This window comes from Peromyscus leucopus, chromosome 3, assembly GCF_004664715.2.
Source record: "Peromyscus leucopus breed LL Stock chromosome 3, UCI_PerLeu_2.1, whole genome shotgun sequence".
NCBI lineage: Eukaryota > Metazoa > Chordata > Mammalia > Rodentia > Cricetidae > Peromyscus > Peromyscus leucopus.
The window spans coordinates 45,878,689-45,950,777 of NC_051065.1; the positions used below are offsets into that span (position 1 = coordinate 45,878,689).

The 72,089-nt window shown below is 42.2% G+C and overlaps 3 gene segments (V, D, J or C); 1 reads left to right on the forward strand and 2 right to left on the reverse strand.

The window, feature by feature from the left end:
- Positions 1 to 28,801: 28,801 nt before the first annotated feature.
- LOC119087691 lies at positions 28,802 to 29,652 on the forward strand. The segment is given in 2 exon segments: positions 28,802 to 28,922; positions 29,276 to 29,652. Coding segments are annotated over 2 exon segments (420 nt in total).
- Positions 29,653 to 39,542: 9,890 nt separating this feature from the next.
- On the reverse strand, positions 39,543 to 44,599 carry LOC114697972. The segment is given in 5 exon segments: positions 39,543 to 39,767; positions 40,060 to 40,166; positions 40,306 to 40,323; positions 40,835 to 41,212; positions 44,517 to 44,599. Coding segments are annotated over 4 exon segments (606 nt in total).
- Positions 44,600 to 48,469: 3,870 nt separating this feature from the next.
- Positions 48,470 to 55,244, reverse strand: LOC114697973. The segment is given in 5 exon segments: positions 48,470 to 48,713; positions 49,024 to 49,130; positions 49,224 to 49,241; positions 49,696 to 50,073; positions 55,028 to 55,244. Coding segments are annotated over 5 exon segments (528 nt in total).
- Between the last annotated feature and the right edge of the window lie 16,845 nt (positions 55,245 to 72,089).

The following is a 72,089-nucleotide window of genomic DNA, read 5'->3' on the forward strand; positions in this document are numbered from 1 at the left end:
TGACATATTATCTAAGGATATTGAGCAATATTGGAAAAGATCTGCTTGCCACCATAACACAACGGCCACCAACTTTCCCATGAGTGGCCACGAGATTCATAAATGGCCCTGAGAATCCAAGTCTTACTTCACCTTTGCTGTTTGCTCCTTTAGTAGCATGAGCAACCCTAAGTATCGGGGAACAATATCAAGTACCCATCTAGTGAAAAGAAACAATAACTTTACTTATTGGCAGAAACAATTCTCCCATGAATATAAATGAGACAAAGCATTAGAAAGAAAAAAAAATTATTTATTGGCCTGTAAGGTAAAATAGTGAAAGCCTCAGTCCTATCTCTGTTCCTTGATTTCTCAGCCCCCAGTGTTCTGGCAAGAAGAGATAAAGCAACACATTTCTACTAAGATGAGACATATGTCACTCACTCTAGCATACTGTTCCAGCCTCTCAGTCTAGCCATGTGGGAAGCTTTTCATAGTCAGGCTACTCCATCTTTTGATCGAGCTGCTTCTGAGAGGGGGCATGTGATAAAAGCTGAACATTCTATGGGTATAAATCATAAAACTATGAAATAAGATATTTTGTCGAAAATGTCAAGGGTATTGATGCTGACAGAAGCACTATAGATAAGAAAAGACAATCCTCCTTTAAAATATATACACTTTCCTCTGAAATTAGGTTTGGTTTTTTTGATGATAAAAGGGGGTCACCAGTAATCAGGTTGCTAGGTAGTCTTCTCAAAGCCTGGGGGAGTGTTATATAATGAGTGCTAATCAGTTGGCAGTGTTGATCTCCAATCAGTACTGACAACAGAAGCTTGAGTCAATGCATAGTTTCCATTGGTGCCTTTGTTGGTGTCTGGTATACACACCTCACTGAGCAAGTCCTGCAATGGAGTATTGGTTCACATTGTGCCTGATCTTCTTTAATATCTCAATTCTCTCAATGCTTAAGACATTCATTTTTTCTTAAGATATTCACTACTGATCATTGAATTTTGACATTAGTCTCATTACATCATTTTCTTTTTGAAGATTATATTTTGTTGTGGCACCTATGTTAATACTTGTTTCAGGGATAATTCAATCCCCACATATCTGAAGTTGGCATTATACTGTCTTATGCTTGATGAAAATTTTGGTTAGATATAGAATATGGGGTATACAAGATTATTTTTAGTCTGATTTAAGATCTTATTCTATTTATTCCTGCTAATCACACTGTTACTGAGAACTCAGTTGACACTTTGATTCACAGCCCTGAGTAGGTGACTTATACCTGAGTTACTATTTTCTGTACTTGTTTTTTTTTAAATATTTTCTTTCTATTTTATATTTGTATTATTATAGAATTTAATGAAATTATTTATGCATGTTTCCTTATTAGTATTTAGGATTTTTTTTTACCTTAATCTTTTCTATTTGTTTGTTGTTTGCTTGTGTTTGATAATTTTCAGTTTTTCTTAAAAATTCTCATCTAGATACATTTTATTCTTTAAATGAATTCTCCTTATAGAGTAAGATTTTTGTCTCAAAGCAAAAGAAAATAAAACACACGAGACTTAAGACTCAGCTGAGGTTCTTGCCTTTCAGTCAATCATTTCTGTCTCCTCTGGAGTCGTCTTGTTGGATAGTCCTGGCCTCTGTCTTTTATGCTGCTGGAGCAGTAGGGTAAATGATATCACTGGTTAAAGCAAACTCCCAGCTCCTTAGTGCATTAACCAAATGGAAGCTGGTTTTATTTCTCGCCACACAGAGGCTGGTGCTTGTCCTCAAAGGCATGAGTCCTTCCTGGGTAAAAACTCTCCATGAGAGGTTACACAGCTTCTCACTGCTGCCAGAAGAGTTTGTGGAGATGGATAACATTGTGGATATTCTGAGTTTGAACCAAGCCTGGAGGTAGTATATTTCTGCTCAGACCCACTATTGAGAGCTAGCCATCTGGCCCTAGATGCAATGTGTTTCTCTTGTATTCCAAAAAGGATAACAGAATGATTTTATAAATCCGTAGACTTGTTCTTGCCACAGCTTTTTAAAATCAAGTACCTGCTGTTGCTCAGTTGTCCAATGTGTTTCTGAACAAAAAGATATGCTGTTTATTACCCATAACTGACTAACACTTCCTCTGGAAGTGCTGTCTTTCCTGCGTGAAAAGGCTGGCTGCGAGCTTTCTGAGGGTGGGCGAGGTGTGTGGACTGGCAGGCCCTCCTCAAAGATGAGCAGCCTCTACTCTGGAGGCTGTTTTCTCCCTGGGCTGTCATTTCACTCCGCCACATCACAGAGAGGCTTCGGTAGGTAGGCATACTCACAGATGGGACGGTCAGAAGGGGCCCTGACTCAGCATCCACAGGAAGAACTCACAGCTCTTTAACATACTGAGCCATGCTTTAAGTCCCTTCCCAGGCTCTGACTGTATCTCAAAGGCCCCACTTCACCTGCTGTTTTCTCCTATACCTGCTTTAACTGGGGTATCTCTCACACTCTGAATTGTGTACCACTTTAGACACAGTCACTGATATCTTTCAGAAACTCATAATCTTCTTTTGCCAATAATTTCTAACATCTGCCATTATATCAATTTTTTCCAATATATCTTTTAAGCTACAACTTAAACTGCACTATTTGTTGTTTTTAAATAGAATGAGTAAAGATAAATTTTTTTCATCTATGTTCTTAACTAAAAGCTGTTTCAGTTAGCAGTATAGTAATTATGATGGCTACATAACTCCATTCTATACCATTAATAATCTCCTAAACAAGTTTTAGAATATAAAAGTATTCCATTTATACCACAATTTACCTGCTAAGCTCCTTTAGGTGACTATTCAACTTATTTTGGTATTGTTTTAAGAATTATAAACAACTCAATTATAAACAACTCTGCAATAGACATTCTTGCACTTAAGATGTTAGAAATCTGATGAGTTTTATAGATCAGATTCCTCACCATGGAGTTACTGACTCAAAATGCTTTTTTTTCTTTTACTCTATAAACATAAAGCAGATTGATCTTGAGACACACCTTAGCATCTTATAGGTCCAATAGTAATGGGCACTGGCATTTTCTAATATTAATATCATTTATTTAGATCAATAACATCTAATAACTGTGTGTTTATGGTTCCTTAGTTGTAAAGTGTGTTCTAGACATTGTGCTGTTGCAATTTAAACAAGGACCTTCCACATTTCTATCATAAACTAAATATGTAGAAAGATCAATAATGATCATTTTAAACAAAAAACTAGCTATTTCTCAGGATTATTGTGAACATTAAAGACACATTGTGTACAAAAATAGAGAAAAGAATTTCCCAGGTAGTTTATAGGTGTTCATTGTTATTTTCTCTCATTCTTAGCTGGTCCCTTGAATTCACCAGATACTTCAACCCAAGACCCTTAGCAAGGACACAGGGAGAGCAAACAAATCATGTGTATAACATCTGCATTCTGGGCAAGTAATAAACTTAGGCCATCACCAATAAGGATAAAAAGAGGACAACAAGGGATTGACCTGGGAGGATTCACTTCCTCTGGGTCAAGCTCTCCAAGCTCCTTTGCTTACAGATTCATCCACACATCTGTCTATGAGCACACTATCCCACTGAGATCACTTTCCCTTCCACAACTCCATGCTTACGCAACTTTCTGTTCCCTCCACATTACTCCCACTGTGTTTGTGTGAAAAGGACCACAATACAAAAAACACACATTGTGAATGTGACAAAGAACACCAAGGACACGTTTCTGGTTTCCAAAGTGATGGCAGTTTTGATAAGAAACTGAAGGAACAAATTATGAAAGAGATAGATATGGTGAGAAAACTTAGATGATAAATGTGAAAGTTAAAGGGATAATCTTGGCTGCACAAAGGTAGATATAAAGTAATGGAGAATGAGGTGCTGAAATTATGAGATGAAAGAGAGCTGAGTTTAACGGGTAGATTGGTTTGCACACCTGCCCTGGCCTTTTCTGTGAATTAAGCATCAAACACTGGTTATGAAAGAACAGTTTACATTTAGAATCTTGTTTTCTTTGTTCTCTTCTCTTCTCCTCAGTTTTCTGTCCTAGAGTACCCTGCAGCCTGCTAAATGAAGCCATTGTTTTATAAGGCTCTTCAGCTCTGAAAATGTTTTGGTTCAGAGTAAGTGTCACTGGACCCATTCAAGTAGTCATTGTGTCCTGCTTTGTCTCCTACATCTGTGCTCCGAAATCCGTTTCAGCGTCCTCCGTGTCTTTATTCCTTTGTGAAATAAATGGGCCAGTCTAGCTGAACTGATAGGCTCCAGGTCCAGTGACAGATCTTGCCTGAAACAAAAGGTGAAGGGGGATTGAGTAAGAAAACCAAGGTTGACCTTGAGTTTCCATATGTTTACATATTTATAGGCACACACCCTCCCACACACATACAACTATTATAAATATACAATAAAACTATTCAAAAATTTTAACTGGCAATGCCTTGGTATTATCACTTTAGTGGATTTTTTTGTTTTGTTTTGAGAGGGGATAAGAACTATCAAGACATATTTTGCTTGATAGTCCAGGCTGTCCCAACTCACTTCTGCCTCAGCCTCCCAAGTAGTCGTATACGGGTATGTATCACCATGCCTGGGGGTGGATTGCTTTGATACCAAAATTTATATTGCAAATTTTACTTTTAAAATTTCTATTTGTAAAAGAATAAATAAACAAGCGATTAAATAACTCTATCTCCATCAAAAGGAAAGAGTCAATGGCATCTCTTCTGAGTTTATATCTGTAGATTGTTGGTTTTTCTTCTGGGAAGAGATGCCAAATAATCAGGGTTAACAAAAACCAAAAGAACAGAGGAAACAAAGTTGTTTGCTTATTTGTATGATAAGAAAGTAAGTCATATGTGAGGCTGTGGGAAGCTAGCAAGCAGGCTGTGTGGAGGTTTGGGCAAGCTAGGTGTTTTCTTTCCACATAAAATTCTGAATGTAAGTAGTTAGGACAGGTGGGGCCGCTGTGAAAGGATCTGGGATCCAGAACTCTGTTCTGTTTTACTTTCCTTAGGAACCAAAAGGGAATGCAAGCTATCCCATTTGGACGTTAAGAAGCAGAATAAAGAGGGAAAAGTGGGCTTACAGATTTTCCTTTTTGACACCAAACGCATTGTACACAATGCAGTACCATACTACACTCCATGGCTAGAACTGACTTCAAACCACGCCTAGCTATGCAGACATCTTGGAAAGGTGTTTTAGGTTTGTATTTTATTCCAAATATCCACAGGCCCAACTAAGCTTGATATCAGCTGAGTATGGTAGAAGGAGTAGAGAACAAACATTGGGAGGCAACGAGCAATTTTTTTATGAATGATTATTTTTCTTGGTGGGAACATGAAACATAAACTAAGAATATGATAAAGTCTTATGCAGATTGAATGCTACATTTCCTTTATAAAGTATTAAGGTTACTCATTTGTACATTTTAAAGCCATCTTTGAATTTCTGGAATAAAAATCAACCTAATTAAAAAAAGAACGTGATAAAGTCAATTACTTTAAAGAAAACAAAAAAAAAGAATAAAAGTTATACAGAAGGTAACTGTAATGATCTGTACTACTCTGCATTAAGAAATTATGAATATTTAATATCATAAGTGTCAATTTCAAACTTGTAAAATCAAGTTATAAACAAGATGCAATGTATTTGATTATGCTATAGAATATAATGTAAATATTGTTAGCCTTGACAATATGAAGGTAAAATTTAAGTTGAAATTTTGCATGACAATAAGGAAAAGGAAAAGAGAGAAGGTATTGGTACTAATAACATCATATTACCACATGAGGAGACAAGAGAAGCTAGATTTTTTTTAAATATTAAAGAATAATGGTCCATTCTTTAGATGTGTGGAGTGTGAACACTTCTTTGAGGTAAAAAAAAATATATTATTGAGAATTTTAAATAAATCATAAATAGTAAAATAACCTCCTGTAAGTATAGAAGCTTAATCAGGAGAAAGGCTCAATACTGTGAGTGCTCCATACCACCATGCTCTGCTTAGATCCGCCTTCCCAATGAGGCAGCATCTCCAGTGTTCAGTATATTTGTGGGCATGGAGAAAATACATCTATGTGCCTAGGAGATAGCTAAGAAATTGTAATTATGATTGGAGTAGCTCTTATAAAAGGCATAGGGAAGGCAGGTATGGGGATATTTACATATAATCCCAGCACTTGGGAAGGAATTTAATGCCAGCCTGGGCTATATGAGGGCCTGTTTCAAACAAACAAACAAACAAACAAACAAACAACACAGAGTAGAGGACTATATTGTTAAGTAGGTAGATGGATGATTAGACCATTTGAACCAACTGTATCCATAAGTGGGTTTTCTGTCACTTTTGGATTCCTAAATACCTTCTCTTCAAAAGAACTATGTGCTGGCTAAGGGGCATGGACTTAGACTCCACAGCAATATTATTTTTTATGATTGAAATTTTAATTTACAAGTTGACATTCAACAGTCATATTGTTCACATAGCAACCTTCTACTTGAACTTGAGTGAACCGTTAGATGAATTGACAGCAAACAAAATTGCCGGAGAGGAAAACCAAGAATTGTATCAAGGCCTGTGATGACTTCCCTTAGGTGTGTATAGAGAAATCTTTTGATAGCCAGCAAAAGCCTTCAGGATACCACCACCTTTTCAATTGTCTTCTCGTCTATAGAAGCATTTCCAAGGGAGTTAAACCGGGTTTTGTTTTATTGTACAGAAAGCTCCCCTTTAAGTTTTCTTCTTTCATCTAACAACAGACCCTCTGTACATTTGGGACATTTTAATACTCACCCTGTTCTGCTTTGTATGTGAAATGACACTCCTCACATCCCCTCCCCCACTCCCTTTTCCCCTGCTGCCACACACACAGGCTCATGAACTTTTATCCCCAGCTGGTGTCACTATTTTGGGAATATGAAGGACCTTTAGGAAGTGGGGTGTCATTGAAGAAAGTAGGCCACTAGGTCCAGTCCTTGTTTCTATCATGGTCTGTGGTGGTGTGAGGATTGCTTGTCATGCATTCTCACTGGCTGGAAGCCTGCCATGCTTCCCTTGCGGCTGTAGGCTGCAACCCTCTGAAACTGTGAGCCAAAACCAATCCTTCTCCCCTGAAGTTGGTTCTGTCATTATAGTGTGGTCACAGGGAAAGTAAGGAATATACACCATTGCTGACTCTTTTTGCCTCAAGCCATTTCCAAAGATAAATATGTTTCTTCACGGTTGTTCCCTCTTCACTAGCTCCTCACTTCAGTCTCAGGTTCTGTGTTTCTACTGTTTGAACACTAGGAATCAAAGCCTTCTTCTGTCATGGCCAAGATATGGGCTTCAGGTGAGAAAACTGCTTACCACAGTTGGGAGTCACTGCTTTCATCTATTAAAAACAGTGAATTGATATTCATGAACTCAAGGACTTCCACGGTGGGAAACATTGGACCTATAGACTCACATTGGCTAGAAATAATTATTCTACCAATAATTCCCAGCATACTCAGCTGCAGAGACATTTTGCATGCCTGTAATAATTCAAAGGCTCCAAAATGATAATATTATTTTATTTATTTAGGCTAAAAACAATATTGCTTTGTTATAATTTCCTTTGCCAAGAACCGTATCCTTCCTCTTGCAGGCTCTGTTGATCAGTTCCACACCTTTAATGAGTTTTTATCACCACTCATCCTCCTGTATCTGTGCCATGGGAACTTGCTCCCCTTGGCTGGCTCTGTTCCTCCGCACCCCAATTCCACAAGCCTTGCTCTTTATTCCTCCCAGCTTTTCTCTCTGTTCCCACAGCCTGGTTCCCTACCCCCACCGCCACAGCCAGCTCCACTTTCTGCCCTCTAGAGATGTGGTCAGTTAGACTGAGGGCAGCTGCTTCCTACTCTCTCCCAACTCCCTCTTTTCCCTTATGTCTGGACTATCAAGACCTCCTACTATCCTATTGCACGTTTCTGGGCCACTGACTTCTTTATCTTCATTTAGTATTGTGTGAATTCTGCTTGTGTCTCAGAAGCTGCTGGCTTACACACTGGGTTTTGATACCCTCCTTATCTGCTGTCTTATCTCTACAACTCATCTAACAGTTTCAAACGATACAAATGACACACAGGGAAAGCATCTTTTAATTCCCTCTCCCGTGACTTTTCATTGCATTGATTTTTTTTCCCTGAAGACTCTAAGCCAGTTGTCATATACTAACTTTTCTTCAAAACTTGTCTTTTGATCCTTTACTTTGCTCAGATCTGGGCATTGTTGGGAGGGAATATAAGAGTTCGCCCTCTTGGTTTGGCTTTGGTGATGCTTTCAGCCAATCGTCTGCTGATAGTGAAAATACCTCTTGTTCATAACCTTTTCTTCTTTCCAAATTACAGCTTTCTTAAGCCTAGAGCTAATGACCATGCTAGAGTGTTTTGTTTGTTTATTTGTTCGTTTTCCCATAGTAGGGTTTTAAGGTCCATGCAGGAGTCCTTTCTGTTCCTGTCTGCTGGTGGATCTCCCCCTGACTCTCCCCCACTCTCTCTGTGTGTTTGTTCTGCATGATGGCACAACTCTACACTGCAGAGCTGGCCTCAGCTACCTCACCTCAGACCTGATAGATTATTGAGAGGAGCCTCTGAACTGTACCTGACCACCGACAGCTTGGGATAACCTTTTTTTCATCTATTTCAGGAGCTCCCTCCACTTCACCCAGACTGACTTTCAAATTTCACAAGAAAGGGTGGATGTGACTCCTTCAGCCCCTGCCCAGCTGTGCAGAGCAACTGAACCACCCACATTGTTCCTCACTGGCTTCTTGAAGCAATGGGTCATTTCTTCATGAGTAGAAAGATACCTTTGATTTAAATATACTGCAAATTTAATGGAAAATTTATAAAATAAAGCCTCACGGGCACATTTCGATGCAAGGCTCTCCTTTTATTCCCCCACTGTGATCAAATGAAACAATGGCATCTTTGGGAAATCTGTAGCTTAAAAGAGCCGCTTATCCAGGCATTTCTTGCTTGGCCCTCTCTGTGTCCTAATAAATCTTCTACTGACATCTAGTTCCATCTTACATTCCATTAAGTCAGCTGCTACTCCTTGTGCAATGTTCTTAGACCTTGTGGTTTCTCTCCATGCTGCAAACATGGTAGCTCCTTAATTCTATGTCCGTACAGCATGGTATCTGTCTCTCTCTCTCTTTCTCTCTCTCTCTCTCTCTCTCTCTCTCTCTCTCTCTCTCTCTCCCTTTGTTTTTCTTCCCCTCCTCCTCCTTACATTTTATATTCTCTTATAATCAAGTCTTCAAGCATTTCTTTTTTCTTTTCTATTCTTTCTTTCTTTTTTAACTTACCCATCTTTGACTATGTTCTTAGAAAGTCTATCTTATTTCTAGAGTCATAGAATCTCAGAGTCCAAGATTTGGCCTTTGTTAACTTAATGACATTTTTGAGTGAATTGCATCTAATGAGATCTTTTGGCCTTGGGTTCCAATTTTCTCTCCACTGGCTGATGACTCAGTGCTCTGGGAGAGAATCTGATTGTTTTAATACAGAGGGAGAAAACCAGGAATTATCCTAACATGGAGCGGGTTGCACTGTGGTGTGGTATCTGACGTGTAAATGCCCCAAAATGTTTATTATTATTTTGTACTTCATTCAAATTTTCCTTTTCTTAAATCTGATTTCCCATTTTCCCTGACAACTTGACGAACTGTCCTTGGATTACTTTGCTCGGTGCCAAAAGCTTTAGTTTCAAGAGATGCTTAAGAATCCCAAAATTCTAAATTTCCACGACATACTTCTTAGCTTTCCAAATTATTTTCAACTCTCATGACCCAGAATGCACAGACAAAAATGGGGTCCAGCTTTGTGGTGGTCTTGTCTGCTCAACAGTGTTGTGAAGAGGGAAATGAATTAGAATCTTTTGTCTCTGTACCTGGATTTTTCTCTTGTTCCTTTGTCAACCAAGCAGCAAAGACAAACATCTACCCCAATATAGCACAGCTCACCTTGCTTGGTTGCTATCTCAGCTCAACTACTATCTAAGCTTGTGACTGTGGGCAGAAATATATAACCCACCTGCTTCTCTGTTGCTTGTCTGTCGAGTGGGGGTGGTAAGAAAAGCTCTTGTATTACATGGCCCTTCTCAGGATAAAGTTATTAAGAACCGTGCCTGCGGAGCAATGAGCTCTAATAGAGATGGAGGAAGGCATTGCCTCCGCACAGTAGCAATGGACTCCCTACTGCTCTCACTGAGATGAGAAATAAGACATTGTGCAGATTAAACACTTGAGCCTTGTCGTCAGTCGGTGTTAGATTGGACCCAGATGCTGCCTGTGTGGTGTGACCCTGGGCAAGTAATTCAGTCTCTCCAAGCCTCAGTGCCCTCATTTGTTATATGGGATGCTTGCCAACTGCCTCCAGCATTGTGGAGCTTTACTTTAAGGGTGGCAAGGTCTGAAAAAACTTGATTTCAGGGGACGCAGCAAGTATCCATGTTACTTGTTAGAAAAAGAAAAGAAACGGGCTAATTCTTTTGTCCCTAATTTAAAACTTATTTTGGAAAATTCTTTGTAATTTATTTTCAATTTACATATAAAGTCGGTTTCTTTGTTCATAAACACTTCCTTTGGCAACTCTTTACGGTCCTGAAACTTGTCCAAGCTGCTTCTGTCTCAGCTTCCTTCAGCGAGAGATAATTCAATTAGAATCTAGCACAAACTTTGAACAGAGCACAGCAAGAAACTTCAAAGGGAGATGGAAAATGAAATTCGCACATCCTGGCTGCTCTTACTGAGTCCTGAATAAACATACCTGACAAGTCAGGTCATTGTTGCTAATGTTGTGACTCATTAGGAGACTTGCATTCGAATCTTAGGGAGTGTGAGTGAGAGAGAAAGTGTGTGTGTGTACATATTTGCATCCACTGGCCTCTTGCCTCCTGAACATGATTTTCCTGTTTCAACACACCACGGTCTTGGGTTAACAGCAACCAGACACTCCAGGTTTCACTTCAACTTTCTCCTGAATGGCTCTCTTCCTTGCTGCCTGCCCAAATATCTTTATAATCCCAATTAATCACAACCAGTTCTCTCCAATTTGCCCTCTACCCTGTCCACCGTGACTAGCTCTTATTGGCCATCCTCTTGTAGCACACAGAATCATCCTTACTGTGCAGCTAGCTAGCACCTGCTCTTCACATACACTGTTCTCTTTTTCTCTCAACATTTTCTAGCTTCCCGACTTGTGCAATCTAAAACCCGCCTTTCTGTTCTGGCATCAGACACCCTACTTTTCCATTCAGACATCTCCAAAATGAGTACCAGAGGCAGGTGCACAGCAGGGGGTGGGCTGACCTTGCTTTTGGCCATTGCTACTCCCATTTTTCTATTTGCCGTCCTTTGAACTCTTCCTTTTATGACTACAGCCTACTTGAAATTGATGGCTTCGCAGTCTCTGCTGACCCATTTTCACATCCAAGGATGATTCAGGCCCTGATTCACGTTTTCCCCGCTCTGGACTTCATTTATGCCGACGGTCTCTCTGTTGAGTAACTCCTTGTATCTTATATTTTATATCACTCAAAAATGCACACTACAAGTGAAATCAAGTCTTTCCTGGCAATACCCCTTTCCTGATCTTTCTACGCAGAAATAATCATCATTATCAGTTAGGTGTGCCCTTTTCTAGCCTTTCTCTTTATGCATTTTTGTATTCCACACAAAGTCAGTAAAATGAAAATGTAAAATGCTCATCACTATAGACAGAATGAGTGGAAATGCATATGTATACATGTATGTATTTATGCATATAGACCTATATGTATATATACATATATATACGCCTACAACCAATATATACATATAGACTGGTTTGCATATGTATTCATTAACATATTTTTACAGAAACCATATTGCTTCATGCATGTTGCTTTGGCAACTTGCCTTTGCAATTGAATAATATGTCTTTGGAATTTTTCCATGTTACCACACATTGCTATCTTTCATTCATTTCAATTCCCATACAGCATGGCATGGATAATTATCTGCCCATTTATTTACTGACAGATACATACATACTCCATATGTCTTACTGTTTATAAATAATACTATAGCTCAAATTGCATTAATGATTCAAATGTATATATGTTTTATGGAATTCTTTCATTTTGTTGTATAGTAAATGGTATGTAATTTTTAATGAACTTAGCTAAATTCCCACCACAAAGTCAGCTGAAGTTTACTTCCCTGCTGGGTGTGAAAATGTTCCCCATATGCTCACCAACTTAGATAATATTGATTCTTTTAATTTTGAAAATGTTTATATCCAGTTTTTAAATTTGCACTGATAATTAGTGAGAAAAGGCATCTCTTTGTGAGTGTATTGGTCTTCTTCATTGAAAATCTATGTGTACACATTTTCCTTCTTTTCATCCTACTTCAGAGGAGGAAATCCACTTCTTAGTGCAATCATTTCTTTGTGATTCTTTTATTTTCTACTATATTCTCCCTTAGCATTCTTAGATGTTCTATTTTCACAAATTTCTTCCTCTTGGCTTTCAAATATAATTGAATTGCCAAAACATTGGCATAAGAGTACATTCTACTCCAGCACTTCCTTTTTTCTCTGCACCCTGCATCCTTAAGACTGTCCATGAGTGCTCCATATCTGCTACTCTTGGCTCCTCCAATCAGTGAGATTAGTGACGATACTAAGTCCTATTTTTATTGATCTTGAAATATCTTCTTCACATGTGTTGTACTATTTTTCTCATGTTTCTAATCATTACATTCAATACACCATCCCATTCCACTTGCCTCTGAATTACCTTCTTCATTTCTCAAACTGTTTCCTCTTATGTCTGAAAGTGTGGACGGTCAGTAATTCTTCTTTTTGATATTGGGTATTTTTTTCTTCACTTGCTTCTTTGGAGATCTCATCAGTAGAAACATTTCAACTGGTGCTTTCACAAGCTCTATGTAGGCGACTCCCAAGTAGCCATCATTAATCCTGATGTCTCATTAAAAACATACTTTAGCTTTTACTTTTTCAGTAAATTGAATCCAAGGTCAAGATAGAAAGTGATCTATATCATCCCATTTCACTCAGTCAAATTCTTCAAATTCTTTTTTTTTTTAAATCATTTGGTGTATATGTGTGTAGTAAGACAATAAAAATTTAATTTTCTAAGTAAAAGATTCTTCTGTTTCCTGGATAGAGAAATTAACTATCTAGAAAATTCTTTTGTGAGCTGCATTTGTGAAAGGCAAGTGGGTCAGAGGGCAACACTGGCAACGATTAATTAAGCCTGTATAATAAGAACTGGTCAAGTAGGTCTAATACGTCGTTGTTTTCCTGGAAACACTTTTCAAACTGAGTGTCTGGTGCTATAATGAGGTCTAGAGTAGCTGTGGAAAGACAGATGAAAAGGTAACACATCTAGAATGGAAATCTAGCAAAAGAACCAACCTGTGTAAGAGGGACTTTATGCTGCTCTGCCATGCAGTACACACTGCAAAAAAAAAAAAAAAAATGACTCATCTCTCTGGAAAGTCTTCAGCATGAAACTTCTTTCTCAGTTAGTGCTTGTGATTAACCGTGGTTAATTAATTAAAACATTAAGTATTCATATGAGGCTTTCTTGTTCAAGTGTTCACAATAGTTTTTCTGTTATTCAGATGCTTAATTACATTTATTTTTATAATAGTTTTATTTAAGGTGTATTTGACAAGTAATGCAATATTTAAAAAGTATCATTTGATAAGTTTTAACTCATTAAACACCTATGAAGCCATCAGCAAAACTGAGGGGATGAACTTCCGTGTCACTCCCAAAAGCTTCCTTGTGCACTTTGGTCATCCTACCATCTCTTCTGCACCATGCCTCTGCTTTTTCTTGTTATAGATTGCCATGCATTTTCTAGAATTTTATACAATGGAATGAGAAAATGTGTACTTTTTATCTCATTTCAGTGAGAGAACTCTTCTCAGAAAAACAAACAAACAAGACCAACAAAAACAGAGATGGATGGTATCTGAACAACTATGCCAGAAATAATCTTTGACCTCCACATATATGTCCACACACATGTGTGCCCATACACATAAACATGTGCATGAGCACACACACACACATGAATGCACATACATAAACTCCCTCCCAAAAAAACAAGCAATCAATTAAGACATAATCATGGCTTAGTAATTAAAAATCTCCCGTAAAGAAAAGCTGATGATATCACTGAAAATTCTGTCAAACACTGAAGGGAGAATCAACACTGATTCTTCTCTATATAGCTCTTTTAAGATACTGAAAAAGAGGATGTATATTAAAACTTTGAAAAGTGAGATTAGAATTAATGACGGACCAAAGCCAATCTAGGATATTACAAGGAAGTAAATTAGCAATCAGTATCCCTAGTGGACATAGATGCAAAAATCTTCAATCAAATGCTAGCAAATTGAATTCAATATCACATTAAAAACATCATTCACCATGATCAAATGGAATTTATCCTGAGATGCAAGGATGGTTCAATATATGCAAATCAGTAGATGTGATATACTACAGCAACAGAATTACGAACAAACAGTGTGATCACCTCAACAGATTAAAAACGCATTATAAAATTCAGCATCTTTTCATCATAAAAAGTCTCAAAAATTAGGCACAGAGAGTGTATTTTAGCACAATAAAAGCCATGCATCACAAGTGTAGTTGACACATTCAATAGTGAAGAGCTGGAAGCTTTTCCTTTTTAGTCAGAACCAAGGGGCTAGACTAGAGATGGTTCAGTGTTGAAGAGTACTTATGGGACCTGTGCAGGTCTGTGCTAGTTCCTTGGCATATGTACTATGGCTATTAGCTTGGTGCTTTTTTGAACTCCTAACAGTGGGAGTGGGAGGTTGTCTCTGGATCTTTTGCCTCCTTTTGAGACTCTTCCTCCTATTGGGTTGCCATGTCCAGTTTCAATATGAGGTTAGGTGCCTAGTCTTATTGTATCTTATTGTGCCGTGTTTGGTTGATATACCTGGGAGGCCTGCTCTTTTCTAAAAGGAAATGGAGAAGAGAATCTGGGGGGTAGGGGAGGTGGAGAGAAACTCGAAGGAGTGAAAGGAGGGGAAACTGTGGTCAGAATGTATTGTATGAGAGAAGAATAAATAATAATAATAACAACAATAAAGAGCATTTATTGCTCTCCCAGAGTACTCAGGTTTCTTTCTTAGCACCTGTATAAGGTGGGTCACAATGCCCTATAACGCCAGTTCCAGAGACTGTGGCTATAGCCTGGCTCCTGCAGGCACCTGCACTCACATGATGCACATAAACTCACACAGGCACACAAATACATAAAAGTAAAAAATAAATCTTAAAAAAAAAACTGTGGTCCTCAACTGCATGCCACCAGATCTATCTATCTATCTATCTATCTATCTATCTATCTATCTATCTATCTATCTAATTATCTATCTATCTAATTATCTATCTATTAAACACACACACATATCCATTCATCCATGCTTTTATACTCACTCGTCTCATTCAAGAAGTCACAGTTGGGTCAATTAGGTAAAAAAAAAAAAAGCTAGCACACATACACACACACACACACACACACACACACACACACACACACACACACACCAAACTTAAAAAAACAAAAAGAAAAACAACTCAAAGAGGGGACTGTCTCTACAAATACAATGGTCTTTGGTAGAAAAACATAAAGCACTCAACCTTAAACAAAGTGTTTGAACTGGTCAGCAAATGTTACAAATGTTAGGTTCAAATTGGGCTCCCAAAATGGTAATGTTGGTGACAATGTTCCAAACAGAAGGATTCTATTGGGTAAACAGGAATCTAATTTCAGCATTTCTCAGGAATCTGAGGGTTTGTTTACCAAGATCTCCTTAATCCACCCTGAAGGTCAGCTACCCCAGGCAAGGGCATCTGGTTCTAGGTTAGCATGAACCACCTGCTCAGCTGAAAGACCCCCACCTGCAGACTGCCATCCTCTTACTTTTCTGCCATCTTGCTTCTTTAGGTCCCATCCCCACCCAGAGGCCACCTTGGAAATTTGAGCCCTAAAAACCTTCCTTTCTACCTGTGGGGTGGTCTAGTTTGGTGGTTTTATTAATGCCCTCACTTACAACAAATCATTGTGAACAATGCAGCTCCATTTTCAAATGTTAACCTTGAACTGTCAACAGAAAGACAAAGCAAGCCCATTCACAACAACCAAAAAATGAAAATATGTGAGAACAAATGAAACTAAGGAATTGAACTAAATTTTTTTCTGCAGAACAAAGGAAATATCAATGAAATGAAAAAGGGACCTTTGAAATGAGGCAAAATATTTGGTTAATATCTAAAATTATAGAAGGGATATATAGAGCCCAATTATAAAAGTAGAGATTCAAAACAAAAGACAAAAAATTCGGTTAGAAAATGGCAAAGTGGTTTTTCTCAGAGAATAAACAAACACACCCCTACTTTTTAAGCATGTGGAATAATACTCAACTCACTGTCATCAGGACATGCAAATCAAAATGATGATAAGGGATCATCTGAAACCTGTCCATGGCTATGATAAAAACAACAGCAGATTTTTTTTCAGTCTCTTAAATATAAAAAAGTTTATCTGTATTGTCTTTTATCAGAAAATTTATCTTCTTGTACTGTGCAAAAGATGTTTAATCTGGCTGTTCCTACTGTTTTCTTCTAAAATTAAAAGAAAATAAACTTTATTATATAAAATGGGCAAATAAAAAAAATCACACACCCAAATTATCTAGCCCCAAAGTCTCAACATCTCAAAGAACTTTCATACAGTTAGAGTAGCCATGTTTTCTCTTTAACATAAATTTTGAGCAATTTAAATGATATTCTTTTATGGTGTGTGTGTGTGTGTGTGTGTGTGTGTGTGTGTGTGTGTGTGAATTTAGATTTAATTTGTCTTTTTTCTGTTGTTTTTTGGGTTTTGTTTGTTTGTTTGTTTGGGGTTCTTGATGAGTTTTAGTCATGATTTCACTCTGTAGCCAAGACTGTCCAGAAAAACTCTGTGTAGCTCAGGTTGGCTTTGAACTCATGGCTGTGTTCCCGTTTCTGCCTCCCAAATTCTGAGATTTGGGTGTGAACCATCACACCTGTCAGATTTCCCTATTTTATAGTTTTAATAGTGATTTATTTTAATTTTTATACTTTTCTTATCGATCTGTCTGGTGATGCTGTGTAATTACAAGTATACGAAATCACTTTACATTTTTTTCTGTGATTTATTGATGATCTGTTTGCTTTCAAAAATGCTTCTCTCTGCACCTCACTGTGGTTTGTTTTCATTGCTACAACCAAGCTTTTAACTTTGCTTTTTGACATAGTATGATCTACCATTAATCTTACCAAGTGTGTTTTTCTTGTCATGCATTTTAGTTTTTAATCTCCATCAGTTTGATTTGGTGCTTTGGGATACCTCCCTGTCTGAGTTTAACACAGTCAATCTCTCGGCTTCCCCTTGAACATATGGCACACAGTTATAATTACTGTCTTAATGTCTTTGTCTTTAATTCTGACATCTGTGTCATTTCAGGGCCAGCTCAATTAATTCATTTTTGTCATCTTCATAAATTGTGTTTTTCTACATTTTTTGCATGCCTAGTACATTTTAATTAAGTGCTACACATTAATTTTTACTTTTTTTGAATTGTTATATTCTGGTAAATATCCTTGAGCTCCAGTTTAGAACATTTAAAAATTTCCTGCAAGCAATCTAATTCTGTAGAGTTTGGCTTTAAAGATTTGTTGGGTGGGAGCAGAATAGCATTGAGCTCAAGGGTAATTTTTCTTTACTCATAAGTCAAAACACTTAGGATTACGCAGTTTCTTTTTCTTTTTTTTTTTTTTTTTTTTTTTTTTTTTCGAGACAGGGTTTCTCTTGTGTAGCTTTGCGCCTTTCTGAACTCACTTGGTAGCCAGCTGGCCTCGAACTCACGGAATCACCTGCCTGCTCCGCAGTTTCTTATCTATCAGGATCATTGTGTCTGATTTATGTGAGGTCCTTGATCCATTTAGATTTGAGTTTTGTGCAGGGTGGTAGGATTGGATCTATTTGGATTCTTCTACATAGAGCCATCCAGTTTGACTAGCACAATTTGTTGAAGATTCTATCTTTTTTTCCAGTGTATATTTCTGGCTTCTTTCTCAAAAATCACATGTCCATAGGTGTGTGGATTTATATCTGGGTCTTCTATTCAATTCCATTTATTAAGAAAACAAATAACCAAATTTTAAAAATGGGGTATAGATCTATACAGAGAATTCTCAAAAGGGGAAATTTAAATGGCTGAAAAACACTTAAAAAGAAATGTCCAGCATCTTTTATTATCAAATAAATGTAAATCAAAACTACTTTGAGATTTCATCTTACACCCAACAGAGATGCTAAGATCAATAAAACAAGTGACAGCTCATGCTGGTAAGGATGTAGAGAGGGGAACATTCATCCATTGCTGGTGGGACTGTGCATGTGTACAGCCACTATGGGAATCAGTGTGACAGTTTCCTCCAGAAGATGGTAATAGATATACCTCAAGATCTAGGTATACTACTTGTCTGAGGGTTTTTATTGCTCTAAAGAGACACCATGACCACAACAACTCTTATAAAGGAAAACATTTAATTAGAGGGGGACTTGTTCATAGTTTCAGGGGTTCAGTTCATTATCATTATGATGGGGCACTTAGCACATGTAGACAGATGGGGTACTGGAGCTGAAAGTGTTAATTCTTACAGGCAACAGGAAGTCAACTGAGACACTGAGTGGTATCCTGATCATAGGAAACCTCAAAGCCCATCCCCACAATGACACACTTCCTCCAACAAGGCTATACCCACTCCAACAAAGCCATACCTCCTAATAATGCTACTCTTTATGAAATTATGGGGACCAAATACATTCAAACTATCACACTACTCTTGTACATATACCTAATAGTCACTTTATCTTACCACAGAGATATTTGCTCAACTCTATTCACTGCTGTTCTATTCATAATAGCCAGAAATTGAAAATAATACAGATGTCCTTCAACAGAAGAATGATTCAAATGCAATGTGATATTTGTATACAATGATGTATTACTCAGCCATGACTCTTTTCTTTTTATTGGGTTGCCTTGTCTAGTCTTGATATGAGGGCTTTTGACTTGTCTTATTTTATCTTGTTTTACTCTACTTGACGGTTGTTTCTTAGAGGCCTGCTCCTTTCTGAAGGGAAATGGAGCAGGAGTGGATCTGGAGGAAAGGGGAGGTTGGGGGAGACTGGGAGGAGTGGAGGAAGGGGAAACTGTGGTCAGGATGTATTGTATGAGAGAAGAATCTATTTTCACTTTAAAAAAATGAAAACTTCAGGCAAATGAATTGAACCAGAAAAAAAATCATCCTGAGTGAGGTAACCCTAGACCCAGAAAGAGAAATGTATGTATTTGCTTATATGTGGATATTAGCTGTTAAATAAATGATAGCCAAATAATAATCCATAAAACTACATAGGTTTGGCATACAGTATTGAACTAAGGAAAGAGCTATATCTCCCTAGGAAAGGGAAATAAAATAGATGTTGTAGATGGATGGGAGGCTGGAACAAGAGGATCAAGTATGGAAGGGGAGCCAAGAGGGAGATGAGGAAGGAAATATCTTAAGAGAAAGTTGAAATTAAAGGCCTTTTGAGGCATAGTATGGGAACCTAATATAGTAGAAACTTCCTAGAATGTGTACATATATGAAGGTGATCTAAATGAAATTGCAAAATAATGGGGGATATAGCCCCAAATGGCCATTACTTGTCACCAAATGAAACTTCCAGTACCAGAAATGGTTTACATCTAATTGAGTTGTTGGCTAAAGTGTCAGGGACAAGGACAGAATCTCTAGTTAGTGGAAAAATACAGACCCCCAATAAGACAGGGAACTAGATCATCTTACAGTCAGGTTGCCTAGCAACAGGACATTGCAGTCAGAGCCCTTGACCCTCTCACCCTGTAAACATCCTATACAAACATCCTGTTAGCTTGCCCCACCTTATGCAGATGATAGCTTCTTGCTCCCCCCACCCTGCGGAACTATATAAACCTTTCTGGAAGAGAAATAAAGTGACACCTTGATCAGAACCTAGACTTGGTGTCTTTTTCTTTGTATCTCCTGTCCCTACATTCCCTCCTTAGGGTGGTCGAGAACCTGTTGAAGCCCTGCAGGCGGGGCACTAAAGAGGTATATAGAATTCCCCAAATAACCCAGGCTGTTGCCAAGACTATAGGTTGCTCTCCACAACTGACAGCAAGACCTCATTGCTGAAGACAACACCTACCACAACTCAGTGAACATGGAGAAGTTGAACTGGTATCTGTATAGACCATTCACTCCTACATTCTAGTATCTTTGGTACAGGAAAGTAGTCTGCATGCTACCAAAAGAGAGACATAAACACCAATCCAGCTTCAAATCTTTTGTACTACAATTATACCCTGTCTGCAAGATATTCAAGAGCAATAGTGGCACAAAGCTTGTGGGGGTAACCACCCAATATCTGATTTGAATGAAGGCCCACTCTACAAGGTGTAACAAACACCTACCAGTCACTGCTTGGGGAACCAAGAACCTGAGACTAGATGGCTGCGTAAAACCAAATACTGCTGGTTTTAAAAAATAAAAAGTATTAAGAAAATGATTCTGTTATACTCATAAGTCAGCATCTTGCTCAGCCATCATCAGAAAAGCTTGTTCTTGCAATCGATGGGAATAAATATGGAGACACACAGCCAGACATTATGCAGAGAGTGAGAGACCTTGGAACACTCAGATCTAGATGAAATGTCTCCTCCAAATCCCTCAGGGCTCAGGGAACTCTGCAGAAAAGAAGGCAGAAAGAATTTAAGAGTCAGTGTTTACACCAAGGAAACAAGGCCTTCTAAATCAACTTGATCAAAGCTAATATGAACTTTTAGAGACTGAAACGGCATGTACATAGATCTGTCTGAGGTCCTTCACTTATATATTATGTCTTTCAGGTTAGTGTTTTTATGGGATTCCTGAGTGTGTGAATCAGTGGGTCTCTGTTTCTTGTGTCTTTTCCTTAAGTTCTTTTCCTTCTGTTTGTTTTTGTCCTGTTCTGATATGTTAGGTTTGGGTTTGTATAATTATTTTATTATTATTCCTTAGAAGCTGTTTGTTTACTAATGAGAGACAGGAAGCGGGTGGGTATGGACGAGAGAGGATGTGGGGAGTGATAGAATTTCTAGCCACTCCCCCATGACCCTGCATGCATGGGCAAGACCCTTAGTCATTCCAGGTTCTACAAAATCCATGCGCTGCCTGGTCACATAATTTGCGTGCAGTGTGATCACATAATCTATGTGCATGTGTGGTGTAGCTACGTAAGCCCATGTGCGCATGTGTGGGGGTTCCATAAAAGCGGGTTCCACATGCCCCTCCCCCTTCTCCTCTCAGGACCATTTCCATAGGCCTAAGCATCCCATTCTGTTCCCCTTCCCCTAATAAACTCTTACAGTGGGCCTTGTTGTACCTCGTGGTTTTTCTGCAAGGTAAACAGCACAGCTTAATGAATAACATTGACAGGGAGGAACTAGGAGGAGTAGAGGGAGGGGAAAATCATGATCAGAATATATTATGTGAGAAAAAGAATCTATTTTCAACAAAAGGAAAAAAAAAATCCTTAGGAATCTGATGTCCAATGTCCAGTGAATTTTAAGGTTTTCCAGTCTCACTGGGGAGAATATACACTATTACTTTCCCCCTTTGAAACTGGATGAGTATTCTCTTCACTCTTTTATGCAGTCACCTTCCCCATCTTGGGCAGACTTCTACATCTGCGCTTTGAGCAACACTTTTCCAATGTGGAAGCTTCCTGGAACCTTCTGTCTGCTCACCCCTCTCTTTCCCACACTCTGCCCCACGCAATGCCCCTGCCTTATTCCCCCTGGGCTCACCTATGTCTCTTGAACTCAGGACATTTGCTTGTCTCTCCCTGGGGTGGAGTGGGGAGTTGCTTCTTTGTGCTATGGCCTGGAGATGCTTTAAAGGATCAGGGTTAGACCAGGTTAGACCAGGTATGCTGTCTAATAACTTGAAAATAGTTGACATATATTTTGTCTCATAGTTCATTTTGACTGGAAATAAAAAAGAATTTTTTTAATTAAAATATAAAATGAATATTGCTTTAATACTTAACTGACATTTGCAACTGATGTTTCACCACCATTATTTGACTTGTAGTAGCTTAGGAGGCCTAATGCTTAAATGTTAAGGAATTTCGTGAACTACTTGTTAAACTGTTGACAGCTTGAATCTAGCCTGATTGCAATATTCACAATATTTGCTAAAGCACAATATTCGCAATATTTACTAAATCGTTAAGTCCCATCAATTTTTCTTCTTTTTTAACCCCTCACCACACCCAGAGCTAGAATACTAATGCCATCTGGAATTTTTTCTCATTTCCCTGAAAGACATATTTTAATACTTCTTATAGTGTATTCCTCCCTCCTATTGACAATTTTTGGTATTTTAAATTTTGCATACCCAAGAAAAATTTATCAAGTGCTTTTGCAAGGTATTTTCATTGGACAACACTCTAGATTTGTAGATTCCCTCCTTACTTTAAAGTTGTTGTCTTTGACCTGGACTCTGGTGCCTTTATTCAACTGCACATACTGTGTCTTTTACTCCGTGGCTGCTTTTTCAGACTTCTTAACATTTTTCTGTCAGGGGGCACTTATGCATGATGATTGTGTATGAAGTCCAAAGGTCAACATTGGGTGTCTTCTTTAGTAGCTTTTTATCTTAGTTTTTGAGACAGAGTTTCTCATTGAATTTTGTGTCTCATTAGTTCGCCTAGATTGGCAAGTAAGTCCCAGGAATCATCCTGTCATGGCCTCCTCCTGGTGCTGAGATTATAGGCACACGCTGCCATACTCTACTTTCTTTATGTGGATTATGGGATCAAAGACAGATCTTCATGGAAGTACTTAGTAACTGAGACATCTCCCCATTCGCCTTCAGTCTGTTGTTGATAAGTTCTTATTTCTGGCTCGGTTGGCCTGGAACTTGTTAGGAACCTAAGCTAGTCTAAAATTTGCGATCTTCCTACCTTAGCCTCCATAGTGCTGGAATTACAGGGACACACTACCATGCCTTGCTCTTTGATATCTATTTGTTTATTTCATTTTAAAGTTGTTGAAACTAATTTCAGGTTCTTGTGCATGCTAAGGAGCCACTCTGCCTTGGGCGTGAGATCCATCCCCAAGCACAAGAGCTTTTTCTTCCTTGTTGATTTTAAGCAATGTGGCAGCTAGGAAGTAAAAAGTAATGAAAGGAAGGTGTTAGAGACAAAATATACTCTTTAAGTATCTGCTGCCATGGTCTGCTATGGTTCCCCTCCCCACATACACTTCAGAGTCCACTCAAGCTTTGAATCCATAAGTGGATTAAACCACTGCTTACATCAGAGCCCTCATGATCTATTCATCTTAAACACCTACTTATGTATAGTTTACTAATCTAAGCATCTCCTACTCTGAACAATTTGACACTCTTTTGAGACTCTCAATATTAGTTGGCCTGAAGTTGGCCTAAAATTCACCCATGTTCTATTCATTTTTTATAGTATTTTTATAGTATTTTTTCTACCCATCTTTATTCTAGATAATATTTATTACTTTATCTTTTTGTTCAAACTGAAAATCTAATATGCTGCTAATGAAATGTAATATACTTTCAAATCATATTCATTGCACTTTTTCATTTAAAGATATTTCAGTCTTTATTTTTCATATCTTATTAATTATTATATTTTCTTTTTCCATGTTGAATGTATAACACATATTAATATTTAATACCCCTACTAATAGGGGTATTGCTTCTGCCATATGTTTCATTCCTCAATCTGTCTCCATTAAGTGATTTTTCTCCTCTTTATGGACAATATTTCTTTTCTTATGTATTTTTATTAGATATCAAATATCTGAGTTCTATTCTGGTGGAGTATTTGCAGCCCTTTGAAAACCTCTGGATTGTGTTTGGTGGTGCAGTAATTATATAGAAACAGGCTGACATTTTCAAGTCTTGCTTTGAAGGTTTGTAAGTCATATCTAAAATAAAACCTTTCATACATGGCTAATTAGCCCCATGGCTGAAATAATATGCTTGTCAAGATTCTGTTTAGTACCAGCTGAATGAGATCTTTCTATTCTGGTGAATTTGGAGTAGTCTGCCTACTTACTCTTAGAGGTTGCCCCAGCTATAAAAGTGTCTTCACATGCGTTTGTTTCTTAGAACAGGTGACAACTCTACTCAGGCGTAACTAGGATTCTTAACTTCAGTGAAAAGACTTTCAGGATGAGCCAGTATAGAACAGAGATAGAGTTTATAAGAATTTTTAAGTAGATTATAAACATGAATATTGAGAATTTGAAAAGAGGCTCCGGAAAAGTAAGGCACGTTCCAGAGCCGGGTGCGAGTTTCTTAGAGAGTCTTACCATATTGTCTTCACATTGGCCATAAGTACTATTTTGTTAGATTTTGAGGCTGTTAGAGACCTATTTCTAGGGAAAATAAATGATTACTGGGTGGTTCCAGGGCTGTACCAACAAGGCTGCAATTGATGGGGTAAATGTTTAGGCCACAGGGATGCACAAAGTTAATGTTCAGTCTTGCTTGAGACTCCCAGAAACTATGAGACAGGAAAAAGGCCCTACCCAAGTCACATATATTCATGCTGTCAGCCTGGGTCACTGCTATTTTAGCATAACATTTATGTATGAAATGAATGCTTTATGTGAGCCACCTTCACAGCAAATGCTGCTGGTGCTGGAACTCTTGCTTCTCAGCCGGTTCCCTAGTGAGGGGCTTATGTCTTCCTACTTTTCCCTGTCTTCCTAGCCTACCTCATACTGTGTTTGGTTTGGATTTCTCTTTATGTATTGCTGCCTAAGAAAACACTTCATAGCTTTGGGCTAGGGCCATCAAGGTCTCTGTTCATTTCTGTCAGGGATCACTGTCTGTACCACCTGCTATCCAAGGCCTAGAAACCATCCTGATGGCCACTTTGAAGCCTTCTAAAGCTTCTAGAAGCTGCCTGTCATCCTTGACTCATACCTGTTTCCTGTTTTCAAAGCCAGTGGTAACAATCTAACAATCCCTTACCCCTTGTCCTTGGCTGCATTTCATTTTCTTCTGCTTTCCTTAACCATGTTCAAGAACTATTGTGAGTACATTGAACACACTAGAAAATTCTGGATACACTCCCTTATTCAAGATTTTCCAATAAGAAATCTTAATTTCTCCTTTGACAAAGAGGTAAACAAGCGTTGTGTAGGTTATTGAGGTTTAGGGTGTGGACATCATTGGGAGGCCATAATTTCACTCACCACATGCATGTCTGCTTTCCAGGTTCTAGCCAGTGTGACATGTCAGGGACACAAGATCTTGTTTCCCTACACAGATAATAATCACAATTCTCTTCTGCTGTCAGGATTGAGTTTCTAGTTTTGCTCTCTCCATCTCTCTCCATCTCTCTCTCTCTCTCTCTCTCTCTCTCTCTCTCTCTCTCTCAACCCTTTATCTGATTAGGACTCACATATGCAAAGAGAAGGACATTATTATAGTCTATTTTGTGGTGCTGTAATGGACCTCCACCAAACTGGTACTTTATAATGAGCAGAAATTTATTTGTTTATTATTCCAGAGGCTGCAATGTCCAAGAGCAAGGGCCTGATATCTAGAAAAAGACTTTTTGTTATACTATTTTATGATAGAAATGCAAGGAGAAAAGTAGGAATAAAAAGGAATAAAAAGAAGGACAATAAGAAATAGGGAAGGAGAGAGGGAGGAGGAGAGAAATCGGGAGAGAAGAGACAGAAGAAATGAGAAAAGATAGAGAGAGGGAAAAGAAGAAGAAGGGGGAAAGAGAGAGGAAGGGAGGGAGGCAGGGAAAGTGTGTGTGTGTGTGTGTGTGTGTGTGTGTGTGTGTGTGAGAGAGAGAGAGAGAGAGAGAGAGAGAGAGAGAAAACATGCCAAGCTTATCATTTTAAGGAACTCACTCCCACTATAACAGGATTAATTCATTCTTAAGAGCCAAGCCTTCATGGTCTAATCACACTTGAAGGTTATTATCGCTGTTGGAATAGTGATTAAGTTTTCAATACATATGCCTTGGAGAACATGTGCAAGCCACAACAGGAAACTCAAACACGTGACTTTGACTGGCTCTCTGCCCCTTTCCATAAGCTGTAGTCATTTTTAACTCTTGTAGAGGAACAAAGAACCTTCACAAGTGTCTTCCAAGTTTATTATATAGACATAAAAGTTTATAAATGATAAAGAAGTGGTGACTAATATAATCATTCTCTTCATGTGATTCATTAAGAATCAAGTCTAGGATAGTCTGTGTGGCGGGAGGGGGGGAGCCCAAGAAAGTAACAAAAGGATTTGATAGGAGGTTTACCAGAGAAATGGGCCCCCACCTACAAATGCCTTAGCAGGTTAAGGAAAGAGGCAGCCACAGGTCAAGCCAGCCTCTGATTACCTGGTCTAGTGAACACCTCATCAGGGCTATATGTGGCCAGATCCTTCCCTTTCAAAGATCTGCAGTCACAGAGCCCAGAGTTCACATCCCCACCAACAGATGAATGCCTTGAATGACTGAATGAATAAGCAGTGTTGCAGATGGTGATGGAGAAGGAAAAGAGCTTTTTTTTTTTTTTTTTTTTTTTTTCCTCTAAGGCATCAGCCATATGGAAGGAACTTCAAGCTAGAATTGTGATAATGATCAGGATTTAGGAGCCAGCTGGTTATTCTGATCTGACTGATATGCCTCCTCACCCCCAATCTGCTATTTCACACTGAAGGAGGAAGACTGTGTTGTTTCTACACTTGGCAGTGAGACTGAGCCAGTATGACCAATGGATTACGTCAGGTCTCATGGGCTGGGATGGCAGCTACATCTGCCAGCCTAATGAAAATACGATGCAGTCCCACTGAAAACAGGAGTAAGGAATTCACTTTTCTCTGCTGACACTGCCTACCTCCCCTCTTCTCTGTGCTTACTTCTCACGCAAGGGCCCTCCCACCACCCTGCTGCTCCCCCTTGAAAAAAAATCAATCCAGGAACAAAGAAGAGTGACTGAAGAATGTACGTGTGTTTGCTACCTTGGGTCCAGTCCCCCAAATCCTGGCTTGATATATTCTATCAAGAGATGTATAGAAACTGAGACTGAGCAATTTTCCAGCAGCATTGGCTTCCTGCGTTGCCTATAGCTATTTTTTCATCATGTTTCTGAGTGTTTATTGCATGCACACTATGTGTATCACTTGCTTTCTCGGTAAAATAAATGTTGTAAGAGGGTTAATTAGACTTAGGAAAGATGGAAAATAACAACCAAACGAAGCATGCCCTTCACAAACACGGTGCACTCAGATGTAAACAAATGGAAAGTGCTGCAATTGAAGCCATCAGAAGGAAGAGCTCCAATATTAATTAAGCTGTGCTTTTACAGCAACAGCATCAACAACAAATGCATTAGGTCACCAGCCCCGATGAAGCGGTGAAGCACTTCCAACACCTCATTTGCTTCAGACTCCACCTCCCTGGTTGGCCATGTCTACTGTTTCCTTTTCCAGGTCCTCACTTTAAACCAGCCGCCCACATCTAAGATTGAATAATTGTTTTATAAACGAATGCTTCAGAGAACAAAGAACAGCATAAGTGAGGTTCTAAGGGGCCAGTTGGCTGTCCTCCAAGAATCTTGGGGTGTTATGTCTCATCCCAGTGGAATGAAGCTCCACCAACTGCCTTTTAAACATTCCCTCTCTGCTCAGTGTCATTATACTTCTTGCGTCTCTGTCATCTTCAGCTCCTACCTGCCAAATCTTCCTCTTGTGAATCTTCCAGTCTTGACTACTTGCTTGACTTTAAAGGCAATATTTGTAAGAGTGCTCGCTCTGTACCAGGCACAACACATCTTTGAGCCACTTGTCATTTATTGGTGTTGTAGTCCTTCTCATTGGGTATTATTTGTCACATCTAAAAACGCAAGACAAGTAAGGATCAGAATTAGCACAGGCTTCCTACACAGCCAAAGGAAAGAATTCTAGTACTGACCTAGACCCATTGAATTCCAAGGCGTTGTGAGATGAGTTCTCTGTCTCATGTTATAACTAAAGGGGAAAAAATAGATCTAGATGGGCCTTTGGAGGCACTGGGAACACAGAGCCCAGCTTTGATCCCTTCAGTAGTTAATTCTGCCAGTCCAGGTCTCTAATCCTACCTTCCGGGGATGAAGAGGATGTGGTCACTCCCCCTGTTGGCTGTCATAGCAGCATCCTTTACTCAGAACTACACTTTTCTCCTTTGAAAATTCTAGAGACCTAAATCTCTTGAGCTGCTGTCTGCTTTCATGTCCCTCCTTTCGAGCCATCCAGGTGATATGTTCTGACACTGACCAAAATTCCCTTTCATTATCCTAGTAGCACTAGGTACTCTGATAGTCAAAGACACCCCGGATGTCTCCAGGAGGACCGAGAGGGAGAGTTTGTTTGCAGGTAAATAATGAATCATTAACTATATTTACATACCAGAACATCAGCGGGATTGCAATAATGCTAACAAGTGCCGAGCACAGCTGGTTCCCAGGGAGGGTGGGGATGATTCACCACCTGCTTCAGAAAGCCCAGCCTCATTTCCTCCCCAGCTCAAGGGGATTTCAACCTCCACTCTGGCAGCCGGTCTTAAGGTGGGAGGGGACTGTGCATCTCTGGCCTAGAAGAGGAAGTGCGGAGCAGACAAGCCTAGGCAGAGACCATCTTGAACTATGCTCTACTCTCTCCTTGCCTTTCTCCTGGGCGCTTTTTTGGGTGGGTGCTCTCCCCCCTGGAAAGCCTCCCTTCAAATCTTTGCTCCCATCCCAATACCTTTAACCTGGAGTCTTTACTGCTAGCTTGTCTCTCTTGACCGCACCCCCCCCCATTACCAAGATATGCATTGGTCTTTCACCCATTTGCAGGATCGGCTCTCAGTTTCATACCATTTACAATGGGCTGGGATCTCCTTGTCTCCCACTGCCCTGGAACATTTTTCATCCTTAGCTCTTCCAGAGCATTGCTCCCTGGGATTGATGCCGTGTGCCAGAGGCACAAGAAAATAAAGGTGTAGCACTTTCACTAACTAGGGGGCTTCTTCTCTAAAGAACTCTTTCTCTTTTTTGCAGGTGTCAGTACTCAGAGAATCCACCAATGGCCAGCTGTCAGGGTGCAGCCTGTGGGCAGTTCACTCTCTCTGGAGTGTACCATAACAGGGAAATCAAACCCCAACCTCTACTGGTACTGGCAGGCCACAGGAGGGACCCTCCAGCAGCTCTTCTACTCTGTTAGTGTTGGTGAGGTAGAATCGGTGATGTCTCGGAACCTCTCAGCCTCCAGGCCCAAGGATGGCCAGTTCACCCTGAGCTCTAAGAAGCTGCTCCTCAGTCACTCTGGCTTCTACTTCTGTGCTTGGAGTCTCACACTGAGAGGGGTGGGGCAGGCATCTGTGCAAAAACCACACCCTTTCCTTAGTCCTACCACCCTCACTAGGAGCCCTCGCTAGGGATGGGTGGAGGGGGGTTGTGACTGAGTTTCTGGCTGCCAGCCAAGTTGAAGTCTAGAAAACAACGTGATTCAAGTCAGAGTTCTTCGAAGAAATTTATTAAATTCCCTATTCCATGACTCCCATGTGTAGAACCTGTGAGTTGCCTACACATAGTAAAGTTTCCAGTTTATGGGTATCTGGTAGTAGGATATCATATGTCAGTCCTCAAAGCATGCTACTCTCCTCTAATACCTTACACTTGTCCAAAATCCCAATTGAGCTGCACTGGGCATACTCATGGACATATGTGGCCAAGAGAAGTGGGATCTACCTGTAGCTGTATGTGATGCCAAGTAGGGGAGTGGGTAGGGGAATGCCAACTCATGTAGCTCAATTAGTTAATTTCACCTCTGAGAGTCTCTCCATCTTTCTGCTGAGGCTAGAACGTTTACAGATGCTTGGACCTGAGACATTAATCAGGGAGGAGCAAGATGTCATCAGACAGGTATGCAGGATAGAAATTAATACAGGGAGGTTCTCAGCATGCCGACTAAGGCCAAATGTACATGTACAGAAAATGTTCATTCAGGAATTATGACTGCTGTTTTTGTTGTTTTGTTTTGAGACAAATTCTACTGTGTAGTCAAAGCTTGCCTCAAATTTGAAGCAACCCTCCTGCCTCAGCCTCGCAAGCTGTGCCACCAGGTCCAGAATGGTCTTGTTGTCATTTAAACTTCCCAGTTCTCTGTCTCTCATCTCTTCTTTTGTACCGAAGCAGGGATGAGACCGACAGATGGTGGCATAAGAAATACAGGAGGCTGAGGATAAAGAGGAGGACCATGCTTGATAGAAAAGGTTTAAAAAGAAATAGTGACTTGAATGGAAATGAAGAAGAGAAAAAGACTGATGTGAGTGGTTAGAAAGAGATACACTGGTTACCTTGACAACTGAGATTCTTTTAACCCTCGGTCCTCTCTAGACCATATTCATAACAAGGAATTTTCCGTCAATGTCTCTTTTCTTCCACAAGAGGGCACAAGAACTCTTAAAATCCTCTGCTCCTGGCATCACACACATACATATCTAGGATGATTCTGACCTATGTTTATTTTCAATATGATTTAATGTACAGAGAAAAAAATCAAAAGAGAGATGCTAAGTGATCAACAGAACACGTGACAATGCCCAACTCTATCACACTTGAAGGATGACTTCTGTGCAAAGGAGCTAGGAGACAGAGAGATGTCATGAAGATGAAAACAATGACATATTAAAGATGGAACCAGGCAAAGCCACAAGTAACACATTTGGCTTCAAGTCTAGATTTCCTAGTTGCTAAGACTTCAGTGAAGTTATGCAGTCTCTCTAGATCTTATTTCCTTCACCAGTAAATGTTGCCTCTGCAGATTGTTAGGTAGTAAGTGAGATTATATTTTTCCAAGTACTATTACAAAGACTAATTTTTGGCAGGTGTCTTTTTCTTCTCTCGAAGCTTACAAAGTATTTTGATTGCAGCTCCTCCAAATCATCTCATTTTTAAACATTTAAACAGAAAATATGTAACAAACATTAGGATGCTAAATACACTTGTGTGGCAAACCCATGCCAATTGTACCACATACTGGGTCTACTCTAAATTGATCCTCCATCTTTCTTGTTGGCATGCTACGCTGCCTCAGGATCTGTCTTCAAAGAGAAACATCACAGGTGTTGCTGTTAATTGGGTGGCATAAGTGAAACACTTTAAACAGAGGTTTCATTTCTGTATAGCTCTGTAGATAAAGGCTAGAAAACTTACTTTAAAAGGAGAAACAATTTTAGCTAGATTTAATACCATTTCATTCCAAATGCATGGGTTGTCTGAATAGAAACACAGAAGTCTCAGTGAATTTAAGATCCAGAAAGTAGTGAGGGAGAAAAAAGTCATGATGGTGGCCGTGAGTAACCTAGCACATCCGTAGACCACAAGAGGTTGTTTAAGCTGGGCTCTTCTGACTTCCCATGGGAGACCTTGATTTGGGGGACCTGGGGATGTGGGGTGGCTTGGGAAAGAGGTCTGGGGGTGGGAGAGGGAGGGGGGTCTGTGAATAGCATGTGGAGTGAGTAGAAAATTTCTTAGTAAAGAAAAATGAAAGGAAAAAAATAATTAAAGGAGAAAAAAAAAGGAGGCCTTGAAAACCAGGTATTATAAACACTAGAACAAGTTAGCATCCTGCATTTAGTTTCCGGCTCCTATTCGTGCATAAGGATCCTATTGCTGTAACTGTTTCCATAACACCCAGAACCCACAACCCCAGTCACTGTAACTACAGAGGAAATGGGAAGGCAGTTCAGGACAGCATATCCTAATCATAGGTGCCACCCCCTGCCAACATCAATCTCATGCTTCCTGGCTAGATGTGGCTATTTTCTAGAGAACCACAGGGACTCCGATTTTGACTCTGACTTTATAGGTGTGCTAACATAACTATCTCTCACTCACACGATTTTCACACATGCGTTACTGAGGACCATGGAAGTCAGAGAGATTGCCCTCAGGGATCTCAGCCATCATGGGAGTGATGTGGCGACACCCTGGGGCCTCTTGACCTCTTTAGGAAGGTAGAGAAAGGCCCCACCTTGGGAAGCAACTGACTCTATAAGACTGGGCTACTTCATATGATTTTCCAGGACTGATTTATGTTGAGTATGAGGTGGGCAATTAATAGACTGCTATAGAGTAGGATTGGTTTGTGTGGATCTTGAGACTGACTTCCCACTCCCACCTTTGAGAGTTTCTGAAGGTCTGGCTTTCTGTTCTTTCCTGTATGGTTTGTAGTTCTCTTCCTCATCTTACCCATATGGGACGGGAAATCTAAAACACATGGACCTTTCAGGCTTTATTCACAGAGGATATATATACCTCAGTAAAAGTCAGCCAGTGCAACCCAGACAGCAGTTCACATGTCAAGAGAATATCCATTTTGCATTCTGTTTATTATTTAGTCTCTGTTCCCATGACTCATTACTTAAATGGACTCTCATCACATTAGTAGAAGGAAATGGAAGATACATGTGAAGAGAAGTTGGAGGGAGTGTGGGGACAGGTGGGAAGAGGGAGTGTCGGAGAGATGTGGGACCAGAGGAACCCCAATGAGGTCAGAGCAGTTATCACAGCTGTCTCCAAGGTGCATACTGTAGGCTTCTGTTTCCTGTGTGACCTCCAGCAGGTGTGAGAGAGGTTAGGTGGGGGGCTTGAGCTGAGATATATGGATTCCCCTTTAGAGACCCTCCTTGCCCATCTTGTTCTTCCTCACTGTCATGGTGATAGCTAGAGGCCAATGTAGAAAGAACTGCACAAGAAGGGCTTGGGGGCAGGATGTGGCAAGTGTGGTTCCCAAAGTGCTCAGAATGTGGGTGAGGGGAGGAACTTTCACAGGCACCCAAGATGTGGGACCCGGTAAATGTCAAACCACATCCTGTTGTGACTCTCTGCGATGGAGCTAGGGCAGGTGGCTGTTCTTACTTGGTGCTGATGTTACTTAGAGATAAACAGCCTGGTATCCAGAACTGGGCTGAGATACTTCCATGTCTTCCCCCATTGTCTGCAGTAACCTAAAAGACTCCAGCATGCATCTCTTCACTTGCTGATGTTTGATGCAAAACCATTCTTCTTATCACTGTTTTTTTTTTAAATTTCATTCATGGTCCTATATATCTTTCCTGGAAGAGGTCAAGGAAGCAGGTGTTAGGGATCCCAATGTGCCTAATAAACTGTGGGACTCAAGATCAGCAGTGTCCCTTTTCAGGTCAGGTATCTTGTAAGACATGTCTTAGATGTGTGTGTCTGGAGCTGGGAAGAACTTAAATTTCCCCAGTTACCATCTCTCAATGCTACAAGGACTGCAGAATTTTAACCACCAAACCAAGTAGATACTAAGACTCCTCATGGAGCACCCTGATTCAGGGAGATTGAGGGGGTCTGGAAGGCTGGAGGTGATAAATGAATAGTCTAGCACCCTGAGATTGGGGATGAAGGAGGGTGAAGAGTTGATTCTCTGAGTTTTAGCCAATCCTGGACTCCAGGCAGAGTTCAGAGAATGTGTGCTCCATATCAAGCTGAGATCTTGCTGTGATTTTGTGAATCACTTGTACAAGAATAAAGAAGGCAGTTTGAGATAGTGTGAGGATGGAAGGATAAATATAATGAACTACAGAATTAGAATCATATAGAAGCTAGAAAAGTTGGAGATGCACTGGAGAAATGTGACAAAATTAAAGTACTTTTTGTTCTCTCCTACACCCTCAAAGATAGAAAAGCAACGGTTTGCACACAGGAGCAGCACATGTGTGAAAGAACTAGAATTTTGAGTCACAAGTGATCTCTGAGTCAATGGCAGGATGTAGATTAAAAAAACAACTGAAAAGTTACCCCCACACAAATGACACCTAAGACCTTAAAAACAAGGGGTATAACTAGGTCCCTCTTCACCCTATGTAGGTCAGAACCCACCTGGTGTTGAGTCCTTCTGAAGGCAGTGCTTTCAGAAGGATAGAAGGATACAACTGAGCTGAAATCTTTTTATAAGAAAGTATCTGATGTGTGAGGTGCTGAATGCCCAGAACTGTGTATTTGAAGGGAAAAAATGAGAAAACTGGCAACATTGAGCATTGGAAAAGATATTTAGGTGAACATAAATTCCAGCACTTGATAGTTATCGACCCTGTGCTAAAAACTGAAACATGGCATGGACTGAGTAAGTGGTTGTGATTGAGTGAGTCTACTTAACACAAAGGGAAGCCAAATCTTTGGTGGCCACCTACGTAAAGTCCCATAGGTGGGAAAATGCAGGAATAAAGCCCGAATCCAGAGCCGGCGGTGGTGGCGCACGCCTTTAATCCCATCACTTGGGAGGCAGAGCCAGGCGGATCTCTGAGTTCGAGGCCAGCCCGGGCTACTAAGTGAGTCCCAGGAAAGGCACAAAGCTACACAGAGAAACCCTGTCTCGAAAAACCAAAAAAAAAAAAGCCCGAATCCAGATCTTTTTGGCTTTAAAGTCTATGTTCATTGCAGTCACAGTTTTTAAAGCGAAGATTATTCTCGCTCATAGGTTTGTGTAGTACTCTCCAAGAGTTCCAACTGCCTTCTGAAGCCCTCTCAGGGGGACAGAACTATAACCTGAGCAAAGTATGCATGGATACTCAAATAGGTAGGAGGAATTCTTTGTAGAGATGCCTAGTGGCTGAAGGACTTATTCAGACAAGTGGGAAGAGTAGGAGGGTTCAACACTGTATTGTTTTTTTTAACATGCAGAGGGTCTGTAAGACCAAGGTCCAATTAAGACCAACCGATCACATAGTGAATGTGTAGAGCTGTAAATGCTCATGTGTCCGGAGACTTGGAGCTGACGTCACCGTTTCCAAACCCATCACTTATCTAGAACAATGAGTCTGGTTAGAACACGGTGGGTGGCTGTGCTTATGGCATCAAGACACTGTGACATTCATAGATAAGAGCTGGCATCCGTTTTCTAAAAGTCCCATGAAACTTTGGAAACAGACACAATAGGTGGCCCATTTCAACTCTGTTTGCTGACCAACAGATGGTGTTTACTCTTCTCTGAGATACTTACCCCCCACCCCCACCCAGCAGCCATCTTCGACTTCAGAAAATATCTACAGAAGATGAAAAGACCGTGGATAGGGAGAAAATAAACATGTAGCTGGGACTTAGGTGATGGGAATAGTTACATGAATATATCTTGCCTGTTGGAAGGAGATATTTCAGGTAAGATCTAACATTGCCAAAGTAAATCTTAAAGAGAGGCAAAGTGGTTGAAAATGAGGGGATTTTTGATCTGCAAATATACAGGTTAGAAAAGGCTTTCAGAGGGAGGGGGAAATATATAACAAACCTAACACTATGACATGTTTTGTGGTTGGGTCCAGATTTCCTGAGCAAGCTGTTCTAGAACTGACTTAGGGGTTCTAGCCATTCTTCTACTCCCCAACACTCTAAGTAGAACCGACTAGCCATGGCTACATTTGTGTTTTAATACAGAACTTCAGCAGAGGACTCTAAGACCCAATCCTCCACTCCCACATCTATACCTCATAAATAACTCTTATATAGGACATGTAGGACCATGCATCACACAGTTCTCTCTGGACCACTACAAAGAAGAAAAATGGGGAAATGGCTCAAAATAAGACATGGAGTTGTTAGTGTCTTTTTCTCCTTCCTCCCTAATTGCTTTTTTTTTTTTTTTTTTTTTTAGTTTTGGTGCCTGTCCTGGATTCCACTCTGTAGACCAGGCTGGCCTCTAACTCACAGAGATCCACCCGGTTCTGCCTCCTGAGTGCTGAGTGCTGGGATTAAAGGTGTGCTTCACCGCCACCCGACCCTAATTGCTTTCTTTAGGAAAGAACAAACCTTTGTCTCCCAGATGATCCTACAGACTCCTGAAGCATCTCCAGTCCTCACGCTTACATAGCCCAGCACTGAGTACTGTAGTGGGAAGATCTCCAAGGATACTGGTGCCAATTGGAAAATTCCTCTGGGCAAATGGAGTTGACTCCAGTGCCATCCACGCAGGAATCCTTTTGCCTTCCAGGAAATTATCACTATCACATGATTACTAGATGTCTCCTTAACCTTCATAATTCACAGATCGATAAAGGTTATGAGTTAGTTCCTCTCTGAGAGTTCTATCTATAAGGAACTCAGCGGTGTCTCACAGCATTGTGAGAACTTGGGAACCTTCAGGAGTTTTTTCAGAGAATGTTTTATGTGAGTCTCTTCAGCCAGTAAGCATGCTTTGCCTCGGCACTGGTGACATTTTAGAGTTTGCTGTGGGCCCTGTCATACATTTTGCCTATCTTACTGACACAAGTTATATCAGACCTGAGTCTAGAACAAGTGGACCTATTCAGATAAATGAAGAATCTCTCTGGTGTTTCTCTTTGCAAAAATAACTCAGGACCAAACTGATGTTTCAGAACCTCCACCCTGAGATGTCCTGCGCTCTGGTCTTATGAGAACAGTCACACTTCACTCTCTGTGTCCTGGAATCACACCTCTTCAGTAGCCTCTTGTGCTCACTCGTTTCAGATCCGACGACAAACATTATAAATAGCCCTAGCTCCACCATTTTTTGCTCGGCTTACCCTCAGGGAGAATGGAAAGGACCCCTGGATTGGTCCAAAAGGATCCACTTTGATTCTAGAGAAAGAGGCTGAGGCTCTGAGTGCTGGGAGTGTTGTGAATTGTGTCCTTTGGGACAGACAGGGAAACTGCAGTTAAGACTTGGAGAGAGATTTGGAGGCTTCCCTCCACCCTGCAAAGTGTTGGATGGGGTTGAGGTAGAGTCTGTAACTTCTCCTCTGTTATGCCCCCTGGACTGAGAGGGTTGAGCTACTTCTGGCCGTGTGTCTTCCAGAGGAAAGGCCTGTTGGCAAACTCTCCTCCTCCAGCCTCCCACCTCTTGCTGTGCCTGCTTTCTGCACCCAACAGCAAAGAGATGCCAAGCCTTCAGACCCAGTTATCTTCCACACGGAGCAATCCTCTCCCCACCTCCACTCGGGTCCTAGTGCTAAAGGTGCTTAGTCTGTCACAGATCTGCTTATTCACACCCTATTCTCTAACATCCCTCCCTACTCTAATCTCCCTGGTCCACACAACGACTCCAGTTTCTCCAAAGCATTTGCTTGCATCTCTCATGTACTTATCTTCCCACCCCCACATGAGAATGGAAACACCATATGTGCTTATTACCTCCATGGGTCTAGGGAGTGGAAGGCATCTTTTGTGAATGCAGGTGTAGGGTTTAAAATCCATCCCCACTGTTATTATATATTTTAGCCATCATCAAAACAACTACAGTAAAAATATACACAAGTGACAAAGATAATTACCCACAGAAAACCAAAACCACAAAGCTGTGGAGTAATTGGAGGCATCTATAAAGTTACCATTTATAGATGTAACTATAATGTTACAATCTCCTAGGCCAGGGCTGACAAGAAGCTTATCCTTTCTGGGCTATGAAAACTCCCAATCTGGAGTCTTCCAATTTTACTTTGTGGACGTGCAATGTCTTGAAAGGAATAGTGTACCCCCAGGATCATGCCCACCCAGAACCTCCAAGGGAGGCTTTGTTTGCATAAAGGTCTCCTCATCTGCAATTAGTAAAGGGCTAAAAATGGAAATGTTCAGGACTTAAGGTGAGTCTCAAATCCAATAACTCATGTGTAGAAAGAGAGGAGAGGGGCATGCACACACGGAAACATGGGGGAGAGTGCCACGTGAAGGCCAGGACCGAGCTGAGAGTGGAGCTGGCACAAGACCAGGAGTACTGAGAGCAACGGGAAGGAGGAGGAGCAAGAAAGGATTCTTCCCTGAAACTGCCCGAGAGCACTGACCTGCTGGCAATATGATGCTTTTGGACTTGGGGCCTTCAGAACCGCAAGAGAATTGACTTCTACTGCCCCAAACCACTCGGTGGCACTTTGTTGTATGTCTTGTACATGTTGTGTTGGCAGCCCAGGAAAACTGATATTCTTTGGAACTTAGGCAGCCTCGGTGTGATTCTTTCTAGAGGTAGTTTCCTAGAGCTTGTGAGCAGCTGCTCCAGGGTCACCATGACACTGTGAGTGAGCACACCATCATGGTGACTGCTCCAGGGTCACCTTGACACCATGAGTGAGCACACCATCAAGGTCGCCGGGAGGGGGAAGCTTGTGGAATCATTATCTTTGGAAAAACATATTGCAGTTTCAACGGTTACTATTTGATCTGCAAACTACCATGTCTACAGCTGTGCACTAGGGAAATAATTTCCTCTTAGTGTCATTGTAATTGTAAATGCACGTGTTACTGCCTAGCCGAAGACCCAGAGACAGTGAGCAGTCTCTCAGGAAGGCACTTCCTCCTTGTCCTCTCCTCTCTTTGCTTTTAGACTTTGCTTCTCACCCCAGCACTAACAACTGATTTTGATGTAGGCCCTGTCACCGTTCTGTGCTATGCATTCTCTAATCTCTGCCAAGTAAATTGTTCTATTATAATGATTAAACCACACAGTTTACACTGCTAAGGTAACTGTCTCTGTCTAGAAGTGGTACCTAACATCCTCAGCCCAGGGTGCTCTGGTCTCAATCTAACAAGAAAATTTACACACTGGAAAGATTACACTTCATGTGTAATATCTTAGTCTCCACTGGTCCCCCACCCAGAATCTGACCCTGTGTGCCATGATCCTGGGGAGACCACTGTTCCTAAACTTTATTTGTTCCTAAATTTTATTTCCAAACTCTCATTGTCTTCTCTAAGACCTGAGGCTAGACATGGAAAGTTCCACGGATCCTTTTGGGTTTTTTTTTGTTTGTTTGTTTTTTGTTCTCGTTTTCTGAGACAGGGGTTCTCTGTGTAGCTTTACAGCCTGTCCTGGAACTTGTGCTGTAGCCCAGGCTAGCCTCGAACTCACAGAGATCAGCCTGCCTCTGCCTCCTGAGTGCTAGAATTAAGGGTGTGCGCCCCAGCCACCTAGCCAAGTTCCACAGATCTTTAGTTAAAACTTTCCAACAAGATGAGCCAGTGATACTAAGGACAGACACAGATAAAACTCAAAGATGTAACCAAAGGCCTGGGCTCCATAATCTCTAGGTCTGCCTAGCCTCTGTGCTGTGATGGGTGGGGTTATTGTTAGGGGTAGTTTTCTTCCTCTGTCCATACCCTGCTGGTGTTCCAGGACACAGTCATTGCCCTTCCAACAAAATGGCTCCTTGGAGGATCTTGAGTACACAAGAGAAAGAAACATTTTTGTCAAGGAAGCAGGTTTGCCACCTCGGTTTGCTTTCTCAGAGCAGTAGGAGTGTCAGTAACAGCACTAAACAGTAAAGGCCCCCAAAGATACTCGTGAGACACAACCAGGTCCAGCTCAACATTATTTATTGATTTAGTCTGTTTCAGAGTCAAGAGGTCAGTCTTTGGGTAGTGGCAAGGAAGGACAGATATCCATGGAGGAAGAAGAGATGCTTTGAATAAAGAATAACTCCAGAGGAACAGGGATTGGAGAAGGTGCAGGAGAATCCGGGACTAGGATGGAGAACAACCCAGGATGCACAAGACTTGGTCTCAGGAATATTTTTTTCTTGACCTGAGGAGGAAAAGATATTGTTAGAGACCCAGGAACCATGAAGTAGGGGGGAGGGGTCAGATTAGGTGGATTCTCTAGTATGATTTTGAAAAGAGCTCCCTGGTTCTCTTCATCTGCCAAGAGTGCATACATAACCATTTCTTCATTTTTCTCTTCGGTCAGTGTCCCTTATGTTCTTTTTGAGATGACAGGATATATTGGGGGCTGGGTCCTCATCTGAGATCCCCTTATGTTCCAGGTACAGTAGTCTATACCCTCCCTTCAACGGCTTGTCCCATCTTTCCATTCTTACCATGGCCATCAGCACCAGGGCGCTGACGAGCACAGCATACAGGGTGGCCTTCCCTAGTAGGATCTCATAGAGGATGGTGGCAGACAGAACCCCCTGGTGATAGGATGCTGTTGACAGGAGAGGAAAATGGACAGTGCCTGTGAGCAGGTGGCCATGGTCACCCTTGTCCTCCGTGTCTGTAGGTTCTTGGCTTTCCAGAGCCCAGACCGTGGAAGAACTCAGAGAAAGGGGGGGAGCCTTACTCACCTGAGGTGATGCCACAGTCTGAAAGAAAAGACAGGGAGAAAAAAAAATGGGTGAGAGAATGTCACTGCTTGGGAATATTGAGCCCTAAACAGCAAAATTTAAAGCTGGACTCGAAGGCCACAAACAAGTACAAGTCAGATGGTATAAGCACCCGCCTCACACTGTCTTTCTTAGAGTGAAGGACAAGTACAAGCCACTATCACTGTAACCTTAAAAATCTAGGACCAATAATGTGGCTGAGACACAGCACATAGATGCTCGGCTGCATGGTAGGTGTGAGGGAACCTATCAGGACAGATCAGAGGCACTAAAGGACTGGGGAACCAAAGGGCCTGAGCTGCCCCATTAAGTTTAAGTCCTCTGTGGGAGGAAGTAAATGCTATGGTTTTCTAACACCCTGTCCTTGATCATCACTTCCAGCACTCCAGCTTTCCGCTAGGTCAATTCTTTGCTTCTACATGGATCTTTCCATTTTTCTGGGATACTGGTGCTGTACAGTCTCCTTACCAACTCCCAAGGACCCACATACCTGCTCGGCCCCGGACCTCTGCACTGACGTTCTGGTCCACAGGCTTGGGCGAGGCCTTGTCCCACTCATCTTCAGCTGTAAGCCCATAGAACTGGACTTGGCAGCGGAAGTGGTTGCGAGGATTGTGCCAGAAGGTTGCAGAGACCCTCAGGCGGCTGCTCAGGCAGTAGGTGATGTTATTGGTCTCCTTGTAGGGCTGAGGGTCTGTGCTGACTCCACTGCGCAGCTCCTTCCCGTTCACCCACCAGCTCAGTTCCACGTGGTCAGGGTAGAAGCCCCTGGCCAGGCACACGAGGGTAGCCATTTGTTTGTCGACGATCTCTGCTTCTGATGGCTCAAACAAGGTGACCTTCGGCGGGCTCACCTTGCTCAGGTCCTCTGGAAAGTAAAGAGGGGTGGAATTAGCATTTTGTTGACCACTCTCTGAGTCCAGTAGAGACTGTAAGTATCTGCGATGACTGAGGGCTGAGAGAGTTTCTGAAAAAGCAAGTGTGTTGTAGCAGGCCCCATTTGCTTTGGAATCACTACTCCATTTCTCTTTTTTTTCTTACCCATTACTTGTATTCATCCAGTATTCCCTGGTCTTCCATTCTCATAAGGGGATACTATAAATGGTCCTGCCCAACACTCTGCACAATGTTCCTTTATCGACATTGTTTTAATCATCTTCCATCAAGTAAAGGTTACTTCTAATTATTATATGTAGCAGTTAAAAGGAGCCTGCCACAGAAATCAGAATTACAGAAACTGAATCTCAAGCAATGACTTCCATGCCCATGTGACATGGGAGAGTCTCTTGAATGTCTCTGTGTCAGTTTTTCTACACTTGCAAAATGAAATGCACAGCACTGACTTCCAGAACTGACATAAGGATTCAAGATATCCCTCCTTAGCTAGGGTTTCTGTATCTGAAAATAAGGGGCAGAGAAATGAAGGATAATTAAGAATGAGATAGCCATTTGGCATAAGGAAGCTTCCCTCAGACCACAGTCTATAGATGGCCTATTTTCATAACCTGGATGTGAAGATAACTTGGTCTACAGTGTGTTCAGGAGGATGTAAGGTTTGCTGAATTTTGTGGTGTGTGAAATAAACCTATCAACTTCTCTGCCTCCAAATACCACTACTTCTTTACATTTTTCTGGCTGTTCTTTGTTTCCAAGCAATTTGGTGAAAATGCAGAGATAGATACATTTTGTTTCAGCAAACCACAGTCTTCTGGATAAGGGAGAAACTTTCCTCTGCCCCTTTCTTATATTTCTATAGATATCACCTCATTCCAGGGCTCATGTCATTGGCATCCAATCTGCAGAATTCTTATGCAAGATCACAGGCTTGGTGCGTGGTGTCAAACTGCAGCCATCACTTTGGAATTCTGTTTGTTTTTAGTAGAAGTCTCCACATTTTTCATTACCCCGCACCCTTTTTTTTGACAGCATCTTCCTCTGTGGTCCATAATGGCCTAGAACTCACTATATAGTCCAAGCTGGCTTAGAACTCATTGTGTAGCCCAGGTTGGCCTCACATTCATGGCATTCCACTTGGGTCAGTCTCTCTAGTGTCTAGTGTTGGGATTGTAGGTGTGGGTCACCACACCTGGCCACATTTTTATTTTTGGCTAAGCATGGGAGCATCCTGGCTGCCTCTCCTTCTGCTCAGCCTCTTCCCCTAATGCCTCATTTTGTATTTATTTAGGTCCAATGGACCTCCATGGAAATGGTAATAATCTTACTTCTCTCTGTGGTACTTGACTCTTATCAATTTTTCTGCTTTTGGTCTGACTAGCCTAACTCTGTCTCATAGATACCGGCATTGAGAGTCTCCCAGCCTTCTATGGGAACTGACCATCTTGCTCAGTACTCATCTAGTTCCTGTTGCAAAAGCCAAAGACTTGCCTGAGTCAGGCATTCTGTTCTCTATTAATCAACACCATAGTCAGGACAAATAGAAGTAGCTACTCACTATACCCTAAGGATTACTTGTACCACTCCACAGGGAGACTGGGGGTAGCTGTACATCCATGTGTGTGAGTCCCTGAGGATTCCTGGAAGGTAGAATTGCCTGTGAAAGTGAATTGTGTTTTAGTAAGCTACTGTTAGTATGTGATTTGTTTGTGAACTGGACTTGCGGTGGAAAAAATTATAAGATTTCTTTTCCTCCTCAAACCACCTCCACATCTGTATCCACAGAAGAGGATCACACATTAACTTACCTAAGCTTACCTTATCACCAAAGAGCCTCGACTGAATTTAGCCTCATCTGGATATAATGTCTGGCTGTTTTCTCTATCCCACCTGACCACAGGAAACCAGCATTTCCTTTAGGCACACTTTCACATGGCTGAGTCCCCTTGGATTCAGCTTAGTGTTCTAACCACAAATGGTGTCCACTGTTGTTAGGGTTATCAAATAATACAGGTTCACATTCCCAGCCTGTGAGTTATTTCTCTTCTATAGCCTTGGCCCCCACTGCCAAGTGATAGTTAAAGTCTATTCTAGTATTGGGATCCTAAGGTTGTTCAAGCATTTTTTTTCATCTCCCAGGCTAAATATTTGATTTTAATGTGTGCTTATGATCAACAAACTTCCTTCATGATCTGGTCTGTCTAGCCTGGAATACATGGTGTGAACAATGAAGATTTTGAGTTAGGATTCAGCGGAATAACCTGAGAATGTATAGACCCCAGTGAATAAGATCTCCCTCACTTGGGGCTGACTAGCCATGAGAAGGTGTAGAAGCATGTCCCTAGGCTCCCATCCCTGCTTCAAGGGATTCCAAACTTAGAAGGGAAACAGTGGATGGAGTTTAAAAATCAATAGTATGTCAACACCACCAGACTTTTGATTCTTCTGTTCTGGCTAATGTTTACCTGTCTGTCCTTGGTTTCTTGCCTGGCACATTCTCCTCCTTTGAAAAGACCCTCGTTTGAACAACTTTTGCCAATGAGACCGTCCTAGAGGTCAGCAGCATCACCCTTGGGATCCCCCTGCCTCTGTATCTGCCCCTTTCTCTCCTGTTACTTTGCTCTCCTGTTACTTATTTTCAAAAACAAGTTTGTTCCGGAGTCCTGATAAATCCTTTTCTCCACCGCCCACCCAGTGCGTGCAAAGCTCAGAGAAAAGAGAATTAAACCGACTCTGTCCTGGCTTGCGAGAGCAATGCTTGGCACCCAATACCCTCCCTCACGCAGCCCTCCCAGAAGCGGTGAAGTTGGAAGCTGTATCCTATTGCAGACTCGACAAAGGAGTCCTAACCCCGATCTACCCCAAACTCCCCCGGGGACCCAGGAACTACGGATGAGAGCGCGCGCGAGATGCCCGAATCTTACCTAAAACCGTGAGCTTGGTGCCGGGACCGAAATACTGCTCATAGGAACACAGAGGCACAACCCTACACTCAAACCCGCGCAATGCAGTGCAGCGAGCTAGTCCCCAGTTTCGTGACAATCTCCTTGCTACTCAGCTTTGCACCGGACCTGGGAACCCGGTGCAAAGACGCTAGCAGCCCCGAGGCTCGCCGCTGCAGTTGCCGAGAAGCTCACCTAGCATGGTCAACTGGCTGCCAGTCCCGAAAACAAGGTCTGCGAAGTACAACCCTGGGACTCCCCACAGAAACCCGGCCAAGGCACTCGCGCCCACTGCAGCCCCAGCCCGCAGCCACCGTGCTTGGGACCCCAGCTCACCTAACACGAGGAGCCGCGTGCCTGGCCCAAAGTACTGGGTCTCTTGGTTCACGGCACCAGAGCCCAGCACAAAAACACCCCAACTCACCTAGCACTGACAGTCGGGTGCCTGCACCGAAGTACTGGGTGTTTTGGCTCACAGCCCCTTGCTACAGCACAAAAACTGGCCCTGGCCATCCTTACTTGGGAATCTCCGTAAGGAGATGTCACCTCACTCCCCTAGCTCCCAACTTACCCAGCACGGTCAGTCTGGTTCCTGGGCCAAAATACAGCGTGTCTGCGCTCACAGCCTCCAGGCTCAGGACAAAAACTCAGTGTTGCCCACCCCTGCTATCCCAACCCTGGCTCAGATCCCCATCAACCATGAGTGCTCTCTTGATGCCAGCATCCAGTCCAGAAATCCCTCCTGCCTGGGCAGGTCAGCTCAGACTGAGAGGAAGCTGAACAGCTGCCCTACTCGGCCCATCTTACCCCCACGGTAGCCCTCCAGCTGCCCTGCTTACCCAACACTGTCAGCTTGGAGCCTTCCCCAAAGTACAGCTGCCCGGTGTTTGCACAGTTCGGGGGTTGCTGGCACAAACCCCGTCTTCCCTGATGCGGGGCCTTGGATGGCTAAGCGCCCTCCTAAGGCTTTCTGGCTCCAGGGGTCTCCCTGGCTGATTATGCTACCTTCTCTCCCACCTGTGCGGCTGCTGCCTTCTTACCTAGCACGGTGAGTCGAGTCCCTGGTCCGAAGAACTGTTCAGCATAGGAACACAGCAGAAAAGGGCTGCCAAGAACTCTTCCTCCTTCCTCACCTTCCTTAGCGTAGACCCAGGGCTACCCGCTTTCTCCATCTCACTCCAGAACTGACACGGCAATCTGGACATTGCACGGGGCCAACCTCAATGTGAAGAGGAGACGCAACATTCGGCTTGGGAATCAATATCCACCTAATTCCTTCAGGGTTGACTCAGTGAACTTGAAATCTGAAGGCTTCCTGGTGGGGTTGGATAGCCTCTGATGAGAAAGAAGACTTGTAATACCTTTCCCACAACGTGTTTGTTTATTTACTTAATATTTTTAATGAATTCTTAATTTACCAGGCGTGTACAGATACTTTGCCAAGGGTAAGCCTTATAAAAGGGGCTGAATGGTGAACCTACTTCCCTGGACTGGCTTTCACATTCATGGGAAGGTGTCTAGGGCAAGGAAATTCATAGCTAACTGTAAGACCTTGTGGGACCACTCACATAGACCCCCTCCTCACATGGCAAATGCATTCCTGGGGCTGAGAGTTAACGTTTTCAGGGGTAGAGCTTTTTGTAAAAGCACCTCCTCTATTTGAATCATTGTGCCCCCCCCCCAGTCCCCACAATGTTACACCATGATACAAAAAAGTTTCTCCCCACAGGTGCCCTCCCCCAGTCCCCGGGCAAGGGCAGGAAGCCCAGGTGGCAGAGAGGTTAGCCTGACTGAGAGGGGCTGGGGAAAGACTAAAGCTGGGTAAATTTAAAGAAAGGAGGAGCTTGGAGAAGATCTTGGTACTAATGGTGGTGCTGATGGGGGCTGGGAGCCCCGGTTCTGAACATGCGCTCACCCTGGGAGACCATCTATGCCACTGGGTCTCTCCCCTCTTTGACTCACAGTGCCCACCTCTTCAGGCTACCTTTATAGTGAGGTGGGTGGGAGGAGGGAGGCGGAAGGGCCCCCCCACAGGAGAAACTCCAGAGCGGTTGATGCAACGTAGAACACAGAGACAAAGACCTCAGAAACTGCCATCATTCCTGTTGCTTCCCAGACACAGTTCAGCTTCCTCCCTCCCTTCCTCCACAAATACTTAGTGGGTACCTGTATGCATTAGGTTATACGCTGTTCACAAGGAAATGAGACCGCTCTCAGAGGGGCATGTGCTGGTATCATTTCTCAGCCTTGATTTTGATTATTTCTGTCTCTGACCCTTGCACCCTGGTAAATGGCTAACCTCCGAAGCATCCAGACACATAGTGTGTGCTTTTTCTCCTGCTCTCGGGTAAGCATGGCCACTCATGCACAGATGAGAGCACTTTTGAAGAATCTGTTCCTTCTCATGCCCTTGTCTGATTAGCTAGCTGCTGAGTGCAGTTTAGTGGACAGTATACAGAAACTTCAAAGCACTGGCTTTTATTTCTGCTCTTTTTCTTCATGGCTTAGTCCCTTTATGGACAGATGGGCTTCTTGAGGACTGTGGTTCAGTTACCTCTGTTCCATGGGTGGTCAGAAGTAATACATTACAGTTGTATGTGTTTAGTGAGTGGGTACTGTGAATGTACATGTAAATGTGTGTGTCTCTGTGTAGCTATATATGCATGTTTGCATAGATTAAACTCTGAATCATATGCAATAGAGAGGGGACGGCTGTGTGGAAGTGTGGATGGATGTTTTGGGAGGACTCCACAGAGAAGACTGTATCTAAAATAGGATCACTTTTATTTCCTTCATTATTCACACGTTTATTAGAAAATTACTACCAACTGTCTATCCCGATACCAAAATACCATTGCAGGGTACTATAAAAAAAAAATACCCTGGTTATGGAAGAACCAGCAATTACATGGCGGGGGGGGGGGGGGGGATCACATAAGAAACAGTGTCATGAAGGAGGTTTTCACAAGGGGCCAGATGGTAAAATACAGGCTGTAGTTGATCTAGTCTTAGGGAGTTCGAAGTAAGAACTGGGCAACAGAATGCTAGAGAAGGTTCCAGAAAGACACTTAAAGCCACGTAGGGTTACTGGGGGAAGAAGGGGCTCCACATTGCTCCAGATGGAACAGGCAGAAGAACATGCAGAATGGCCTGAAAGGGATGAGGAGTGGGGTATGTGGCATTATGAGGTAAAATGAATCATCAGCTCTTTATGCCATTCTCAAGATGGTAGCTACCCCACCACGGTGACATGACTACCCCACCACGGTGACATGACTACCTCACCACGGTGACATGACTACCCACCATGGTGACATGACTACCCCACCATGGTGACATGACTACTCACCATGTGACATGACTACCCACCATGGTGACATGACTACCCCACCATGGTGACATGACTACCTCACCATGGTGACATGCCTACCCCACCATGGTGACATGACTACCCCACCATGGTGATATGACTACCCCACCATGATGACATGACTACCCCACCATGGTGACATGACTACCCCACCATGGTGACATGACTACCCCACCATGGTGATATGACTACCCCACCATGATCATGACTACCCCACCATGGTGACATGACTACCTCACCATGGTGACATGACTACCCCACCATGATGACATGACTACCCCACCATGGTGACATGACTACCCCACCATGGTGACATGACTATTCTGCCATGGTGACAATGAGGACACAGGGCACTTTTGAAGGCTTCCTAGATGTAGAAATAAGTCTTGCTCTTGCTTTTAGGAAGCTGTATTTTCTGTACTTCTGGGCACAACCATGGGGCGTTGTTTAAATCCACCTATTTCACTAAGTAATAATTTACCAACAGATTGGTATCTTAAACAAAGGGCATGTCTCCCATTGAAATATAGTTTTCCAAGACTGCATGACTGTGCCCAGCTGGGAAAGCTGCTTGGTGAACAAACATGTGTTCACTGAGAGGCTGAAAGGAAGATTGGTCACACACAGGGAACCAAGCCTTGTTAACCACTAGAAAATGACCAGTTGCAGATGGATACTTTTGGGTAACCTATAGCTGCTGCTCCCAGAGCGCTTTTCTGAGGATGAGAAACTTTCTGTACTCAGAACCTGTCTTTCTCTCTTGAGAACTTTTAGTTCCCATCACCACCTTCCAAACTTAGCCTCTTCTGTTACTCTTAGGGTGGGGGCCTCACTTTTCTTACCTGAGGGGGCCAACATTTTTTTTGAATATTTCTTCTTTCAAGATTGATCAGGGAGTTCAGGGACAGACAAGAATAGGTCATTCTAGAACATGTTTATTGGTTATGTTTATTGGTTTTAAGTGTGCTAGGCACTCTCCAGGTCACAGGGATTTCAGATGAACATGTGTAAGCATACATGACCAGTAGGCAGACTTTAGGATGCACAGACAAGCGAGAACAGGTCTTCAGAAGTAATGGAAAAAGAGAATCCGAGTTCACATAATGGATTGGAAGCTCTGGGCTCTGCCTCCAGGTCTGGCCTCAGGAATGCTTTCTTTTAACCTGCAGAAGAGAAAGGTTTTAGATTTACCAAGGGCCACGCACAGTTGGGCTTGAGAGGAAGTAGGAAAGGCCATTCAGAGAAATGATAGGGCTCCTCAAATATCCTTGGGGTTTTGGGTTACCACAGCGTGTCCTCTGCATGACTCACTCACTGTAGTTTTTGAAGTTTCTGCTTGTCTTTTATGGTATGGGAGCAAAACTCTATCTATTGCTCGCCTCTGCTTCTGCTAGAGCCCTTAAGCCCCTGGATCTTAGTGTCTTGTGTGCCACGTGCCACCTCCCCTGTATGGTCCACCTGCCCATTCCTTACCATGGCCATCAGCACTAGGGTGCTGACGAGTACTGCATACAGGGTGGCTTTCCCCAGCAGGATCTCATAAAGGACAGTGGCCGACAGGACCCCTTGTTGGTAGGATACTGTTGGGAGTAAAGGAGAGCAGGTAAGTACCCTTGGACAGGCAGCTAGCTCTGCAGTCGAGGTCATGAGAAGTGAAGGGGGAGTCAACTCACCTGAGGTAATACCGCAATCTGCAAGCAAAGGGAGACAGGAAAATGGATGAGACCTCTTTTTATTAAGCAGACTGAAAATTAAGCCAGCCTTGAGGCTAGCACAGTTTGACAGGTCCAGATCTGCCCCTCCACAGTGGCCCCAGAACCCTCTCTCTTCTGTTGTGTCCATGCAAACCCATTATTCTTGAAACCCATGGCTTCGGCACCAAAGATAATGATTCAGAGGCTGAGCTGCCCGGGGCCATGGAAAGGAGACCCCACATGTGAGGCTGCTGGCTGAGGGTCTGGTGTTAGGATTAGCTGTGGTTGTCTAGCTTATCTTCTGGGCAAACTTTAGTCCCCTGCCACCGTTTTTTGTTTGTTTGTTTGTTTTTTGCATCTGGGCTTCCTTCTGGCCTTTGCCTGTATTTTTCCATTTCTCTTTGACACTAGTGATGCCCATTCTTCCAGCTGCTCCCCAGGTCCCACATACCTGCTCGGCCCCGGACCTCTGCACTGACGTTCTGGTCGACAGGCTTGGGCGAGGCCTTGTCCCACTCATCTTCAGCTGTAAGCCCATAGAACTGGACTTGGCAGCGGAAGTGGTTGCGAGGATTGTGCCAGAAGGTTGCAGAGACCCTCAGGCGGCTGCTCAGGCAGTAGGTGATGTTATTGGTCTCCTTGTAGGGCTGAGGGTCTGTGCTGACTCCACTGCGCAGCTCCTTCCCGTTCACCCACCAGCTCAGTTCCACGTGGTCAGGGTAGAAGCCCCTGGCCAGGCACACGAGGGTAGCCATTTGTTTGTTGACGATCTCTGCTTCTGATGGCTCAAACAAAGTGACCTTGGGCGGGCTCACCTTGCTCAGGTCCTCTGAAAATGAAGAGAGGAGGACAGGTCTGAGAGCTATCTAGCCCTGGCTTGGACTGTGTGAGAAGGGGCTGGAAATGGTCATTATAAAGTACATTATAAACTATAGTATAGTAGGTCTTGATAGCATTCTGTCACTGTCTATCTCTGTTGTGGGTCTCCCTTGATGTTCCCTCTTTTTTATCGGTTTATCTAAGTATATGTTCTGTATACTCTCTCCTCCATTTTCCTGAGGTGGAATGGTACCCTGATTTTCTGGACTTTCTTGTAAGGCCTCACATACTGTGACTTCATTTGATCTCCTGTGAAAAATAATATATCCAGTTATTTTTCTTTCAAAATCACAATCTGTGCATGGCTATCTGACCTTTTAGATTTGAAATAGTTGAATTGGGAGAGCTTGAATTTTGAGGCAAAAGTGTCATATTAACATGATCCTAAGAACTAAGGTGATTTTTTTTGATTACTATTTTCTTCTGGGGGTCATGGAGAATGTATTAATGTGCTTGGGCGATTCTGCAAACTATCAAAATTTGTTGCCTAAAAGAGACGTTTTCAACATAACATCCAGAAAAGTCTCTAAGTTTCTGAATACCTTGCTCAACACTTCCCGCCCCCTCTCTCTCTGCATGTACTTGCTTTGAGGTCCCAGCTTGTCTCTGGCTCATGGCTTATCTGATGTTCCACATTTACTCCTACACTGAGGTGTAAGAGGGCTGTGGCCGCTTGCTCAGGAAAACTGCAATCCTGTGGAAGATATTATTCATAGGTTGAACTCTTCTATTTTTCCATGCTCAGCAAGCCTCCTTGATGAGTTTCATAATTCTAGCTCACCGCCTAACTTTGTATTCTTTAATGTAGCGAATGATTAATTGCTCCTATAAACACATCTTAAAACACAAGGGTCCTTTCCGAAGCGGGTCTCCTCTGGAATGGCCTGGGCCACTCACACACTTGGAAGATGGGACAGAAAAACCTTCTAGGATTGTTGAAAAGAATGACACCCTCTGAAGACAACAGAGATGCAAAAATTTACATACAACCTCCAAGCATCGTCCCTTTCTGTGGAGTTTAACATGCTCCGTCCCTGGCTCTGTTCTGACCTGAAGGCAAGGTTCTGATGCAGAAACACAATATGAGATCTCGTTGCTCTGTCTGAAGTTGGGGACTTGTGGGAGAAATTGAGAAGTGGCTTTGAAAAAAGACAAACAGTGGCTTCAAGGAAAATCAATAATAGAAATAAAGGTGGTCACATGAGGTGACCTTTGAATCCTTTAAACGAATTTGGGAGAGAGAAAGCGGTATGGGAGGGGTTAGAGAGACGGAGGGAAGAATGACAGAGAGGTAGAGTCAATGCTCATGCAGGAGGATCTCACAAGTAAAAAGCAAACAAAGCCAATGATTTTAACTTAGACCTTTAAGTTAAAGTTAATTTTAAATAGTCCTTCCTATTTTATGTGTCTTACAGACCCTTACAGCTTAGCATTAAAAAAAAAAAAAAGCCAACTTTTTTTAGGGCTATCACCCCAGACAGTTCCCCAACTTTATTCCTTTGAGCTCCAGGCATTTGAATCTAGTGCTCAGTAGTTTCCTTTAGTATCTATGGCATGGATCCTATCTTCAAGAAAATATCTGTGCAAGCTTCCAATCCTGGGAGAACCAAGCTGTCCCATCCTTCCATTTTTTTTTTTTCCTCTCTCAGACCTCATCACTTCCCTACCCTGCTCCCCCAGCCTGTCTGCTTTCCTCACAATCATATTGGTTATGTTGGGCTTTTACAACAGATACATTAGCTTATTATCCCAAGACAGACCTGGAGTCTGAGGACCACTTATCTCGTTTTTTCTTCTTTATATATAATCTGTAGCTGTTGCTAATATATCATTTTTCTGATTGTAAATTTATTCATATCTATGCCTGAGATACCCACCAAGTACAATGTACTTCAAACTCCCCTGTAGGCAGCTACAGCTCCTGTAATGCTATAACAAAGACTTATGCCCTCTACTCAGGATCAGTCCTTAAGTCACCACCAGCCTAGTCCCCTCTGCCATCCAGCCCTTTAAACCACACCAGGAAGACAAACAGGGGTCTTCAGAGGTTGATACAGAGAGGAGAAAGATGAAGGCAGGATTAGAAGTCTGCACTGAAGGTCAGTGTCTATATTTCAAATCAGAAGACAGAGCCATGTATCAAAACAAGTCGTCAGTGCAGAAAAGGAAAGGGAATGGAAAGGACGGGGAAGTGGTTTGAGAGAGAAAACAAGGCAATGCATCGTTTACAAACTACAGAGATGGGAGTCCAAAGAGTGATAAAAAGAAGGCAAAAGACTCAAAGCCCCGAAGCAAGGCATCCTGTGACTAGAAGGAGAAAACCAACTCAGGGATCAGCAAGCTGCCAGGCTCTAGGGAAAGCAGGAGAGGGTACAGGGTTCCAGATGGGAGCGGGTGACTCTGTCTTCCAATTTTATACCTAAGTTCCTTTCCCAGGCCATTCTGATCCAACACAGGCACCCCTCCAGTCAGCAATAGAGCCCCCATACCTGTCACAGTAAGCCGGGTGCCTGCTGCAAAGTGGAGGGGCGAATTGTAAGAACACAACGGCAGGTGGCCTTGGTAAAACCCGCTAGCAGCCCCAAGCCAGAGAGCTGGTTTAGTTCTCTGAGCGCTGGATGACTGCCACTCTCTGCCTGCAGGCAGGATTCTAGACCACAGTCAACCCATGAGGCATGTGACAGGAGGGGACAGGAGGAAGCGACGCAGAAGGAGCACATCCATGCAAACAGAAAGGTAAGACCACGCTGGGGCTTGGGAGCAGACTGCTCAGAGACTGAAGATTTCTGGGGAAAGAAGCAGTTGCGGGTTCACCTTGTCATAAGGGGGTTAGAGGAGCGTTTTAGACCCCAGCAAGTAAAGGAATAAATTCCCCGACCCCTGCCACCAGTGCTGGGGGTTCACAGACACTCTGGCTCTAAGGGACAGTATCCCCACCTCCTTGGTTCTGTAGCTTACCTAGAACAGAGAGTCGAGTCCCCTCTCCAAAATTCTGGGCCTGATTGTTACACAGTACAACAGGAGAGTGACAAACAGCCCCCTAACCCCAGCTGCTGGGGCCCTCCTTGAGACACTGACGCCACACGAAATTCCCAGGGGCTCCAGCACATTCTCCACCCTTTCATCCTCTGAGCCACAACCTAGGCTGAGTTTTCAGTCCCTTCCCTCTCCAAGGAGCTTTCCTGCACCCCCAGGCTTACAACATACCCTCCCGAGAAAGACACCCTTTACATACCCAGGACAGACAGCTTGGTCCCATGACCGAAAAATAATCTTTCGTTGGAAACACAACATTAAAGCCTGGTGGTAAAACTGCTTGCTGATTTCTGTCCTCCTCCCCATGCCCACCTGACAGCTAGCTTCCCTCGTTCTCAAGGACGCTTTTATCTCTGCCAGTGGAACTAATATAATTGACAGTCAGTTTTCCTGGTGGGTCCATGCATCCTCCTCTCCAGAATCTGTCTTCTGGCTGTGTGAGAGGGCCAAACAGCAGGACTATGAGCAGTATATGAGGCTGACTCCCAGTTGAGCCTGCCTGCACTTAGCAGGATGCCCAGGCTTACTTAGCACAGCCAGCCTGTGAAATACTGGAGATGGACATTCTTCCCTTCTTGTAAGCATGAGCACAGGAATTTAGATCTTCCTGACAGAAGCACACTGCGGCGTAGGCACCCCAGACAGGGGCTGCCTCTGGTGCACAGCCATTTGGCCCTAACTTACCTACAACAGTGAGCCGGCTTCCTTCTCCAAAATAGACCGTGTTTCCAGAACACAGCCTCCCAAGTCCACTTCAAAACTCCTCACTGTTGTGAACCCCATCTCCTTCCTCTTTCCCGTCCTCCATCCCAGGTACCTCTTGACTCAGCCAGGAACCTTCAGACCACCTTTGTGGATTCAGCTTCCCGAGAATGTAGTCCTTGTCATGAACCCACTTTCTCCCTTAGGCAAGACTCATGAGCTAGAGCTTTCTTCTGGTTCCCAGGACCGAGTCATACTTTTCATCCCACACCCAAAGACCCTTAGACCTTACCTATTACTGAAAGCCTGGTTCCTGAGCCGAAGGTGTAGTCATAGTTTGCACATCAAAATATAGGAATGCTAAAATGGACACATGCTTGGTCCTAAGACAGACCTGGGAATTTGCCTGAAAGATATCTTACCTACAACCGTGAGTCTGGTTCCTTTACCAAAGAAAACTTCCGTGTTTGCACAGTGCCGTGGGGCAAGGAGGAAAACAAGCCTAAGGTGTGAAGAGAGGATGGTCCCGGCTAGTGTCTAGAGGACCCTAGGAGAAATGACACCAGCCGGGACCATCCTCTCTTCACATCTTAGGCTTGTGGGGAAGTAGAACATGGCAGATTCCATCGAGTGGGACCGACATTCCTGTTGTGAAGAATGCCCTCTCTCTGAGTCAATACATATAGATATGGTCTCTCTCTGAGGGTCCATCAAAGTGAGGTAGGCTTGCCAAGAGCGGGTTCCCAGGACCAGCCCAGAGTTGAGATCTCCATGGCTTCTTTTTGAGCAGTCTGTAGAACTGTTCACATCTGGTTCCCTTTCCATTGGTGGTGGTCTGGTTCCATAGGGGTTGGCTGAAGGGGCATCCTTGCATCTTTTGCCTCTGGGGCCATTGGGCCATTCTTCTCATGTCTGTGATCTTTCTGCATAGGAGGCTTCCGACGGAAAGGCCCTTTTCTTTTCCATGATCGTGACCTGGCAAGCAGCAGGGGTAAAGTGGAAGCCTTCTGGATCTAAACCCATCTAGGCCTGGGTCCCAGGAGAAAAGCAGAGGACTGTGGGGCCTTGGGGACAGACAGAAAGGTTTTTGTAAAGGTCTCCCATAGAATTGAATCACCGTGCCCCCTGTCCCCACAATGTTACAGCTTTATACAAAAACAACCCACCCATAGGTCCACCCCTTGAAGGCTGGAAGAAACCACCAGAGCAGCTGGTCCTCTGAGGGGAGCTGAAGATAGAAAAGGTGACATCGCCCCCATTGTGCAAGGTGGTGTAAGAAGTGAGCCATACAGGGAGTTTCCTCCTTGCCCCCTGGCCTTCTTTTGAATGTCTTTGTCCTTGGAGCTGGGTGTCATTGCAGTGCTGTTTGCTGAAGGGGCTGGATCCCCTCTGTATCCACCCTTCTCAAGCTGTCGTCATAAAAGGGAACCACCCACCCTATGAAGAAGCAACAGACCCCAATCTAGCCTGGCTCTGCCCTTGCTCCAAGGCTGTGCGTCACTCAGAGGTTACATCTTCCTCCAAGAGCAAGACTGTGTAGTATGCGAACTCTCTCTCTTGTGACAGACTCAAGCCTTCTCAAGGGGTTAACTAGACTCTGGACTTCTTAGAATGATGGTAAAGATGCATGATATTTCCAGGAATGGGTATGAAATGAGGTGAAGTGACCACAAGTGTTATCATGTCATTACTCATCGAGTTAGGCAAAGCGAGATGGGGACAAGTCTCCTTGGAGGCTGGGTAGGGAGAGACACAGTTTGGAAATCATCTTAATTAATCTATAACCACAGGACCATGTGATCATAGTCACAAGGTAGTCTTTCTCTGAAGATATTTCAAAGCTTTGGTAGATAGTTCAAATTTTGTGGTTGAAGATGAGTCTGGCAGGGAGTGGAGGTGCACCCATCCTGGCGCTGTGAGATGAAGCAAGCAAATCTGGGAATAGGAGTCCAGTCTGGTCTATGTCCAGAGTACCAGGCCAGCTAAGGCTGAACTTTGAGACTCCATCTCAAAAACAGACAAACTGGCTCGGAAGTCCAACCTGCCCTTGCATGCCCGGGGTATCTTTCCCCCAGTGATGCTTCCTTTTATTGCCTGTCAAGTGATGATGTAAAACCCAGATGAAGAAAAGATAGACTTGACTATGTAATTTTGTCACATTTATATAAGGAATAGAAACAGAATCAAAAGCTAACTAAAAACCTGGGAAAATATTTGCAATTCTCACCATCAGGACTAGTATTCAATGAGAAGACAATTTAACAGCTCAATTTTTTAAAAAAGGCAAATAGCAGATGTTTTAGAGGAAAAGAAATCAAAATGGTGCTTAAGTGTAGGGAAAAGTCCTCACCATGATAATACGAAGAAAAACTGCATTGAAAGCATGCCTTTTAGCAGTTCAAAAATTGGGCTATTAGAGAGTGTCTTTTGGGGGACTTCACAATGAAATAAAGACTTGAGTATATTTGTTGCTAGTAGGAATACAAAACAAAAAAACTATCTAGAAAATGACTAGAAATCAACAGTGAAGGTATAAATGCGTTCTCATTTTTATTTTCATCCAGAATGTCACCCAAGGAAATTTACCTTGTAGGCACAGTTGCATACAAATGAAACTTTCATCACTTGGGAGGCTGAGGTGGAAAGATTGTTAAGAGTTGGAGGTCAGTTGCTCACTGGTGGATTGCTTGCATGATGGAATCCTCAGGACTGCAAAACAAACCCAAATAGAAATACAGGTAAAAATACAAAATGAACTGTTTAAAGCAATTACCCACCAATGACAGTGGCAGACAGGCCAGTTCCTATTGTTGATTTTGTGGTGAGATTTCAGTTTTGGAAACATATACCTATATTATTTGTTTTAAATAAAAATTTAAAAAATCAGTATAAAAGGAAGGAAAACTAATAAAATGCCATTTTATATAAAAATATATGAAAATCTTCTGTTAAAAAAATACTTAGTTTCAAGTCATTACTTTTTCCAAAGATCTGTTTTTGTAAGAAGCTGTTTCATGATCTTTTAGCTCAGAGAGGCCTGGGCCCCTTAGGAAGCTTGTCAGGATGCAAATCTCTAACCAATTTCCTTGAGCTTTTGATTCAAAGTCTCTAGGACTGGGTTAGTTAACACAGTCAAGTAAATAACCAGAAGAGGTTCTTTTTTAAAAAAATTTATTTATTTATTTAATGCCAAATGCTGTTTATTGAAGGAGGGAAGAGGTCTTAAATACAAGCTTACAGCACAATGGGAGAACCCCAGAGGGCAGAAGTTCACTACCGATGTTTTATAATCTTGCATCTAAGCAGTTAACGCCCATTTTGCAGGATACACAGACAAGGAACTTCCCTTAAGCATTCAGGAGGGTGGAACCCGGGAGGGAATTAGCATAGGGAGGATATCAAGGTCAAGGTCAGCAAGCAACAGAAGAGGTTCTTAAGTGTGTTTCTGTCACAGCAGGAGGTCTGGCACCTCCTGGGCCGAACAGGAAGTTGCAACCTACTGGTGCTCTGAACTGGATGCAGGGCAAAGGGGAGACAGTGTGTTTGTCTCATCAATAGTGGCAGATCTTACAACTCTACTGTAAGCCTGAGTAAAAAAGCCAATCTTTTTTATCATTTGGATGGTGGTAAAATCCATTCTTCATTCTTTTTCCATTGAGATATACATTTTATTTTGATCTATTTTTTTCACCTTTTGATTTCTCACTTTCCCTAGAAATGATTTATTCATTAAGCCAGAGTTTCCTTTTAATCATATAGCTGGGTATCTTAATATCATCTGGCCTTGAAGATAATGGTACCATGTGTTTTAGTGTCATAGTTTCTGATGGTGTTTTTCCAGTTTGCTCATCTGGGTGGCATTGAGACCAAATGTAAAGGCGGCAGTATTTTTAAACAGCAATACAATTTTACTATCATCTCTCTCTCTCTATATATATATCTATGTATCTCTATATCTCTATATCTATATATCTATATTTTCTTTCTATTTCTTCTATATATATCATCTATCTATTCTTTTATTTACTCATTCACTAGTTCACTCCTTTTTTTAAAAAAAAAAACTGGGCAAACATCATAGCTCAATAGGGCAGAAATCAGGTGATGTCATTCATACATATAGACAGCAGAGGGCAGCCTTTCCTTATTTAATTTCTTCTTTTCTTTTTCTGTTTCCTTTTTTTTTTTTTTTTTTTTTTTTTTTAAGACAAGGTCTCACTATGCAGCTCTGGCTGTCCCGGAACACACTGTGTAGACCAGGCTGGCCTCGAACTCACAGAAATCTGTCTGCCTCTGCCTCCCTAGTGCTGGGATTAAAGGCATGCAATCCTAAACCGTCTTTACTTTTTTCTTTTGTCCTAAGTAATTGCTATTTGAGTTTAGCCATCAGAGGGGGTAAGAGGAATGTGCAGAACTCTGGTGGGCGCAGGAAAGGAGTCTTTTAAAGGGTGTATGTTTGAGGTAAAGGGGCGAGATGGGGAGTCATACAAACAGCATTTTATACAAGAACAATTCCTGAACGTTTTAGAATGCTAATGGGTTTCTTTCAGCCCATCCTACCTTGGTGGGTTTCTCAGAAACTAAAACACAAAGAAGTTAAAATGAGTAGCAAATAGTAAAAAGGTCAAACTACTCAAGACTCTTTATTTGAGTTCTGGGGCTGTGGCACCTAGCTAATACTCCCATTTCTTGGGAAGCCCATCCCTGGTGCCTGTCTGACTGAACTCATAAAGTCGTCTTTTATGACTAGGGGACATAGACAAATTATTAAGCCTTTTATGCCATAAATATCCTTATATGTAAGGGTAATGTCTATTTTAGGCAGTTGTTGGTGCTAAGTGAGATAATTCATGCCAAGACGGCAGAGAGTGGTTTTGTATTGTATTGCCACGTCTTTTGTTACGCAGCCTTTTCTGGTATTTCACTGTGCAGCCCAGGCTGAGTACAAGCTTGTAGCAATCCTGTGCCCCACCTTCCTTTTGCTGGGATTATAGTGTGCACTATCTTACAGGGCATCTAGGAGCACCGTTAGCACACTGCTTCTGAAGTTTCATCATGAAGAGAGTGGCCTGGAAGGTTCGCTAAAGTATAGATTACTGAGCCCCACCCCAGGATTTCTTACTCAATAGTTGCGGAGTGGAGTCCAGTGTTTTCCTTGTTCCTAAGTCCTCCTGACTCTGGTGGTACTCTTTCAAGGGTCACTCTTTCAGAAGCATTCTGAAACGTTGTCTTCCACTACCCGTGTCTCTGCGCCTCTTCAATGTTCTATTCATTCATTCACTGTGTACTTAACTACACGCCAGGTTTAGTTTAATCACTGGTTTGGGGAATGACGAAGACAAGATTTCTTGCCAAGTGGTTCAAGGTCAGGGTGGGAGAGATGGCTCAGTGGTTAAGAGCACTGCTTGATCTTACAGAGGACCTGGGTTCCATTCCCAGCACCCACGTGGCAGCTCATAACTGTCTGTAACTCCAGTTCCAGGGAGTCTGAAGCCTTCGCACCAGGGCCACGACAGGCTCCCCCAGCAGCCCTGACATGGACCGGGACTTAGTTTTGGTTCTCTAGAACCGGCTGGAGCTGAGCAAGCAGTTCACAGTCTAGGGGCAACCAATCAACAGGGCCCCCCAGCCTCCTGCTGGCTCAGCAGCTGCCCTGAAGCCCCCTCTGCTGGCTCAGCAGATGTCCCCGGACTTCTGCTAGCTGAAGACAGCCTTTCCTACCCTCCTGTCAACAAGCCCCTAGGCACTAGATCCCCCACGGCCAATCAGTCCCTAACCACTAGAGCCTCCTACCACTCAGCCTCCAGACTAATCTTTCCTCCACCAATCAACACCAGATTAATCCTTTCTCCATGGAATTTCTCTAACTCCACTTAAAAGGAACTTATGACCATCCTTCAGGGTTGCTGTTTGCCACCCTAACATGCTAGAAATAAACGCTCTTGCTAAATTGTATACATGACTCTTGGTCTTTCTTGGGGGCTTCTCTTGGACCCTAACACAATGCACACAAATACCAAGTTAAATAAGTTATTTAAAAAATATTCTGTGCCATTAAAGTGGGTTTCTTCTTCTTTGTAGGTTTGGTTCTTTATTTGTTTGTTTGTTTTTTGTGCTTTTTTGTTTGTTTGTTTGTTTTTTGGAGACAGGGTTTCTTCTGTGTAGCTTTGGCGCCTTTTCTGGAACTCGCTCTGTAGACCAGGCTGGCCTCAAACTCACAGAGATCCACCTGGCTCTGCTTCCTGAGTGCTGGGATTAAAGGCGTGCACCGGTGTGGTTTTTTTTATAGTGTTCCATTCTTGGAGTTTTGGGATTTGACATTTTCTATGACTGACTGATCCAATTTCTTTACCTCGTCCTCAACACCTGAGAGTATCTCTTCCGGTGGAGTCAATGTATCTATCCATGAGGCTTTCCTCTGAGATTTTTGTTTGAATTTTGATTTATTTCTCTCTCTCTCTCTCTCTCTCTCTCTCTCTCTCTCTCTCTCTCTCTCTCTCTTTTTCTTGTGAAACTTGAAAATTTTTTTAAAATTTTATTTTATAATTTAATTTAATTTTACATATCAGCCATGGATTCCCTTGTTCTTCCCCCTCCTGCCCCCCCAACCTTCCCCCAGCCCACCCCCCATTCCCATCTCCTCCAGGGCAAAGCCTCCCCTGAGGATTGAGTTCAGCCTGGTAGACTCAGTCCAGGCAGGTTCAGTCCCCTCCTCCCAAGCTGAGCCAAGTGTCCCTGCATAAGCCCCAGGTTTCAAACAGCCAACTCATGCAATGAGCACAGGACCTGGTACCACTGCTTGGATGCCTCCCAAACAGATCAAGCTAATCAACTGTCTCACTTATCCAGTGGGCCTGATCCAGTTGGGGACTCCTTAGCTATTGGTTCATAGTTCATGTGTTTCCATTCGTTTGGCTATTTGTCCCTGTGCTTTATCCAACCTTGGTCTCAACAATTCTCTCTAATGCAAACCCTCCTCTTTCTCACCAAATGGATTCCTGGAGCTCCACCTGGGGTCTGGCAGTGGATCTCTGCATCTGGTTCCCTCAGTCATTGGATGAGGTTGCTAGCATGACAATTAGGGTGTTTGGCCATTCTATCACCAGAGTAGGTCAGTTTGGGCTGTCTCTCAACCATTGCCAGCAGTCTATTGTGGGGGTATCTTTGTGGATTTCTGTGGGCCTCTCTAGCACTTTGCTTCTTCCTATTCTCATGTGGTCTTCATTTACCATGGTCTTTTATTCCTAGTTCTCCCTCTCTGCTCTTGATCCAGCTGGGATCTTCCACTCCCCTAAGCTCTCTTTCCCTCGACCCTTGTATCAAAACCAGAATTTTTTCTCACATAATATGTCCGGATTATGGTTTCCCCTCGTTTTACTTTTCCCCCACTCTTCTCCACATTCCCCTAGATCTGGATTCACCGCTTTCTGTCTCTCTTTATAAAACAAACCCCACTTCCATGATGGGACACCTAGCACAGCCTTGAGGTGGGGGAGGGGCTTGGGCCTGCCTCTATTAAATGTACCTCCCCATTGGAGGCTTTATCTTCTTGTAGGAAAGAATGGGGGGTGGATTGGGAGCGGGAGGCTGGAGGGGGGGAGGAGGGAAGAGGGGGACCTATGATTGGTATGTAAAATGAATAAAAATTTTTCTTAATAAAAAATAAAAACAAACAAACATGATATAATAATGAAATAAAATACAATAAGATAAAATAAAAATCAACACATTGGAATTGGACAAAACAAACAAACAGAAGGAAAAGAGCCCAAGGGAAGGGACAGAATCAGAGACCCACTCATTCCTACACTCAGGAATCCCATAAAAACACTAAACTAGAATCCATAAAACATACACAAAGGACCTGTATGTTAAAAAAAAAAAAAAAAGAAAGAAAGAAAAGGAGGAAAAAATATAAATAAAATAAACACAAAAAACCACAAAGGTAAAATTAAAAGAAGCTCCCTAACAAAACATTATGAGACAAGAAACCTCCCTAGATGCTATCGGGTTAGTTTCCTGTTGGCCGTCTACTGGTGGACATGCTGCCCACCCTTAACAGTATCTTGATTCCCCAGTGAGGCTCCACTGGAAGAACCTAGATTTTTATTTACAAGTGGCTGTTAATTGGAGACAGCTTCTGGATTAGGGATGGGGGCATGTGTCAATTTTCCTTCTCAGCTCTTGGATCCTATCTGTTGCAGACCCAGGAACATCCTGTGTGTGCTGCCTCAGTCTCTGTGAGTTCTTTATGAACATGGATCATGTTGACTTAGAGGGCCTTATCTCTTAATGTCCTCTATATCTTCTGGCTCTTACACTCACTCACTCTTTCCTCCTCCTCTTCTATGGGGATCCCTGAGGCCTAAAGGGAGGGATTTGATGGTGGAATCCCATTTAGGTCAAGTGTTTCAAGGTCTCTCACTCTCTGAATAGTATCAGGCTATGGGTCTCTGTATTTGTTCCCATATGCTGCAGGAGGAAACTTCTTTGGCTAAGCAAGGCACCGATTTATGAGTATAAAAGAATGTCATTTATTGCTGTGTTGCTTGCTTATTTATTTATTTATTTACTTAAAGAACAGTAGTGATGAGTTTTGCCCTTGGTCCTGGACTACGTGTACCTGGTGATACACGTAGTGTTGGTATTGGTCCCACCCCATGGAGTGGGCCTGCTGTCAAATCAGACACTGGCTGGTGACTCCCAAAGCTGTGTGCCACTATTGCACAAACATACCTTGAAGGCAGGACACCACTGTAGATCAAAGGGTTTGTAGCTGGGTTGGTGTTTACATTTCTTGTTTGGTAGCACAAAGAGTACCTCCCTGTATTCAAGTTGCTGGCACATAGAGGCTAAGGCTTGCCTTTTCCATGTTCACTGAGTTATATAGGTGTGGTCTTTAGCTGGGAGCCTTGCTGTCAGTTTGTGGAGAGCAATCTACAGTCTTGGCAACATCCTGAGTTGTTTGTGGGTTCCCATAGGACACTTTTGGACAACTCAATTGGATTTAACCCAATTGCAGTATTGGTTGCTTCATTTGGAGATAAGAGGTGGACAGTTGGAGCTCTGTCTCCCCCATTTTTTGGAGATTTTATTTAGATTTTATTTCATATATATAAATATATATATATATATATATATATAATATATATATATATGAAAGCTTGTATTATATTAGGTTTCCATAACACCCCTAAAAGTCCCTTAATTTTAGCTGTTCCTCCCATATCCCCTTATCTCTCTCTTGCCTCCACTGATCCTCCTTTTCCAGCACTCCCCCATTCATCCATAGCTTTCTATTCTATTCTTTTTCCAAGGGAGAACTATCTTTCTCCCTAGGTCATTACTGTATGCCTAACTACTGTGGTCCTACAGATTGTAGTTTTGTTGCCTTTGACTTAATGGCTAATATCCACTGATAAGTGAAAACATACCATATTTGTCTTTCTGGGTCTGGCTTATCTCACTCAGGATGATTTTACCTAATTCCATAAATTTACCCATGAATTTCATGATTTCATTTTTTTAAACAGCTGAGTAATAAATATTCCAATGTGTAAGTGTACATTATTTTCTTTGTCCATTCTTCTATTGAGGAACATCTTGGTTGTTTCCAATTTCTAGTGATTATGAATAGAGCAGCAATGAACATGGTTTAGCAAGCATCTCTATGGTGGGATGAAGCGAAGTGACCTTTGGGTATATGTCCAAGAATAGAACAGCGAGAGCTTGAGTTAGACCAATTACTATCTTCGTGAGGAGCCACCACTCTGATTTCCATTGTGGTTGTACAAATTTGCTCTCCCACCAGCAGTGGAGGAGTGTTCCCATCGCTCTACATCCTCCCCAGCATGAGCTGTCACTTGTTTTGTTGATCTTGCCATTCTGAAAGATGTAAGATGAAATCTCTAAGTAATTTTGATTTGTATTTCCCTGATAACTAAGAATATTGAACATTTCCTTAAGTACTTCTTAGCCATTTGAGTTTCTTCTTTTGAGAATCCTCTGTTTAGAGCCATACTGCATTTTTAGTTGGATTATTTGTTTTCTTGAGATCTGATTTTTTTGAGTTCATTATATATTTTGGATATATCAAATGTGTAGCTGGGAAAAATCTTTTCCCATTCTGTATGCTACTGCTTTGTGGAACAATGGTGTCATATTTCTTACAAGTTTTTCAATTTCATGAGATACCATTTATTAGTTGTTGATCTTAGCCTGTGCTATGTTCTGTTCAGAAAGTCTTTCCTTGTGCCAATGAGTTCAAAGCTATTTCTTACTTACTCTTTTATCACATTCAGTATATATGGTTTTATGTTCAGGTCTTTGACCCATTTGGAGTTGAGTTTTGTGCAGGATGATAAATATAAATCTATTTGGATTCTTTAATATTCAACCAACAAGTTTGACCAGTACCATTTGTTGAAGGTGCTGTATTTTCTCCAGTGTATGTTTCTGACTTCTTTATGGAACAAACAAACAAACAAATGAACCAGTTGTCCATAGATATGTAGATTTATGTCTTAGTCTTCAGTTTAATTCCATTGATTGGTATGTCTGTTTTTGTGCCAATATTATGCTGTTTTATTACTATAGCTTTGTAGTACTACTTGAAATCAGGGATGGTGATACCTCCAGTGGTTCTTTTATTGTTTAGGATTGTTTTAGCTATCTTGTTTTTGTGTTCCCATATGAAATTTGTAATTATCTTTTCAAAATCTGTTAAGAATTTGTTGGAATTTTGATGGGTACTGCATTGAATTTGTAGATTGCTTTTTGTAGGATGACCATTTTTGTTATATTAATTCCTCTGATCCATGTATGAGTATGGGAGATCTTTGCAGCTTCTGATATCCATTTCTATTTTTTTTCTTCAATGCCAAGAGTTTTTTATCATATAAGTCATTCAATTGCTTGGTTTGAGTTACCTCCAGGATATTTTTTATTGTTTGAAAATATTGTGAAAAGTGTTGTTACCCTGATTCTGTCTGTCTGTCATTTGTATGTAGTAGGGCTCTGATTTTCTGATTTAATTTTGTATCTAGCTATTTTGTTGAAAATGTGTATGAGCCATAAGAGTTTCCTGGTGGAATTTTTGGATCACTTTGCATATGATAATATTATTTGCAAATAAAGATACGTTGACTTCCTCTGTTCCAATTTGTGTCCCCTTGATCATCTCTGTCGGTTGTCTTACTGCTCTAGCTGAGAATTCATGTACTATATAGACTAGGTGTGGAGAGAGTGGACAACCTGTCATGTTCCTGATTTCAGTGTAATTGCTTTGAGTTCCTCTCCATTTAAGTTGATGTTGGCTATGGGCTTGCTGAAAACTGCCCTTATTAAATTTAGATATGCCCCCTTTATCCCTAATGCCTCCCGGACTTCTATCATGAAGAGATGTTGGATTTTGTCAAAGGCCTTTTTTTCATCTAATGAGATGATCATGTAGGTTTTTTTTTCCTTTAGGTTTGTTTATATAGTCTATTACATTTATTGATTTTTGTGTATTGAACTATCTCTGCATCTCTGGGATGAAGACTACTTGGTTATGGTGGATAATGTTTTTGATGTGTTTTTGGATTCAATTTGCAAGCATTTTACTGAGAATTTTTGCATGTTTATAAAGATAATTAGTCTGTAATTCTCTTTCTTTTTGGGTTTGTATGTGATTTAGATATCAGGGTGACTGTGGCCTCATAAAATGAATTGGGCAATCTTGTTTCTGTTTTTATTTTGTGGAATCATTTGTGGAATATTGGCATCAACTCTTCTTTAAAAGTGTGGTAGAATTCTGTACTAAACCATCTGGCCTTGAACTCTGTTTGTTTGTTTGTTTATCTGTTCTTTATTTCGTTTTGGTAAGTGCTATCTATTGAGAAAATTATCTGTTTTTTAAAATTTTTTTTTAGTTTTCCAATTTGATGGAGTCCAGGTTTTTAAAGTATGTGCTCATGATCTGTGGATTCCCTTTGTGTCTGTTTCTATGTTCCCAAAATATTTATAATTTTGTTAATTTGGGTGTTTTTGTCTCCACCTTTTAGTTAATTTGAATAAGCATTTGTCAATCTTATTGATTTTTTGCAAAGAGCTAACTCTGTTTCATAGATTTTTTTTGTATTGACTTTTTTTATTTAATTATATTTTTATTTTATTTTATTTTACAATACAATTCAGTTCTACATATCAGCCATGGATTCCCTTGTTCTCCCCCTTCCCGCCCCTCTCCCCTTCCCCCAGCCCACCCCTATTCCCACCTCCTCCAGGGCAAAGCCTCCCCAGAGGACTGAGATCAGCCTGGTAGACTCAGTCTAGGCAGGTCTAGTCCCCTCCTCCCAGGCCAAGCCAAGTGACCCTGCATAAGCCCCAGGTTTCAAACAGCCAACTCATGCAATGAGCACAGGACCTGGTTCCACTGCCTGGATGCCTCCCAAACAGATCAAGCCTATTAACTGTCTCACCCATTCAGAGGGCCCGATCCAGTTGGGGGCCCCTCAGCCATTGGTTCATAGTTCATGTTGTGATATCTCAGTAAAACCCCCCAATCTATCCCCTACAGACAAAGAGAAGCTTAAACCAGGATTCCTAAGTGTAGAGAAGAACTTAGACCCTTTTTCCTCAGGTGGTTGTATCTGCTACAGGGACTTTGAAAAACACAGAGTCAGGATATTTGACCAAAAGACTAAAAAAGGGAGGCGAGTTGAAATGAATTATATGGTCTGTGCCTTTAAGAACTAGCCTCACAAAGAAAGGGGAGTGCTCCTTCCAACCTCCCTGCTGCAGAGATTTGGACTGAGCCTCCCTGCCCAGGCTTGTAAACTTAGAATGCACCTTGCTTTTGCATTCTGTACCTAAAGTCTCCGGAGGCGGCTTTGGGAACATGATCTGGGCATAACACAGGCCAGTTTGGGCTATAGAGTTCCTGTCTCAAAACCAAATGGGATGGGAATATGGTGGTACACGCCTTTAATCTCAGCACTGGAGATAAAAGACCCAGACACAGTTTCCCCAGAAACCCAAAAGAGCTGAGGAAAGAGATATCTTAAAACTGAGTCAGTTCCCCCTCTCTGGAGAGGGTGAAGTCAGGTGTTTTCAAAAGAACAAAGTCAGGATGTCTGATGGTAACTGATTAACCACGAGATGCCCCTCTCCAGAGATAACATGACCATACCCCAGAGATGGGTTGTAAAACTCCTGACAGGGCAAACAGATAAGCTAAAATAAGACAAAGACCAGGCCTGGAAAAAACTGGACCAATCAAGGATGGACCCATACTAGGCCCCTCCCCTCTAAGAAATTTTACAGGTTTTGCCTATAAAAACTAACTTCCCCAAGAAAGAGTAACTTTTCCCTGCCTCACTGCCAGTGAGGGCTCGAGATGAGTTCTCTGTCATGACTTGCAGCAGAAGTAAACTTTGCTTTTGCATTCTGGTATGCTCGTCCTTGGTGGTCTCTCTGGGGGTTACGATCTGGGCACAACAATGTGTTTCCATTCGTTTGGCTCTTTGTCCCTGTGCTTTATCCAACCTTGGTCTCAACAATTCTTGGTCATATAAACCCTCCTCTTTCTCACTAATTGGACTCCCGGAGCTCCACCAGGGGCCTAGTCATGGATCTCTGCATCCAGATCCCTCAGTCATTGGATGGAGTTTCTAGTACGACAATTAGGGTGTTTGGCCATCCCATCACCAGAGTAGGTCAGTTCGGGCTGTCTCTCAATCATTGCCAGTAGTCTATTGTGGGGGTATCTTTGTGGATTTCTGTGGGCCTCTCTAGCACTTTGCTTCTTCCTGTTCTCACGTGGTCTTCATTTACCATGGTCTTTTATTCCTTGTTCTCCCTCTCTGTTCTTGATCCAGCTGGGATCTCCCACTCCCCCAAGCTCTCTTTCCCTCGACCCTCGCCCTTCATTGCTCCCACTCATGTCCAGGCTGTTCATGCAGATCTCATCCATTTCTCCATCATTGGGTGATCCCCATGTCTTTCTTGGGGTCCTGTTTTCCAGGTAGTCTCCCTGGTGATGTGAATAGCAGTCCAGTCATCCTTGTTCCACATCTAGTATCCTCCTATGAGTGAGTACATACCATGTTTGTCTTTCTGAGTCTGGGTTGCCTCACTCAGGATGATTTTTTTTCTAGATCCATCCATTTGCCTGCAAACCTCATGATGTCATTGTTTTTCTCTGCTGAGTAGTATTCCATTGTGTATATGTACCACATTTTATTTATCCAGTCTTCAGTTGAAGGGCATCTAGGTTGTTTCCAGGTTCTGGCTGTTACAAACAATGCTGATATGAACATAGCTGAGCAAGTGCTCTTGTAGTATGATTGAGCATTCCTTGGGTATATACCCAAGAGTGGTATAGCTGGATCTTGGGGGAGATTGAGTCCCAATTTTCTAAGAAAGCACCATATTGATTTCCAAAGTGGTTATACAAACTTGCATTCCCACCAGCAGTGGAGGAGAGTTCCCCTAGCTCCACATCCTCTCCAGCATAAGGTGTCTTCAGTGTTTTGGATCTTAGCCATTCTGACAGGCATAAGGTGTTATCTCAGAGTTGTTTTGATTTGCATTTCCCTGATGATTAGGGATGTTGAGCAATTTCTTAAATGTCTTTCAGCCTTTTGAGTTTCCTCTGTTGAGAATTCTCTGTTTAGTTCTAAAGCCCATTTCTCAATTGAACTGTTGGTCATTTTGATGTCTAATTTCTTGAGTTCCTTATATATTCTGGATATCAGTCCTCTGTCAGATGTGGGGTTGGTGAAGACCTTTTCCCATTCTGTAGGCTGTTGCTTTGCCTTGTTGACCATATCCTTTGCTCTACAGAAGCTTCTCAGTTTTAAGAGGTCCCATTGATTGATTGTTTCTCTCAGTGTCTGTGCTACTGGTGTTATATTTAGGAAGTGATCTCCTATGCCAAAGCATTCAAGACTACTTCCTACTTTCTCTTCTAGCAGGTTCAGAATAGCTGGGTTTATGTTGAGGTCCTTGATCCATTTGTACTTAAGTTTTGTACATAGTGATAGATATCCAGTTATGCCAGCACCATTTGTTGAAGATGCTTTGTTTTTTCCATTGTACACTTTTGGCTTCTTTGTCAAAAATTATATGTTCATAGGTGTGCGGATTAATGTCAGGGTCTTTGATTCCATTGGGCCACATGTCGGTTTTTATGCCAAAACCAAGCTGTTTTTTTTTTTTATTACTGTAGCTCTATAGTAGAGCTAGAAGCTGTTTGTTGTTTGTTCCTATTTTATTGACTTCAACACCAAGTTTGATTATTTTTGCCATCTACTCCTTTTGTGTGTGGCTTCTTCCTTTTTTTCTAGAGGTTTCAGTTTTTATCTTAAATTTCTCATATGATATATCTCCATTTTTATAAAAGTTGGCATTTAGTGTTATAAACTTGTCTTTTAGAACTGCCTTATGGTTTTTAGAGTCCCCATTGAAAAGTTGGGGTCATTCTAATACATCTGCCTTTATAAGTTACTTGATTTTTCTCCCTTGCAGCCTGTAATATTCTTTCTTTGTTCTGTACATTTAGTGTTTTGATTATTATGTGTAGAGGGGAATTTTTTTTCTGTCCAGTCTATCTGGTGCTCTGTATGTTCTTGTATATTGATAAACGTCTCCTTATTTAGGTCAGGGAAACTTTCTTCTAAGATTTTGTTGAAAATATTTTCTGTGTCTTCCTCTATTCTTATTATTCTTAGATTTGGTCTTTCTCAGTGTTCTGGATTTTATGGATGTTTTATACCACGATTTTAAAAAAAGATTTAACATTTTGTTTGATCATTTCTTCTGTTGTCTCTTCAATACCTGAGATTCTCTCTTCCATTTCTTGTCTTCTGTTAGTGAGTCTTGCCTCTAAGGTTCCTATTCGAATTCCTAAATTTTCATTTTTAGATTTCCCTCAGTTTGGTTTTCTTTATTGATTTTATTTCTACATTCAAGTCTTCAACTGTTTTATTCATTTTCTTCCACTGTTTATGTTTTCATATTTCTTTAAGCGATTTCCCCCTTTCCCTTTAAAGGACTTCTCTCATATTCAAAAGGGTATTTTAATGTCTTTCTCTTGTATTTTAGCCATGTTGCAATACTCTGGACCTACTGTGTAGAGTTGCTGGGTACCAGTGAAGGCATATTGTCCTGGATGTTATTGATTGTGTTTTTATGCTGGTGTCTAGGCATCTGTGTATGGAAAGATTGTATATCCAGGTGCTGATATCTAGTCTTGTTTTTGTTGGGTAGTGTTTAATTCCTTGATATCTGTTGCCCTCTCTGATTCTTAGGAGAGAGTGGTGGTTGTATTTTACCTGGTAGGAAATTCCTCTGCACTACTAGTAGGTGTGGCCACTGGGGTTTCTGGTAAAATGTTTTTCTTCATATTGGGGGGCTGACACTTATGAATGGAATGTGGACTTTTGGGGGACTGAGAGGGTACACAGGAGGGTGGAAATCTAGAAGTTCACCAGGATCTGCATAGTCCCCTGGGAATGTGGGCAGAGAGTGAGGATAGGCCACAGTAGGCAATCTACTACAGATCTGGAGATGAAACTGGGAGTTTTCATATGGAGGAGATGAAGGGAGGTGAAGATCTGAAGCTCATGTACCTGCTCCACAGGTCTATTTGCTTCTCTGGCAGGCATTGCTTGTGAGTTTCTGGAGAAATCTGCTGGAGTCAGGGTCTGGGATAACAGTGGGGAGGATATTTGGAAGAGAACTGCCCTATCTGTTGAAGATGAGGGCAGGGAGTAGAGGGAGGCTTCAGCATGTGCTCTACTACAGAGATGGAGGTGAGACTACCTGCCTCCTTGGCCATAGTGGCCTGTGGTTTCCCAGGAAATGCCTGCAGGACATGGGGACTAAGATAAAAAGGTGAATGGAGGGAGAAAAGTTTGGAGGAGAATCTTTGGGTTTCACTAGGCATGGGGTCAGGGAGGGAGATGGCACTGCAGCAGGTGGTCTGCTACAGAGCTGGAGATGAGATTGGGGCATTGATGTAGGAGGGGAGCTGTATGAGGCTTAGGGTTTTCGGGGAGAAGTGACGATCTGAACTTGCGCTATTTGCTTCTGTGGCAGAAGTAGCCTGCAGGTTGGTGGGGGATGTCTGCTGGAGTCTGGGGATGGGATAAAGCAATGAGTCTCCAAGAGGAAATTAGGAGGGGAAAGTCTACTTGATCCAGTGGAGAAGGGGAGAGAGGGGGGAAGGGAGGCTGCAGCAGTTGGTCTGCTACACAGGCAGGGGTGAGGCTGGAGGATCTGATTTAAAGGAGTGGAGGGTGAGGTGAAGGTCTCAGGTGGCTTACCTATTTCCCTGGCCAGGGTGAATTCCTGAATTTCTCATACTGAGTTTTATTTCATTTGGCTTTTCTTCAGAGATTCTCTCTCTTCATTAAATTCTGGCTTCATACTTTGATTTTATTTTGTTTTATTCAATTGTTTGTGCTTTTGTGATCTCCTCAGTAGCAGTTGTTCATTTCCTATTTAAACTCCTTGACCATGTTTGTTATTGTTATTCTGAAATCTTCGTTTTGTGCTTTAGCTAAGTCACTTTTCTGGAGAAACATTGCTATGATAGTATTAACTTTTGGCTGAGCGTAATGTCTTGTTTATTCATGACTGTGGTTTTTTGTTTGTTTGTTTGTTTGTTTTGTTTTGTTTTGTTTTTGATGGGACCTATGCATCCAGAGTCAGGTCATAATCATGTTTCCTGGTGTGGAGACCTTGTATCCCTTTTGTTGAGTGGGTATTTGAATATCTGTTTCCTGTTACCCTAACTGATCAGGTTGTAAATGTATGTGGCTTAGGGTTCAGTGTTGAGGCAAGTCAATGTTCAAATGGGGTGGCAGAAATAGTTCCAACTCAGCTTTAGCTAAATGAAGTTTCTAAGCCCAGGAACTGACCTTCTTTAGAAGTTAGAAGATTCTGACAGTCAATCTTTAGTGGGTGTGTGTGTGTGCAGTACTTGTACTTATGCATTGGGAGTCTGTGGCATTGGTGATGCAAATCTAAAAATCCTACCTTAAAGGTGAGGGGCAGAGGAGAGGGAGTTGAGACAGGTGTGGGGCACATTTTCCTGAGCCAGGTCATAGGAATGGGTGGAGTTGACAGTGTTAAGTCTGGGACCCCTACCTGGACAGGGTGGTCCTTGGAGCACAAGAATGGGTCGAGTTGCCAGGATGTCTGCATAAAGACAGGGCTAAGGGCTTGTGACATGAACAGATA